This window comes from Heteronotia binoei, chromosome 9, assembly GCF_032191835.1.
Source record: "Heteronotia binoei isolate CCM8104 ecotype False Entrance Well chromosome 9, APGP_CSIRO_Hbin_v1, whole genome shotgun sequence".
NCBI classification, from domain to species: domain Eukaryota; kingdom Metazoa; phylum Chordata; class Lepidosauria; order Squamata; family Gekkonidae; genus Heteronotia; species Heteronotia binoei.
In genome coordinates, this window is record NC_083231.1 from 123,687,626 (window position 1) to 123,757,555 (window position 69,930).

At 52.8% G+C, this 69,930-nt stretch overlaps 2 protein-coding genes, 1 long non-coding RNA gene and 1 other non-coding gene across 5 annotated transcripts in view; 2 read left to right on the forward strand and 2 right to left on the reverse strand.

Moving 5' to 3' along the window:
- ANKRD53 (ankyrin repeat domain 53) overlaps nt 1-675 on the forward strand; it is a 16,649-nt gene extending 15,974 nt beyond the window's left edge. Inside the window, exon 7 of the mRNA XM_060247437.1 lies at nt 1-675. This exon is cut by the window's left edge and continues 54 nt beyond it. Coding sequence (XP_060103420.1) covers nt 1-675 — 675 coding nt within the window.
- Nucleotides 676-13,750: 13,075 nt separating this feature from the next.
- Nucleotides 13,751-36,485, reverse strand: TEX261 (testis expressed 261). Its single transcript, XM_060247216.1, has 6 exons — nt 36,332-36,485; nt 33,023-33,102; nt 30,314-30,467; nt 26,908-26,975; nt 20,172-20,274; nt 13,751-15,080 (listed from the first exon to the last, which is right to left on the reverse strand). The coding sequence occupies exons 1-6, from the start codon at nt 36,399-36,401 to the stop codon at nt 14,965-14,967; spliced, it is 591 nt and encodes a 196-aa protein (XP_060103199.1). The 5' UTR covers nt 36,402-36,485; the 3' UTR covers nt 13,751-14,964.
- On the forward strand, nt 28,150-28,217 carry TRNAR-UCU (transfer RNA arginine (anticodon UCU)). The gene has a single exon. It is a non-coding gene; the product is annotated as a tRNA-Arg (tRNA).
- Nucleotides 36,486-54,809: 18,324 nt separating the features above from the next.
- Nucleotides 54,810-56,753, reverse strand: LOC132577437 (uncharacterized). 2 transcript variants are annotated; one of them, XR_009555828.1, is made up of 3 exons: nt 56,667-56,753; nt 55,276-55,429; nt 54,810-55,192 (listed from the first exon to the last, which is right to left on the reverse strand). It is a non-coding gene; the product is annotated as an uncharacterized LOC132577437 (long non-coding RNA). The 2 variants fall into 2 exon arrangements; XR_009555829.1 differs by lacking the exon at nt 56,667-56,753 and adding an exon at nt 55,736-55,972.
- Nucleotides 56,754-69,930: the final 13,177 nt, after the last annotated feature.

Below are 69,930 nucleotides of genomic sequence, written 5' to 3' on the forward strand. Positions count from 1 at the left end.
CATTTGTCTCCCCCCTCTGCTCGGATTCTGGGCTTTCTGGAAAAGAGGGCTCAGTCAATCATCCTCCAAAAGAAGCGTGAGCGATGGGGCGGGCTGGGCACCCTTACGAGCAGCCTGTGGGAAGCAAGCTGGCCAGACACCTTCCAGCGGTACGGGCAGCAGCCTTGGAACCCGAGCTCCAACCCAGCCAACCCACCGGTGACTTGCATCTTCCGCCCCAACATGGTCCGCCTCGGGGTCAGCCCGGATCCATCTGTGGACCACGACTTCAGCTCCTTCCTCTTCCTCGCCAAAAACAGGGATGGCGAGCACGAGATCCGGGTGGGCAAAGTCGGCAAGGCCTTCACCGTGCCCGTCCTGTCCCGGGAAACCATCCAGAGGAGCCTCTACCCCCACGCCTGGCCCTCCCGCCTGAGGGTCCCCCAGGGTTTCAAGCCCCAGCACATCTGGGACGTCAAGCGGAAGCGCCCCCCGAGCCCACAGCACAGGTGGACAGACCAGATGGCCCTCAGCTTGCGCCAGACCCTCGATCCCACATTTGTCACCGCCTTGAAGGCCCACCTGGCCACCTACAGTGACGCGGAGGCGCTTTTCGCGAAGCTGGACTCGGACTGTGAAGGCAACAGAGAGCCATCCGGTCAGAGCCTCAGCAGCAGCCGCAGTCGCCATCACTAATGGCTCTTCCGCCACCCAGCCATCTTGGAAACAGCTTCCTTCCTGAAAGAGCCTTCTGCAGTAGAGCGACAGAGCATGGGAGAGGGGCAGCCATTCTCCCACAGTTTACTAACCAGCCAGTCCACCAGAGAAAACGCTCAAGCAGCCAAAATGGCTGAAAAAACATTTCTATCAGAAGTGGCATTAAACCAGCTTAGCCAACAGCCAATGGGTATCCTGTCTTATTGGGGCTGGGGCTCAGTGGCTGAGCCTCTGCTTGGCATGTAGAAGGTCCCAGGGTTCAATGCCCGGCAGCATCTCCAGGGAAAAGGACCAGGCAGGGGGTGATGGGAAAGACCTCTGCCTGAGACATAAGAACATAAGAGAAGCCCTGTTGGATCAGGCCAACAGCCCATCCAGTCCCACAATCTGTGTCACAGAAGAACATAAGAGAAGCCCTGTTGGATCAGGCCAGTGGCCCATCCAGTCCCATACTCTGTGTCACATAAGAACATAAGAGAAGCCGTGTTGGATCAGGCCAGTGGCCCATCCAGTCCCATACTCTGTGTCACATAAGAACATAAGAGAAGCCGTGTTGGATCAGGCAACTGGCCCATCCAATCCCACACTCTGCGTCACATAAGAACATAAGAGAAGCCCTGTTGGATCAGGCCAACGGCCCATCCAGTCCCACACTCTGTGTCACCGAAGAACATAAGAGAAGCCCTGTTGGATCAGGCCAATGGCCCATCCAGTCCAACACTCTGTGTCACATAAGAACATAAGAGAAGCCCTGTTGGATCAGGCCAATGGCCCCTCCAGTCCCACACTCTGTGTCACAGAAGAACATAAGAGAAGCCCTGTTGGATCAGGCCAACGACCCATCCAGTCCCACACTCTGTGTCACAGAAGAACATAAGCGAAGCCCTGTTGGATCAGGCCAATGGCCCATCCAGTCCAACACTCTGTTTCACAGAAGGACATAAGAGAAGCCCTGTTGGACCAGGCCAATGGCCCATCCAGTCCCAAACTCAGTGTCACATAAGAACATAAGAGAAGCCGTGTTGGATCAGGCCAGTGGCCCATCCAGTCCAACACTCTGTGTCACATAAGAACATAAGAGAAGCCCTGTTGGATCAGGCCAGTGGCCCCTCCAGTCCCACACTCTGTGTCACAGAAGAACATAAGAGAAGCCCTGTTGGATCAGGCCAACGACCCATCTAGTCCCACACTCTGTGTCACAGAAGAACATAAGCGAAGCCCTGTTGGATCAGGCCAATGGCCCATCCAGTCCAACACTCTGTTTCACAGAAGAACATAAGAGAAGCCATGTTGGATCAGGCCAATGGCCCATCCAGTCCAACACTCTGTGTCACACAGGGGCCAAAAAACCCAAGTGCCATCAAGAGGTCCACCAGTGGGGCTAGAAGCCCTTCCACTGTGCCCCCCCCCCCCAATAATACAGAGCATCACTGCTCCAGACAGAGTTCCAACAATAAGATCCTGGAGAGTCGTGGAAAGGAGCTGTGGCTTAGTGGTAGAGCCTCTTGTTTGGTGTGCAGAAGGTCCCTGGTTCAATCCCCAACAGCATTTCCAGTTAAAAAGGGACCCGGCAGCAAGTGATGGGAAAGACCTCTGCCTGGGTCCCTGGAGAACTGCTGCCAGTCTGAGCAGATGGACCAAAAGTCTGATTCAGTGTTAGGCAGCTTCTTGCGTTCACAGAATTTCCGACATCCTGATGCCCACCAAGAGTTTTTAGAAATTGAGGGGGACCAGGTGGGCTTCCTGCCCAGCAGGGCTTTTGATTGGCTGTTGGACACCTGTGCAAATTAAAATAACAGTTTCCATGGCAGTTAGTACTAGTTTTGGTTGGTGAGCAGGGATGGTGAGCATGAGGTCCGGGGGGGGGGGGGCAAAGTCGGCAGGGCCTTTGCAAATTAAAATAACACCTGTGCAAATTAAAACAGTTTCAGCGGCAGCTACTACTACAGTGTCGGTTTTATACTCTCTTTTACTAGACTTTCCCAATTCAGGTGGGTAGCCATGTTGATCTTAAGAAACAATAAATAGCCAACAGTTTCAATAGCCAATTCATATACAAAAGAACCCCCTCAGGTAAGCTCCTCCATTAAGGAAGCTCCCACAAGATAATGACTCGGATCTATCCCACCTGCCTGAGTAGATATAAATTACCTGCCTACCAATTGCTTCTCAATTTGATCCAGAGAGAACTCCAGTTTTCTGGGTTATACCTCTAAGGATGCCAGTCACAGTTGCTGGCGAAACATCAGGTCTCACAATGCCAAGACCACGGCCACACGGTCTGGAAAATCTACAACCGCCAATGGACTCCAGCCATGAAAGCCTTTGACAACAAACAGAATAAAGTCTGAGTCCGGTAGCCCTTTTGAGACCATCAAAGTTTAATACTGGTCATAAGCTTCTGGCTGCACACAGACTTCCATCATGCACACAAAAGCTTATAGCCAGAATTAAACTGTGTTGGTCTTAAGGGGCCACTGGGCTTGTACTTTGGACTATCCCTAGGTATTTTGTTAAATATGACTTCTTTTGGCCCCTGCAGTTGGGCTTCCTTCGTGTGCGGCTCTGGCTCTTGTGGCAGCCATTTTGGGGACTCCGTCCTGACCCAAGGTGTCCGAATGGTACTGCCTCGTTGCTGAAGATGCAAGCCAGTAGTTTCTGCATATATATTAAAGAACACGCAAGAACCTCCTGAAGATCACACTGGCACAACTAAAACAAGCCCAATTTGATTGGTTGGGAGGCAACTCTGACTGGGAGAAAGGGGGAATTTGAGGTAAATTGGGAGGGGGGCGGATTTCCCAAACTGCCTCTGGATCATTCTGTACCAAAAAACCCAACCAAGGCTAGGCAGAATCAAGGGACTCACTTCCTGTTCCACTTGGCAACCGAGGATAGAAGATATTGGATTTATATCCCACCCTCCACTCCGAAGTCTCAGAGCAGCTCACAATCTCCTTTACCTTCCCCCACACCCACAACAGACACCCTGTGAGGTGGGTGGGGCTGGAGAGGGCTCTCACAGCAGCTGCCCTTTCAAGGACAACTTCTGCTAGAGCTATGGCTGACCCAAGGCCATTCCAGCAGGTTCAAGTGGAGGACTGGGGAATCAAACCAGTTCTCCCAGATAAGAGTCCACACACTTAACCACTGCACCATTACAGCAAGAGGACTCTCACAGCCCTTTCAAGGACAACTCCTGCGAGAGCTATGGCTGACCCAAAGCCATTCCAGCAGCTGCAGGTGTAAGAGTGGGGTATCAAACCCTGTTCTCCCAAATTAGAGAGCTATGGGTGACCCAAGACCATCCCAGCAGCTGCAAGTGGAGGAGTGGGGAATCAAACCCGGTTCTCCCAGATTAGAGAGCTATGGCTGACCCAAGGCCATCCCAGCAGCTGCAAGTAGATGAGTGGGGGAATCAAACCCAGTTCTCCCAGATAAGAGAGCTCTGGCTGACCCAAGGCCATTCCAGCAGCTGCAGGTGGAGGAGTGGGGTATCAAACCCGGTTCTTCCAGATTAGAGAGCTATGGGTGACACAAGGCTATCCCAGCAGGTGCAAGTGGAGGAGTGGGGAATCTAACCCAGTTCTCGCAGATAAGAGAGCTCTGGCTGACCCAAGTCCATTCCAGCAGGTGAAAGTGGAGGAGTGGGGAATCTAACCCGGTTCTCCCAGATAAGAGAACTCTGGGTGACCCAAGGCCATTCCAGCAGGTGAAAGTGGAGGAGTGGGGAATCTAACCCGGTTCTCCCAGATAAGAGAGCTCTGGCTGACCCAAGGCCATTCCAGCAGGTAGAAGTGGAGGAGTGGGGAATCAAACCTGGTTCTCCCAGATAAGAGAGCTCTGGCTGACCCAAGGCCATTCCAGCAGGTACAAATGGAGAAGTGGGGAATCCAACCCGGTTCTCCCAGATAAGAGAGCTATGGCTGGACCAAGGCCATTCCAGCAGGTGCAAGTGGAGGAGTGGGGAATCAAACCTGGTTCTCCCAGATAAGAGAGCTCTGGCTGACCCAAGGCCATTCCAGCAGGTGCAAGTGGAGGAGAGGGGAATCAAACCCGGTTCTCCCAGATAAGAGAGCTCTGGCTGGCCCAAGGCCATTCCAGCAGCTGCAAGTGGAGGAGTGGGGAATCTAACCCGGTTCTCCCAGATAGGAGAGCTCTGGCTGACCCAAGGCCATTCCAGCAGGTGCAAGTGGAGAAATGGGGAATCAAACCCGGTTCTCCCAGATAAGAGAGCTCTGGCTGACCCAAGGCCATTCCAGCAGCTGCAAGTGGAGGAGTGGGGAATCAAACCCGGTTCTCCCAGATAGGAGAGCTCTGGCTGACCCAAGGCCATTCCAGCAAGTGCAAGTGGAGGAGTGGGGAATCCAACCCAGTTCTCCCAGATAAGAGAGCTCTGGCTGACCCAAGGCCATTCCAGCAGGTGCAAGTGGAGAAATGGGGAATCAAACCCGGTTCTCCCAGATAAGAGAGCTCTGGCTGACCCAAGGCCATTCCAGCAGGTGCAAGTGGAGGAGTGGGGAATCCAACCCAGTTCTCCCAGATAAGAGAGCTCTGGCTGACCCAAGGCCATTCCAGCAGGTGCAAGTGGAGGAGTGGGGAATCAAACCCGGTTCTCCCAGATAGGAGAGCTCTGGCTGACCCAAGGCCATTCCAGCAGGTGCAAGTGGAGGAGTGGGGAATCCAACCCAGTTCTCCCAGATAAGAGAGCTCTGGCTGACCCAAGGCCATTCCAGCAGGTGCAAGTGGAGGAGTGGGGAATCTAACCCAGTTCTCCCAGATAAGAGAGCTCTGGCTGACCCAAGGCCATTCCAGCAGCTGCAAGTGGAGGAGGGGGGAATCCAACCCGGTTCTCCCAGATAAGAGAGCTCTGGCTGACCCAAGGCCATTCCAGCAGCTGCAAGTGGAGGAGTGGGGAATCCAACCCGGTTCTCCCAGATAAGAGAGCTCTGGCTGACCCAAGGCCATTCCAGCAGGTGCAAGTGGAGGAGTGGGGAATCCAACCCAGTTCTCCCAGATAAGAGAGCTCTGGCTGACCCAAGTCCATTCCAGCAGCTGCAAGTGGAGGAGTGGGGAATCCAACCCAGTTCTCCCAGATAAGAGAGCTCTGGCTGACCCAAGGCCATTCCAGCAGCTGCAAGTGGAGGAGTGGGGAATCCAACCCGGTTCTCCCAGATAAGAGAGCTCTGGCTGACCCAAGGCCATTCCAGCAGGTGCAAGTGGAGGAGTGGGGAATCCAACCCGGTTCTCCCAGATAAGAGAGCTCTGGCTGACCCAAGGCCATTCCAGCAGCTGCAAGTGGAGGATTGGGGAATCCAACCCGGTTCTCCCAGATAAGAGAGCTCTGGCTGACCCAAGGCCATTGCAGCAGCTGCAAGTGGAGGAGTGGGGAATCCAACCCAGTTCTCCCAGATAAGAGAGCTCTGGCTGACCCAAGGCCATTCCAGCAAGTGCAAGTGGAGGAGTGGGGAATCCAACCCAGTTCTCCCAGATAAGAGAGCTCTGGCTGACCCAAGGCCATTCCAGCAGCTGCAAGTGGAGGAGGGGGGAATCCAACCCGGTTCTCCCAGATAAGAGAGCTCTGGCTGACCCAAGGCCATTCCAGCAGCTGCAAGTGGAGGAGTGGGGAATCCAACCCGGTTCTCCCAGATAAGAGAGCTCTGGCTGACCCAAGGCCATTCCAGCAGGTGCAAGTGGAGGAGTGGGGAATCCAACCCAGTTCTCCCAGATAAGAGAGCTCTGGCTGACCCAAGTCCATTCCAGCAGCTGCAAGTGGAGGAGTGGGGAATCCAACCCAGTTCTCCCAGATAAGAGAGCTCTGGCTGACCCAAGGCCATTCCAGCAGCTGCAAGTGGAGGAGTGGGGAATCCAACCCGGTTCTCCCAGATAAGAGAGCTCTGGCTGACCCAAGGCCATTCCAGCAGGTGCAAGTGGAGGAGTGGGGAATCCAACCCGGTTCTTCCAGATAAGAGAGCTCTGGCTGACCCAAGGCCATTCCAGCAGCTGCAAGTGGAGGATTGGGGAATCCAACCCGGTTCTCCCAGATAAGAGAGCTCTGGCTGACCCAAGGCCATTGCAGCAGCTGCAAGTGGAGGAGTGGGGAATCCAACCCAGTTCTCCCAGATAAGAGAGCTCTGGCTGACCCAAGGCCATTCCAGCAAGTGCAAGTGGAGGAGTGGGGAATCCAACCCAGTTCTCCCAGATAAGAGAGCTCTGGCTGACCCAAGGCCATTCCAGCAGCTGCAAGTGGAGGAGGGGGGAATCCAACCCGGTTCTCCCAGATAAGAGAGCTCTGGCTGACCCAAGGCCATTCCAGCAGCTGCAAGTGGAGGAGTGGGGAATCCAACCCGGTTCTCCCAGATAAGAGAGCTCTGGCTGACCCAAGGCCATTCCAGCAGGTGCAAGTGGAGGAGTGGGGAATCCAACCCAGTTCTCCCAGATAAGAGAGCTCTGGCTGACCCAAGGCCATTCCAGCAGGTGCAAGTGGAGGAGTGGGGAATCCAACCCAGTTCTCCCAGATAAGAGAGCTCTGGCTGACCCAAGTCCATTCCAGCAGCTGCAAGTGGAGGAGTGGGGAATCCAACCCGGTTCTCCCAGATAAGAGAGCTCTGGCTGACCCAAGGCCATTCCAGCAGGTGCAAGTGGAGGAGTGGGGAATCCAACCCGGTTCTCCCAGATAAGAGAGCTCTGGCTGACCCAAGGCCATTCCAGCAGGTGCAAGTGGAGGAGTGGGGAATCCAACCCGGTTCTCCCAGATAAGTGAGCTCTGGCTGACCCAAGGCCATTGCAGCAGCTGCAAGTGGAGGAGTGGGGAATCCAACCCGGTTCTCCCAGATAAGAGAGCTCTGGCTGACCCAAAGCCATTCCAGCAGGTGCAAGTGGAGGAGTGGGGAATCCAACCCGGTTCTCCCAGATAAGAGAGCTCTGGCTGACCCAAGGCCATTCCAGCAGCTGCAAGTGGAGGATTGGGGAATCCAACCCGGTTCTCCCAGATAAGAGAGCTATGTCTAACCCAAGGCCATTGCAGCAGCTGCAAGTGGAGGAGTGGGGAATCCAACCCAGTTCTCCCAGATAAGAGAGCTCTGGCTGACCCAAGTCCATTCCAGCAGCTGCAAGTGGAGGAGTGGGGAATCCAACCCGGTTCTCCCAGATAAGAGAGCTCTGGCTGACCCAAGGCCATTCCAGCAGGTGCAAGTGGAGGAGTGGGGAATCCAACCCGGTTCTCCCAGATAAGAGAGCTCTGGCTGACCCAAGGCCATTCCAGCAGCTGCAAGTGGAGGAGTGGGGAATCCAACCCGGTTCTCCCAGATAAGAGAGCTCTGGCTGACCCAAGGCCATTGCAGCAGCTGCAAGTGGAGGAGTGGGGAATCCAACCCGGTTCTCCCAGATAAGAGAGCTCTGGCTGACCCAAAGCCATTCCAGCAGGTGCAAGTGGAGGAGTGGGGAATCCAACCCGGTTCTCCCAGATAAGAGAGCTCTGGCTGACCCAAGGCCATTCCAGCAGCTGCAAGTGGAGGATTGGGGAATCCAACCCGGTTCTCCCAGATAAGAGAGCTATGTCTAACCCAAGGCCATTGCAGCAGCTGCAAGTGGAGGAGTGGGGAATCCAACCCAGTTCTCCCAGATAAGAGAGCTCTGGCTGACCCAAGTCCATTCCAGCAGCTGCAAGTGGAGGAGTGGGGAATCCAACCCGGTTCTCCCAGATAAGAGAGCTCTGGCTGACCCAAGGCCATTCCAGCAGGTGCAAGTGGAGGAGTGGGGAATCCAACCCGGTTCTCCCAGATAAGAGAGCTCTGGCTGACCCAAGGCCATTCCAGCAGCTGCAAGTGGAGGAGTGGGGAATCCAACCCGGTTCTCCCAGATAAGAGAGCTCTGGCTGACCCAAGGCCATTGCAGCAGCTGCAAGTGGAGGAGTGGGGAATCCAACCCGGTTCTCCCAGATAAGAGAGCTCTGGCTGACCCAAAGCCATTCCAGCAGGTGCAAGTGGAGGAGTGGGGAATCCAACCCGGTTCTCCCAGATAAGAGAGCTCTGGCTGACCCAAGGCCATTCCAGCAGCTGCAAGTGGAGGATTGGGGAATCCAACCCGGTTCTCCCAGATAAGAGAGCTATGTCTAACCCAAGGCCATTGCAGCAGCTGCAAGTGGAGGAGTGGGGAATCCAACCCAGTTCTCCCAGATAAGAGAGCTCTGGCTGACCCAAGTCCATTCCAGCAGCTGCAAGTGGAGGAGTGGGGAATCCAACCCGGTTCTCCCAGATAAGAGAGCTCTGGCTGACCCAAGGCCATTCCAGCAGGTGCAAGTGGAGGAGTGGGGAATCCAACCCGGTTCTCCCAGATAAGAGAGCTCTGGCTGACCCAAGGCCATTCCAGCAGCTGCAAGTGGAGGAGTGGGGAATCCAACCCGGTTCTCCCAGATAAGAGAGCTCTGGCTGACCCAAGGCCATTGCAGCAGCTGCAAGTGGAGGAGTGGGGAATCCAACCCGGTTCTCCCAGATAAGAGAGCTCTGGCTGACCCAAGGCCATTCCAGCAGGTGCAAGTGGAGGAGTGGGGAATCCAACCCGGTTCTCCCAGGCAAGAGAGCTCTGGCTGACCCAAGGCCATCCCAGCAAGTGCAAGTGGAGGAGTGGGGAATCCAACCCGGTTCTCCCAGGCAAGAGAGCTCTGGCTGACCCAAGGCCATTCCAGCAGGTGCAAGTGGAGGAGTGGGGAATCCAACCCGGTTCTCCCAGGCAAGAGAGCTCTGGCTGACCCAAGGCCATTCCAGCAGGTGCAAGTGGAGGAGTGGGGAATCCAACCCGGTTCTCCCAGGCAAGAGAGCTCTGGCTGACCCAAGGCCATTCCAGCAGGTGCAAGTGGAGGAGTGGGGAATCCAACCCGGTTCTCCCAGGCAAGAGAGCTCTGGCTGACCCAAGGCCATTCCAGCAGGTAAAAGTGGAGGAGTGGGGAATCCAACCCGGTTCTCCCAGATAAGAGAGCTCTGGCTGCCCCAAGGCCATCCCAGCAAGTGCAAGTGGAGGAGTGGGGAATCCAACCCGGTTCTCCCAGATAAGAGAGCTCTGGCTGACCCAAGGCCATTCCAGCAGGTGCAAGTGGAGGAGTGGGGAATCCAACCCGGTTCTCCCAGATAAGTGAGCTCTGGCTGACCCAAGGCCATTGCAGCAGCTGCAAGTGGAGGAGTGGGGAATCCAACCCGGTTCTCCCAGATAAGAGAGCTCTGGCTGACCCAAAGCCATTCCAGCAGGTGCAAGTGGAGGAGTGGGGAATCCAACCCGGTTCTCCCAGATAAGAGAGCTCTGGCTGACCCAAGGCCATTCCAGCAGCTGCAAGTGGAGGATTGGGGAATCCAACCCGGTTCTCCCAGATAAGAGAGCTATGTCTAACCCAAGGCCATTGCAGCAGCTGCAAGTGGAGGAGTGGGGAATCCAACCCAGTTCTCCCAGATAAGAGAGCTCTGGCTGACCCAAGTCCATTCCAGCAGCTGCAAGTGGAGGAGTGGGGAATCCAACCCGGTTCTCCCAGATAAGAGAGCTCTGGCTGACCCAAGGCCATTCCAGCAGGTGCAAGTGGAGGAGTGGGGAATCCAACCCGGTTCTCCCAGATAAGAGAGCTCTGGCTGACCCAAGGCCATTCCAGCAGCTGCAAGTGGAGGAGTGGGGAATCCAACCCGGTTCTCCCAGATAAGAGAGCTCTGGCTGACCCAAGGCCATTGCAGCAGCTGCAAGTGGAGGAGTGGGGAATCCAACCCGGTTCTCCCAGATAAGAGAGCTCTGGCTGACCCAAAGCCATTCCAGCAGGTGCAAGTGGAGGAGTGGGGAATCCAACCCGGTTCTCCCAGATAAGAGAGCTCTGGCTGACCCAAGGCCATTCCAGCAGCTGCAAGTGGAGGATTGGGGAATCCAACCCGGTTCTCCCAGATAAGAGAGCTATGTCTAACCCAAGGCCATTGCAGCAGCTGCAAGTGGAGGAGTGGGGAATCCAACCCAGTTCTCCCAGATAAGAGAGCTCTGGCTGACCCAAGTCCATTCCAGCAGCTGCAAGTGGAGGAGTGGGGAATCCAACCCGGTTCTCCCAGATAAGAGAGCTCTGGCTGACCCAAGGCCATTCCAGCAGGTGCAAGTGGAGGAGTGGGGAATCCAACCCGGTTCTCCCAGATAAGAGAGCTCTGGCTGACCCAAGGCCATTCCAGCAGCTGCAAGTGGAGGAGTGGGGAATCCAACCCGGTTCTCCCAGATAAGAGAGCTCTGGCTGACCCAAGGCCATTGCAGCAGCTGCAAGTGGAGGAGTGGGGAATCCAACCCGGTTCTCCCAGATAAGAGAGCTCTGGCTGACCCAAAGCCATTCCAGCAGGTGCAAGTGGAGGAGTGGGGAATCCAACCCGGTTCTCCCAGATAAGAGAGCTCTGGCTGACCCAAGGCCATTCCAGCAGCTGCAAGTGGAGGATTGGGGAATCCAACCCGGTTCTCCCAGATAAGAGAGCTATGTCTAACCCAAGGCCATTGCAGCAGCTGCAAGTGGAGGAGTGGGGAATCCAACCCAGTTCTCCCAGATAAGAGAGCTCTGGCTGACCCAAGTCCATTCCAGCAGCTGCAAGTGGAGGAGTGGGGAATCCAACCCGGTTCTCCCAGATAAGAGAGCTCTGGCTGACCCAAGGCCATTGCAGCAGCTGCAAGTGGAGGAGTGGGGAATCCAACCCGGTTCTCCCAGATAAGAGAGCTCTGGCTGACCCAAGGCCATTCCAGCAGGTGCAAGTGGAGGAGTGGGGAATCCAACCCGGTTCTCCCAGGCAAGAGAGCTCTGGCTGACCCAAGGCCATCCCAGCAAGTGCAAGTGGAGGAGTGGGGAATCCAACCCGGTTCTCCCAGGCAAGAGAGCTCTGGCTGACCCAAGGCCATTCCAGCAGGTGCAAGTGGAGGAGTGGGGAATCCAACCCGGTTCTCCCAGGCAAGAGAGCTCTGGCTGACCCAAGGCCATTCCAGCAGGTGCAAGTGGAGGAGTGGGGAATCCAACCCGGTTCTCCCAGGCAAGAGAGCTCTGGCTGACCCAAGGCCATTCCAGCAGGTAAAAGTGGAGGAGTGGGGAATCCAACCCGGTTCTCCCAGATAAGAGAGCTCTGGCTGCCCCAAGGCCATCCCAGCAAGTGCAAGTGGAGGAGTGGGGAATCAAACCGGTTTCTCCCAGATAAGAGTCCGCACACTTAACCACTGCACCAAACTGGCTCTCAAACTGGAAGGATGGAAGGCTTAGTAACCTAGATCTGGGTACCCGAACCAGCTTCTGCTTGAATCAAACTCAGGTCGTGAGCAGAGGACTCCGAGCGCAGTACTGCAGCTTTACCACTCCGCGCCACAGGGCTCATAAAAATGTGTGAGCTGGAGGCTAAAAATCTGTGAGCTAGCCCACGCTAACTCAGCTTAGAGGGAACACTGCTGTGGACAGGGATGCACTGTGGCTCAGTGGTGCAGCATCTGCTTGGGAACTGATGCCTAGCTAAAGATTAGGCGGGAACATGAGCCCATGAAGTTACCCTGTGTGGTAAGATGCTAGGCTGTTGAGCCTGGGACTATCTGCTCTGACCAGCAGACCACGAGGAGCTGGGCTCTGGGAGAGCCTCTGATTTGCTCACAGAGCACCCCCGCCTTCAATCCCCAGCCTCTCCAATTAAAGGATCCTGCAGTAGGTAATGTGTGTCTACCCGAGACCTTGGAGAGCCACTGCCAGGCTGAGTAGAAAGCACTGACCCCCGATGGACCGGAGGCCTGATTCAGTAGAAGGCAGCTCCGTGTGAATGTTTCCAGAGGGCAACAGGCTCTGAAGCCACATTCCGACCTGCACTCTGCTGGCTTCTCTCCCTCCACATCACTGCTACCCAGGGTCCCATCCTGCGCTGCTCTGGAGCACGGTCCCCTGACCATCACCCTTTTCGACAGGATTACAGAACCACAGAGTTGGAAGGGACCTCCTGGGTCATCTAGTCCAACCCCCTGCACAATGCAGGAAACTCACAAACACCTCCCCCTCAATTCACAGGATCCGCATTGCTGTCAGATGGCCATCTAGCCTCTGTTGGAAAACCTCCAAGGAAGGAGAGCCCACCACCTCCCAAGGAGGAAGCCTGTTCCATTATAAACATAAACATATGAAGCTGCCTTATACTGAATCAGACCCTCGGTCCATCGAAGTCAGTATTGTCTTCTCAGACTGGCAGCGGCTCTCCAGGGTCTCAAGCTGAGGTTTTTCACACCTCTTTGCCTGGACCCTTTTTTGGAGATGCCGGGGATTGAACCTGGGGCCTTCTGCTTCCCAAGCAGATGCTCTACCACTGAGCCACTGTCCTTCCCCACTGAGGAACCGCTCTAACGGTCAGGAAGTTCTTCCTAATGTTGAGCCAGAAACTCTTTTGATTTAATTTCAACCCATTGGTTCTGGTCCTACCTTCTGGGGCCACAGAAACCAATTCCACCCCATCCTCTACAGGACAGCCCTTCAAGTCCTTGAAGATGGTGATCCTATCCCCTCTCAGCCGCCTCCTCTCAAGGCTAAACATCCCCAGCTCCTTCAACCTTTCTTCATAGGACTTGGTCTCCAGACCCCTCACCATCTTCGTCGCCCTCCTCTGGACCCGTTCCAGCTTGTCTGTACCCTTCTTAAAATTTAATGCCCCAAACAATACTCCCAAGTGAGGTCTTACCAGAGTGCAGAGTTAAGACCTCACCTGGAGTACTGTGTTCAGTTTGTTGAACGAACTGCTGCTACTTGCAAAGGGACCGTGGCTCAGTGGTAGAGCCTCTGCTTGGCACGCAGAAAGTCCCAGGTTCAATCCCTAGCAGCATCTCCAGTTCAAAGGACCAGGCAGTAGGTGAAGGGAAAGACCTCTTTCACCGGAGACCCTGGAGAGCCACTGCCAGTCTGAGTAGACAAGACTGACCTTGACGGGCTAAAGTTCTGATTTAGTGTTAGGCAGCTTCATGTGTTCACAGGATTTAAGAGGCCGTCTTTTGCAACGTGGAGCCCTGGCGTCTGGCAGGACACCAAGGAAAGGGAAGACAGCCTTGCTTTGAAAACAACTTTCCTCTCACGCCTTTATTAACACAAAGGTTCTGCGCTCAAACAGAAATCAAAACTTCCATCCGGTTAAGAGGGAAGGGAAATGTGAGCATCACCAGAATCGAGCTCGCAGTGTCCCCAGCCTTTGAGCTGCTCCAGGCCCTCAGCTCCCAACCCCCCCCCCCCCCCGCAGGAAGGAATCATCAGACATCATCGGGGGGGGGGGGGGGAATGATGCCCCAAAGGGTGGGATTGACACTGGAACCCAAACAGACACGGTGATACCGCAGAAAGCCGATTTGACGCTGGAACCAAAATGGCAGCTCTCTTCACATCTTTACAAATAGCCATTTAACCTCCCTCCTGCCCCAGTATCTTCAGGTACGCGTGCTGCGTGTTTTCCAGTCTGTGATACAGGTTCCAACGGAGCAACATCTCGCCAGGGGTGGGACATGCCAGCTGTCTTTCGCTTTTGAACAGGGTTTTTCAAAAACTTTCAACTCAAATGCTGGACAGTGGAAATCAAGGAAGTCCCGTGTAAATGCTCTTTGGACTACCCCACAAGGGCCCCGGGGATTCTCAGCAGCTACAGTGAAGAGGAGGGTCATAGTTCCTTCTCTAAATGCTCAGGGTTCCTTGATGTACATGTTGAACACAGGTTTGTCTCCAAAAACGTCACGTAAAAGAAGCGCAGAAGCCAAGATCTCCGCCCGTCTCTCTGCTGTGACTTCAGAGTTGTATTTATAACAAGAATTGTGTTTTGGAAGTCCGGTGGGCAATGGCTTATAGAGCAGCGCTTGGGGACCATGTTTTGTGTGCCCTGACCTGACGCCTAGAGACACCCACCGGTAAAACCTTGGAACAACTTCATTAAAAGGTGGGAAAAGATCTGTCCGTGGCTGATGCTCCTTGCTCAGGAAGCAGTTTGGCTTTCGGTACAAAAAACGACAGCTCAGAGGGCCCCATCCAGACAGCAAAGGCAAGACCCAAAGTTTTCTAGGGCACTCCCCTTGCCGCGACCGCAGCCGCCTCCATACGCTACTGTGCAAAAAAGGGCGTTCCCAGCAACAACCCTCCCCGAGTTTTGGGCTGCCGATATTGGCGGTTGCCTGTCCCACACGTCCCGATAGATTCGCTCCAAATTATGGCAAGGAGAGGTGGCTCTCGTGGCCTCAAGTCCCATCTGGATAAATGTATCCAGGTACGAACAGAAGGCGGCGGCGTCAATAGATCTTCTGGCGGCTGGGCAGGATGGCTTCCTTGATGAACGAAAAGATGACGAGGATGCCGGAGCGTTTCCCCCTCTTCCCCTTTGTGAAGTAGTTGGATACCACGTCGTCTGAGAAGACAAGGAGAGAAAGACACAGTGAAACCTGGACCGTGAATCTCGGCCTGGTCCCCAGATACCAATATGACGGTGTGGAGAAACACCATTTTAGGCTAAGGTTGTCTGTGAGTCGGCAGGAGGATTTTGTCAAACTGGAGTCAGGCTCTGGCCTAGCCTCTTCCCCCTCTCCCCTCCCCTCCTGTCTGGAACCAGCAATTCTGGGCGGAGCCTCCAAGAGAGACAGGAAGTTCTTGAGGCCTGTCTCCCGGAATGCTGCAAGAGGTAGACCAGTTCCTGGGCAGGAACTGAATTTTCTATTGGAGATTTTGGGGGGGAAGCTGGCAGTCAGTTGAGTTCAGTCTTGAATCTCAGACAGACACAGGAAGGCATGGTCAGGCTTGCAACAATCTAAGTGAAGTGTCTGCCCTGTCCAGTCAAGGCAAGTATTAGAACAGGGAGAGAAGGAGCGTTTTTCTCCTACTATGATTTGTTTCTTCTGTTCACTTTTTGAGCAGTGGGACGGTGGCTCAGTGGTAAAGCATCTGCTTGGTCAGCAGAAGGTCCCAGGTTCAATCCCCGGCATCTCCAACTAAAAAGGGTCCAGGCAAGTAGGCCTGAAAAACCTCCGCTTGAGACCCTGGAGAGCAGGGGAGGGACGGTGGCTCAGTGGTAGAGCACCTGCTTGGTAAGCAGAAGGTCCCAGGATCAATCCCTGGCATCTCCAACTAAAAAGGGTCCAGGCAAGTAGGCCTGAAAAACCTCCGCTTGAGACCCTGGAGAGCAGGGGAGGGACGGTGGCTCAGTGATAGAGCACCTGCTTGGTAAGCAGAAGGTCCCAGGATCAATCCCTGGTATCTCCAACTAAAAAGGGTCCAGGCAAGTAGGCCTGAAAAACCTCCGCTTGAGACCCTGGAGAGCAGGGGAGGGACGGTGGCTCCGTGGCAGAGCACCTGCTTGGTAAGCAGAAGGTCCCAGGTTCAATCCCCGGCATCTCCAACTAAAAAGGGTCCAGGCAAACAGGCATGAAAACCTCAGTTTGAGACTCTGGAGAGCTGCTGCCAGTCTGAGTAGACAAGACTGACTTTGATAGACCCAGAATCTGATTCAGTAGAAGGCATCTTCATAAATGCCTGCAAATAGTTATACAGTGTAAATAAGTATTTTGTTTGTTATAATCTTGAGCTCCTCTGTGCCACATGGTTCCCCCAACCGCTTGGAACACTAGAAGTGGGCTGGGGAGTCCCTAGGGTGGAGAGAAACAGTGATAGAGCTGGTTGCCAACTCTCCAGGGGAGCCCCAAAGTTCCACAGGAAGCCCTGAGCAAAGTTCCTTGTGAGTCCGGAGGGAGGTGAGGAGGTTGTCCCGCCTAGCTAGAGCCCGAGACAGGGACAACGGTGGCAGGAAAGTGGAACAGCCCTTCCAGGTCAGTATACCTGGGCTGGGCAGGGCCGAGGTGAGCTAGCAGACACAGGACCGGTCTGCCGCAGACGGTTACGCTAAACATAACCTCTTGACAAAAGACTCAGGTGGGTAGCTGTGTTGGCTTGAAGCAACAGAGGAAAGTTGAGTCCAGTGGCACCTTTTAAGACCAACGAAGTTTGAGTATGAGCTTTTGTGGGCAGGCACGCTTCACACAAAAGCTTACACCCAGAATTAAACTCCGTTGGTCGTAAAGGTGCCACTGGACTCAAAACTTTGTTATGTAATCTCTTGACATTTCCTGCATCCAGGCCTCTAGCGGAGGCAACACCAGATGCTCACGGAGAGGCACCTGCCGAAGCAGAAAGGCTAGTGAAACCTAGAGCCCCACAGAACAGAAACGTAATATAAAGCCGCAAAACACTGTGGGAAAATAACGAAAAAGACTGAAAATTATTTCAAAAATGATGGAAGTTTTGACAGAAAACCAGCAACAGAAGAAACATCTTTGAAAAACTAAAATCATCTGCGCTTGAAATCTGGTCGGCACTGGCACTTTCTTCTTCCTGCGGAGCTGGGTGAATAGTCATTGAGCGCGTGAAGTCTGAATCGACATGATGAACTCAAACGGACATGATGAACTGAAAGGACGATGTAAACTTGTTCTTAACATGTGGAATTCACTGCCACAGGAGGTGGTGGCGGCTACAGGCATAGCCACCTTCAAGAGGGGTTTAGATAAAAATATGGAGCAGAGGTCCATCAGTGGCTATTAGCCACAGTGTGTGTGTATATATAAAAGTTTTTGCCACTGTGTGACACAGAGTGTTGGACTGGATGGGCCATTGGCCTGATCCAACATGGCTTCTCTTATGTTCTTCTGTGACACAGAGTGTTGGACTGGATGGGCCATTGGCCTGATCCAACATGGCTTCTCTTATGTTCTTCTGTGACACAGAGTGTTGGACTGGATGGGCCATTGGCCTGATCCAACAGGGCTTCTCTTATGTTCTTATGTGACACAGAGTGTTGGACTGGATGGGCCATTGGCCTGATCCAACAGGGCTTCTCTTATGTTCTTATGTGACACAGAGTGCTGGACTGGATGGGCCATTGGCCTGATCCAACAGGGCTTCTCTTATGTTCTTATGTGACACAGAGTGTTGGACTGGATGGGCCACTGGCCTGATCCAACAGGGCTCCTCTAATGTTCTTCTGTGACACAGAGTGTCAGACTGGATGGGCCATTGGCCTGATCCAACAGGGCTTCTCTTATGTTCTTCTGTGACACAGAGTGTTGGACTGGATGGGCCATTGGCCTGATCCAACAGGGCTTCTCTTATGTTCTTATGTGACACAGAGTGTTGGACTGGATGGGCCATTGGCCTGATCCAACAGGGCTTCTCTTATGTTCTTATGTGACACAGAGTGTTGGACTGGATGGGCCATTGGCCTGATCCAACAGGGCTTCTCTTATGTTCTTCTGTGACACAGAGTGTTGGACTGGATGGGCCATTGGCCTGATCCAACAGGGCTTCTCTTATGTTCTTATGTGACACAGAGTGTTGGACTGGATGGGCCATTGGCCTGATCCAACAGGGCTTCTCTTATGTTCTTCTGTGACACAGAGTGTCAGACTGGATGGGCCATTGGCCTGATCCAACAGGGCTTCTCTTATGTTCTTATGTGACACAGAGTGTTGGACTGGATGGGCCATTGGCCTGATCCAACAGGGCTTCTCTTATGTTCTTATGTGACACAGAGTGTTGGACTGGAGGGGCCACTGGCCTGATCCAACAGGGCTTCTCTTATGTCCTTATGTGACACAGTGTTGGACTGGATGGGCCATTGGCCTGATCCAACAGGGCTTCTCTTATGTTCTTCTGTGACACAGAGTGTTGGACTGGATGGGCCATTGGCCTGATCCAACATATCTTCTCTTATGTTCTTATGCCTTTTTTGGAATTTATAGTGATATTCATGATTATCTTGTTTAAGAGGCATTGGATTAATCACATATATTTTTGAAACAATTCTCAGTCTTTTTCGCTATTTTTCCACAGTTCTTTGCGGCTTTATATTACCTCAAAGCAGAAAGGCCAGCAGAACTGCTCTGGGGGCCCACGGGCCGAAGCTCCCCAACGGCTCTCCTCTCCCGGCCTCGCAGGCCTTTCAAGAAAGTTCCCTGGTGGTCTTTCATCCAAGGGCTCACCGGGGCTTTCATTAGTTCCCTGAAAGTTCTCATCTGACAGCAGAGTTCTTAGGTACAATTAGCGGACTCATTTATTTAAGTGATCTGCAGTCTCCCTTTCTCAGTGGGGCTCCATTCGGATGGCAGCAAATGAGTCGCTGCCATCAGCTAGATGGGGCATTCAGCAAACCCTGCAAAAGGATTTGGGGTTGTGGAGCCAACGAGAAGTCTCAAAAGAGAACGGAAGCAAAGCAGAACTATTCGCCTGACAGGTTAATGTAAAATGATGCAAAATTGCATAATGGGGTCCAACCCACAGTTGGACTGGATGGGCCACTGGCCTGCTCTAACATGGCTTCTCTTCTGTTCTTATTCGAGTGACTTTGTGAAGCCTTTTGTGTGGGCTAAGAACATAAGAGAAGCCATGCTGGATCAGAAGAAGAAGATGATATTGGATTTATATCCCGCCCTCCACTCCAAAGAGTCTCAGAGCGGCTCACAATCTCCTTTACCTTCCTCTCCCACAACAGACACCCTGTGAGGTGGGTGGGGCTGTAGAGGGCTCTCACAGCAGCTGCCCTTTCAAGGACAACCTCTGCCAGAGCTATGGCTGACCCAAGGCCATGCCAGCAGGTGCAAGTGGAGGAGTGGGGAATCAAACCCGGTTCTCCCAGATAAGTCTGCACACGTAACCACTACACCAAACTGGCTCTATTCTGCAATTTTGCATCATTTTACATTAACGCTAGAAGCCCTCCCACTGTTGCCCCCACCCAGCACAAGAATACAGAGCATCACTGCCCCAGACCGAGAGTTCCAACAATACGCTGTGCTAATAGCCGCTGATGGACCTCTGCTCCATATGCTTATCCATTCCCCTCTTGAAGCCGGCTATGCTTGTAGCCGCCGCCACCTCCTGTGGCAGTGAATTCCACGTGTTAATCACCCTTTGGGTGAAGAAGGACTTCCTTTTATCTGTTCTAACCCAACTGCTCTGCAATTTCAGAGTGCCCACGAGTTCTCGTATTGTGAGAAAGGGAGAAAGGTACTTCTTTCTCCACCTTCTCTATCTGATGCATAATCTTGTCAACCTCTATCATGTCACCCCACAGTCGACGTTTCTCCAAGCCAAAGAGCCCCAAGCGCTGCACCCTTTCCTCATAGGGAAAGTGTTCCAACCCTTTCATCAGTAGGCTACCCTACAGCCTGCGTAGAAAAGCCCTCTGGAATGATTCCGTTTGCAGAAAACCAGGAGAGGGGGAGCCTTCCTCACTCCCTCACAAGGTGGGGGCCACAACAGAGAAGGCACGTCTAGGGGCAGTTACTGCCTTTGCCTGCATCCAGATATCTAGCACCTGCAGAAGGCCCTGCTTGGATGAGTGAAGCCGTCGTGGCAGAGCATAAGGGGAGAGAGGATACTGCAGATCTGAGGGTTTGAGGTGCCTGCTGGCAGAGTCCGGAGGCACAGGATGCATTTGCTGGAGCCAACTCACCTCCTGTCTGCACCGTGGAGGGCAGCACGTTCTCCCCAGCGGATAAGGAAACGAAAAAGGCAAAGGGGATGAGCCACAGGCAGAAGGTGAAGTAGGCAAGAACCTGGGGAGAAAACACAGAGAGGGCATCAAGCAAATCTGTGGCCAGTTCGACAAACGACACCCCCCCCCCCAAAAAAAAACCCCGTGAAGTGTGTGCTGCCATAGCCCAGAAAGCACCCTCAGAAAGGAAGGAGGCATCGATTTATCTCCAGGGCTGGCAACACATAAGAACATAAGAGAAGCCATGTTGGATCAGGCCAATGGCCCATCCAGTCCAACACTCTGTGTCACATAAGAACATAAGAGAAGCCCTGTTGGATCAGGCCAGTGGCCCATCCAGTCCAACACTCTGTGTCACATAAGAGAAGGCCTGTTGGATCAGGCCAATGGCCCATCCAGTCCAACACTCTGTGTCACCTAAGAACATAAGAGAAGCCCTGTTGGATCAGGCCAGTGGCCCCTCCAGTCCAACACTCTGTGTCACCTAAGAACATAAGAGAAGCCCTGTTGGATCAGGCCAGTGGCCCATCCAGTCCAGCACTCTGTGTCACATAAGAACATAAGAGAAGGCCTGTTGGATCAGGCCAGTGGCCCATCCAGTCCAACACTCTGTGTCACATAAGAACATAAGAGAAGGCCTGTTGGATCAGGCCAATGGCCCATCCAGTCCAACACTCTGTGTCACCTAAGAACATAAGAGAAGCCCTGTTGGATCAGGCCAGTGGCCCCTCCAGTCCAACACTCTGTGTCACCTAAGAACACAAGAGAAGCCATGTTGGATCAGGCCAATGGCCCATCCAGTCCAACACTCGGTGTCACCTAAGAACATAAGAGAAGCCCTGTTGGATCAGGCCAGTGGCCCCTCCAGTCCAACACTCTGTGTCACCTAAGAACATAAGAGAAGGCCTGTTGGATCAGGCCAGTGGCCCATTCAGTCCAACACTCTGTGTCACATAAGAATATAAAAGAAGCCCTGTTGGATCAGGACAATGGCCCATCCAGTCCAACACTCTGTGTCACATAAGTACATAAGAGAAGCCATGTTGGATCAGGCCAGTGGCCCATCCAGTCCAACACTCTGTGTCACAGTGGCCAAAAAATACACACACACACACACACTGTGGCTAATAGCCACTGATGGACCTCTGCTCCATATTTTTATCCAATCCCCTCTTGAAGCTGGCTATGCTTGTAGCCGCCACCACCTCCTGTGGCAGTGAGTTCCACATGTTAATCACCCTTTGGGCGAAGAAGTCCTTCCTTTTATCTATTCTAGCCCAACTGCTCAGCAATTTCATGGAGTGCCCACGAGTTCTCGTATTGTGAGAAAGGGAGAAAAGGACTTCTTTCTCAGCTTTCTCCACCCCAGGCATCCCATCAACTCGGGGGAAGCCCCAAGGTGTCCAACTTTGACTTGCTGCCGCCCTCCATCTCCCTCCCTGGGAGGACTCTGTGGCAGAATTTAGTTTGGGGTTGGTTCTCTTATGAAACTGACCACAAGGGGGGGGGTCCAAGCTATCCAGCACCATCAAGCTAATAACAGCTCAGGCTGAGCTCTAATGACTAGAACAGGGGTCCCCAACCACCAGGCCGTGGACCAGTACCATGGCCTGCTAGCAACTGGGTCGCGGAGTGAAGCAGAGCCGCCCCGGACTAAAGAGGCAGCACGGTCTCGCTCCAAGGCTGCCTCCCCTTGCTGGGTCCCGGGCCGGCAGAAGGGGCAGCGCTGCTGTGACTTTAGCCTACCCCTCATTTACAGACCTCCACCGATCAGCTGATTGATGGCGGTCTTTAAATGGGAGGGGGAGGCAGAAACAGCCCCCATCTCCTCCCCATTTAAAGACCCCCCGAGGGGGGCAGGGGTGTGGCATGGGCAGGGGGGGCAGCCGGGGGTGGCAAAACCCCCAGTGTCGCCCTCCCCCTACTGGTCCGTGGAAAAATTGTCTTCCACAAAACTGGTCCCTGGTGCCAAAAAGGTTGGGGGCCACTGGACTAGAACGTAAGTCAGTAAAATGTAGGTGAAAGGTAAAAGTTATCCGAGGGCAACCTTAGCCTTATATGGCATGAGAAGGAACCGGATAGAGCAGGGGTGGCCAACGGTAGCTCTCCAGATGGTTTTTTTGCCTAGAACTCCCATCAGGCCCAGCCAGCATGGCCAATGGCTGGGGCTGATGGGAGTTGTAGGCAAAAAAACATCTGGAGAGCTAGAAGAAGATGATATTGGATTTATATCCTGCCCTCCACTCCGAAAAGTCTCAGAGCGGCTCACAATCTCCTTTACCTTCCTCCCCCACAACAGACACCCTGTGAGGTAGATGAAGATATTGGATTTATATCCCGCCCTTCACCCCGAAGAGTATCAGAGCGGCTCACAATCTCCTTTACCTTCCTCCCCCGCAACAGACGCCCTGTGAGGTAGATGAAGATGTTGGATTTATATCCCGCCCTCCACTCCGAAGAGTCTCAGAGCGGCTCACAATCTCCTTTCCCTTCCTCCCCCACAACAGACACCCTGTGAGGTAGATGAAGATATTGGATTTATATCCCGCCCTCCACTCCGAAGAGTCTCAGAGCGGCTCACAATCTCCTTTACCTTCCCCCCCCCACACACACACACAACAGACACCCTGTGAGGTAGATGAAGATATTGGATTTATATCCCGCCCTCCACTCCGAAGAGTCTCAGAGCGGCTCACCATCTCTACCTTCCTCACCCACAACAGACACCCTGTGAGGTAAATGAAGATATTGGATTTATATCCCGCCCTCCACTCCGAAGAGTCTCAGAGCAGCTCACAATCTCATTTCCCTTCCTCCCCCACAACAGACACCCTGTGAGGTAGATGAAGATATTGGATTTATATCCCGCCCTCCACTCCGAAGAGTCTCAGAGCAGCTCACAATCTCATTTCCCTTCCTCCCCCACAACAGACACCCTGTGAGGTAGATGAAGATATTGGATTTATATCCCGCCCTCCACTCCGAAGAGTCTCAGAGCGGCTCACAATCTCCTTTATCTTCCTCCCCCACAACAGACACCCTGTGAGGTAGATCAAGATATTGGATTTATATCCCGCCCTCCACTCCGAAGAGTCTCAGAGCGGCTCACAATCTTCTTTCCCTTCCTCCTCCACAACAGACACCCTGTGAGGTGGGTGGCGTTGAGAGGGCTCTCACAGCAGCTAGTCTTTCAAGGACAACCTCTGCCAGAGCAATGGCTGACCCAAGGCCATTCCAGCAGGTACAAGTGGAGGAGTGGGGAATCCGATCCGGTTCTCCCAGATAAGAGAGCTCTGGCTGACCCAAGGCCATTCCAGCAGGTGCAAGTGGAGGAGTGGGGAATCCAACCCGGTTCTCCCAGATAAGAGAGCTCTGGCTGACCCAAGGCCATTCCAGCAGCTGCAAGTGGAGGAGTGGGGAATCCAACCCGGTTCTCCCAGATCAGAGTCTGCATACTTAACCACCACACCAAACTGGCTACCGTTGGCTCTCCACACCAAGCTACCGTTGGCCACCCCTGGGATAAAGATAACTGGCCACCTGCAGATGCAGCTGCTGGTTCTGGAATGTAGATGACGCACATAATAATAATAATAAAAATAACTTTTTATTTGTATCCCGCCCTCCCCGCACAGGCAGGCTCAGGGTGGCTCACAACATAGGAATGCAATACAATATAATAAAATCACATAAAACAGTAAAATTAATATGCAGTTACATTAAAATTAACATTAAGGTGCTAACAGATCTTAATTCAGTAGAAGAGAAGAAACATACACAGCGACATTATCTTAGCTCGGTATGGGCAAAGGCTATTTTGAAGAGGTATGTCTTACAGGCCCTGCGAAATTGATTTACACATCGCAGGGCCCGTACCTCCTCCGGGAGTTGGTTCCAGAGTAGTGGGGCCGCAACGGAGAAGGCCCGATCCCGGGTGGTCTTTAATCTGGCCTCCCTTGGCCCAGGGATATTCAGCTGGTGCTTACCAGCTGACCTCAGTGCTCTCTGGGGCTCATATCAGGTAAGATATAGATTGCGATACCAGTTTCTGGGGAGAAATGCTTTATAAACCCAGGGATTTAGGGAAAAGCTGCTGCCTGCACTAGAGACGGGGGGTCCCTATGCTGGTCATGCCATGAAGTTAACAACCATTGTTGATTTCAAGCCATGAAATGAACAACTCTTGCTAGAGGCCTCTAACATAAAATGGGACGTTTTCATAGATTTCTTTAGCCGGTATTAGAGCAGAGGTGTCAAACATGTGGCCCAAGGGCCGAATCAGGCCCCCAAGCAACCGGCTGTCATCTGCTTCCTTCTCCCTCTCTCTTGCTTCGTTCTGCATAATGGACTGCATAGGAGCTGCAGACCAAAACCTCTGTTTTCTTCATTGGCTGAGGCTCTTTCCTTGGGGAGGAAGTGAGGGGAGGGAGAACTTGCTTTTGCCAGGCTCTCTCAATTGCACAGCAGAGCTGCTGAGCCAAGCCTCTCTTCCTTATACTGGCTGAGGCTCCTCCTCCCTCCAGTCCTCGGGGGAAGGAAGGAAAGAGTCAGAGCTTCCTTTGCACAGTTCCCTGGATCCCATGGGAGAAATACAAAGAAAGCATCTTTAAGATCAACGAGTGCTAACGTTTTAAGCACGTTTTAAGTTTTTTTTAAAAATTACTTGTGTTTGTCTGTGTTCTTTATAAAATTTATATCTCTGCCACCTGATCTTAAATAGGTACACACATGGCCCGGCCGTCAAGGCTCGACCCAACCTGACACGGTCCATCTCAAGTAGGTCTCATTTATGTCAGATCCTGCCCTCCTAACAAATGGGTTTGACACCCCTGTATTAGAGTATAAGATAGATTAAGCTTGACTACAAGAATCGGGTAAGAGTTCGTCTGAATTCTAACTGTATAACCTTCTGTTTTCTGAAATTGTACTAAGGTTATCTAATTGTTTTGCCTTATTTATTTATTTATAATTTATATCCCGCCCTTCCCAACAAGTGGCTCAGGGCGGCTCACAGAAATCTGGCATAAATAACATTTAAGCATAAAACATTAGAATAATAATACATTTAAGTTTTAAAACATTAAACCATTTAAAATATTAGACCATTTAAAACATTAGGGACAGCAGACATTCAGTGTAAGTATACTCAGTTTCTTGTTTCTTGTACCAGCTAGTCATAGGCCAGCCGGAAGAGGGCTGTCTTACAGGCCCTGCGGAACTGGGCGAGGTCCCGCAGGGCCCTCACCTCTTCCGGCAGCTGGTTCCACCAGGAGGGGGCCGTAATAGAAAAGGCCCGGTCCCTTGTGGATTTTAAGTGGGCTTCCTTTGGCCCGGGGATAACCAGGAGATTCTGAGTTCCTGATCTCAGTACTCTCTGGGGCACATGTGGGGAGAGATGGTCCTTCAGGTTGGCAGGTCCTAGGCCATATAGGGCTTTAAAGGTAATAACCAGCACCTTGTACCGGATTCGGTAAGCTATCGGCAGCCAGTGCAGATCCCGGAGTCCCGGCCGGATGTGCTCCCTTCTTGGGAGCCCTAACAACAGCCGGGCCGCAGCATTCTGCACTAGCTGCAGCTTTCGGGTTCGGCACAAAGGCAGCCCCATGTAGAGAGCATTACAGTAGTCCAACCTCGAGGTGACCGTGGCATGGATCACTGTTGCTAGGTCGTCGCGCTCCAGGAAGGGGGCCAATTGCCTTGCCCGCCTAAGATGAAAAAATGCGGACTTGGCAGTGGCTGCTATCTGAGCCTCCATCGTTAAGGAAGGCTCCAATAGTACCCCCAGGCTTTTGACCTTGTCTGCCGCTATCAGCGGCGCACCCTCAAAAGCTGGTAGGGAGATTTCCCTTCCTGGGCCCCGACGACCCAAGCAAAGGACCTCTGTCTTCGCCGGATTTAGCTTCAGTCTGAGCCACCCAGCCACTTCCTGTAATGCCCGGTCTAGATTTTCCGGGGCGGAGACTGGTCGGCCATCCATAAGTAGATAGAGCTGGGTGTCATCAGCATACTGGTGACAACCCAGCCCATACCTTCGGGCAATCTGGGCAAGGGGACGCATATAGATGTTAAATAACATCGGGGAGAGAACCGCCCCCTGAGGCACTCCGCAATCAAGCGTGCGCCTCCGGGATAGCTGACCCCCAATCGCAACCCTTTGTCCCCGACCTTCGAGGAAAGAGGAAAGCCACTGTAAAGCCAACCCCTAATCCCCACGTCGGCGAGGCGGCATGTCAGTAACCGATGGTCGACCGTGTCGAACACAGCCGACAGGTCCAACAACATCAGCACCGCCGAGCCGCCCCGATCCAGATGCCGTTGGAGGTCATCCACCAGGGCGACCAACACCGTCTCCGTCCCATGACCCGGGCGGAAGCCGGACTGGAGTGGGTCATGGGACGGAGCATCTGTCTGCATCTGTATTTCTAAGCCTTCTGTCCGGAGAAGAAACTTATGTGTAATGAAGTTTATCTGTGTAGCTTGGAAAACCTAATTTGGTCATATGTAGAAGTTCTGGAAAACGACTGGTTGTTTGGGTTACTGAGAGTACAATAAGGTGTACTCTCGCCTCAGACTCCTGGTCAAATCTTTTGCCTATTTTGGCACAGGCACATGACCAAAGGGCACCCATTCTCTGCCCCCTTCTCCCCCACAGACCCATATAACCTCTCCAGCACCCCCAGCAGCCCCCTCTTACCTCTGAGAATGGGTAATACTCGTCTGCAAAATACTGGAACGCCAAGTAGTGATTTAACACAACCAGGACTGCCGAAAGAAAAACAAGCAAGTTGCAAAACAGAAAGCGGTCGTCGTCCTCACCTTCCCCCCAGCCCTGTTGTTGATACCCAATGACAAAATCTAGCGCACAAGTTCGGTTTCAGAGAATCATGGGGCTGCTGTTAGCCCTCACTATTGAAGCCAAACACCAAATAGATCTCGGCGCTCAAACTAGGCAACAGGAAAACCGCTAAGTTCCGAAATACATTCCACAACAAAATGCAAAAGCATACACAGCAGTCGTTCACAAAATTCAACAGGCTGAAAGTTTTTCCTCTCCTTTATCGCCCTGTCGGAAAAGTGTGGACTTATTGCTGATTATATGACGAGCTTAAGCTATTCGAGAGACAAGTGGAAAGATGATTACATAATCGCACACCCGGGCATATGACTAAACTGGTTGAATTTTGTGAATGACTGTCAGGTATGTTTTTGCATTTTGTTATGGAATATATGCACGATTGAAATTTAAGAACGGTTTGGAAGATGTTTTCGCACTTAGTGCTTTCTCTATCGCTGAGCCCTCACAAGTGTGACAAAACATGTTAAAACTACCCAGCAGCTTAACTGACTTGCATCCTGCTCTTCCACCCTCTTCCCAGGCCATGGTGGCTCAGTGGTAGAGCATCTGCATGGTAAGCAGAAGGTCCCAGGTTCAATCCCCGGCATCTCCAACTAAAAAGGGTCCAGGCAAATAGGCATGGAAAACCTCAGCTTGAGACCCTGGAGAGCAGGGGAGGGACGGTGGCTCAGTGGCAGAGCATCTGCTTGGTAAGCAGAAGGTCCCAGGTTCAATCCCCGGCATCTCCAACTAAAAAGGGTCCAGGCAAATAGGCGTGAAAAACCTCACCTTGAGACCCTGGAGAGCCACTGCCTGTCTGAGTAGACAAGACTGACTTTGATGGACCGAGGGGGGTCTGATTCAGTAGAAGGCAGCTTTCATATGGTCATGGGAGGGACAGTGGCTCAGTGGTAGAGCATCTGCTTGGTAAGCAGAAGGCCCCAGGTTCAATCCCTGGCATCTCCAACTAAAAAGGGTCCAGGCAAATAGGCGTGAAAAACCTCAGCTTGAGACCCTGGAGAGCCGCTGCCAGTCTGAGTAGACAATACTGACTTTGATGGACCCAGGGTCTGATTCAGTTCACATGTTCATGGGGAGGGAGGGTGGCTCAGTGGTAGAGCATCTGCTTTCTAAGCAGAAGGTCCCAGGTTCAATCCCCAGCATCTGCAACTAAAAAGGGTCCAGGCAAGTAGGCGTGAATAACCTCAGCTTGAGACCCTGGAGAGCCATGAATGGGGCTGTGGCTCAGTGGTAGAGCATCTGCTTGGTAAGCAGAAGGTCCCAGGTTCAATCCCCGGCATCTCCAACTAAAAAGGGTCCAGGCAAATAGGCATGAAAAACCTCAGCTGGAGACCCTGGAGAGCCGCTGACAGTTTGAGGAGACTTTGATGGACCAAGGGTATGCAGCATAAGGCAGCTTCATATGTTCACATATGTTCATATGTCCGTGACAGTTTCACTTGGCATATTTCAGGGGAATCAGCCACGCTGAAGCAGCAGCTGCAGTGAAGCATTAATTACTTGTATGGTGCTCTCAATACCTTTGGATGCTTCTTGGTGTCGCAATAAAGAAAGGAAAGGCTCATGTGACTGGAGGGGAAAAAAGGGAACTGGGCCCATGGCACGGTGGCCAGAACCAGACAAGAGACCATCACCTCCTCTGGATTTTAACAGCCTGCAAGACTCAGTCACTGGGACTTCTTTTGGCATACAACAGCGCACCGGTACATGGTTCCCTCCACCATTTTATCCTCACAACAGATAGGCTGGTGCAGGAGTGTCAAACACGTGGCCTGGGGGCCAATCAGGCCCATGGAGTGCTCCAATCAGGTCCCTGAGCAACTGGCTGTCATTTGCTTCCTTCTTCCTCTCTTGCTTCCTTCTGCATAACAGCTTGCTTTGCCAGCCTTGCTCAATCACACAGGAGCTACAGAGCAAAACCTCTATTTTCTCCATTGGCTGAGGCTCCTCCATTGGGAAGGAAGGGGGGTAGGGAGAGCTTGCTTTGGCTCAATTGCACAGCAGAGCTACAGAGCCAAGCCTCCCTTCCTTCTATTGGTTGAGGCTCCTCCCCCTCCTGGTCCCCTGGGGAGGGAGGGAAAGATCACACGGAAGAGATACAAAGAAAGCACCTTTAAGATCAACGAGTGCTAATGTTTTAAGCATTTTTCGTATCTTAAGCTTTTTAAAAATCTTTTGCGTTTTTGCCTGTGTCCTTTATAAACTTTATATCTCTGCGACCTGGCATAACATTTTATGGCCCAGCCCGACAAGGTCTCATTTATGTCCGATCCGGCCCTCATAACAAATTAGTTTGACACCCCCGGGCTAGTGAGACCGTTAGTGGCAATCTAAGGTCACCCGATTCATCTTATGGCAAATGACTATCTGAACCAGACCGCCTCACTGCCAGCACCTGACTCTCCGCTACCCCCACAGTCACCCTCTTCTGGGGAGACCGGTCATAATAAGGGAAATCTTGCAATTTGTGAGCGGCTCCAAAGTTTGTCCCAACCACCACTTCCTAGAGCTTCAGCCCATCGTCCTTATTTGATGATGATGATAATATTGGATTTATATCCCGCCCTCCACTCCGAAGAGTCTCAGAGCGGCTCACAATCTCCTTTCTCTTCCTCCCCCACAACAGACACCCTGTGAGGTGGGTGGGACTGAGAGGGCTCTCGCAGCAGCTGCACTTTCAAGGACAACCTCTGCCAGAGAAGAGAGCTGTGGCTGACCCAAGGCCATTCCAGCAGGTGCAAGTGGAGGAGTGGGGAATCAAACCCGGTTCTCCCAGATAAGAGAGCTATGGCTGACCCAAGGCCATTTCAGCAGCTGCAAGTGAAGGAGTGGGGAATCAAACCCGGTTCTCCCGGATAAGAGAGCTATGGCTGACCCAAGGCCATTCCAGCAGCTGCAAGTGAAGGAGTGGGGAATCAAACCCGGTTCTCCCGGATAAGAGAGCTATGGCTGACCCAAGGCCATTTCAGCAGCTGCAAGTGAAGGAGTGGGGAATCAAACCCGGTTCTCCCGGATAAGAGAGCTATGGCTGACCCAAGGCCATTCCAGCAGCTGCAAGTGAAGGAGTGGGGAATCAAACCCGGTTCCCCCAGATGAGAGAGCTCTTGCTGACCCAAGGCCATTCCAGCAGCTGCAAGTGGAGGAGTGGGGAATCAAACCCGGTTCTCCCAGATAAGAGTCGGCACACTTAACCACTACACCAAACTGGCTCTTATTTGGCTCCTGGTGCCCCAATGCCACTCACCACACGACAGGATGAAATTCGGAGAGGTGAGCATGATGAAAGGGAAGGTCTGGAGCAATCCGAAGTAGACCAGGTTAGTGAAGAGGCCCACGCCAACCATAAGGCCCGGGAAGTTCTCAAAGAGGTACAGCCCGATCAGCACCGCTGTGGAGAACTACAAAAAAGCAAAAGAAGATAGACGAAGATACTGGATTTATATCCCGCCCTCCACTCTGAATTTCAGAGCGGCTCACAATCTCCTTTATCTCGCTCTCCCACAACAGACACCCTGTTAGGTGGGTGGGGCTGAGGGAGCTCTCCCAGAAGCTGCCCTTTCAAGAACAACCTCTGCCAGAGCTATGGCTGACCCAAGGCCATTTCAGCAGCTGCAAGTAAAGGAGTGGGGAATCAAACCTGGTTCTCCCAGAGAAGAGAGCTTTGACTGACCCAAGGCTATTCCAGCAGGTGCAAGCGGAGGAGTGGGGAATCAAACCTGGTTCTCCCACATAAGAGTCCACGCACTTAACCACTACACCAAACCACTTGACAGTTAGACTGGCCTGCACTGACAACACAGTAGCAGGTGGTGGACATACCACCCAAGTGCCTCGAGCAACAACAGCGCTTCCACGGTGTATGTTGCAAAGCAAACAGCCCCCTCGCCTTAGTTTTTAAAGCAAAAATGAGAAGCAATAAAAAAGCACTTGCCCGGGGAAGTTGCAAGAGGCAGCCAAAGGGCAGCTCAAATGAACTCTCCTCCAGAAGAAGAGAAGACTACTGCAGATTTATACCCCGCCCTTCTCTCCGAATCAGAGACTCAGAGCAGCTTACAATCTCCTGTATCTTCTCCCCCCACAACAGACACCCTGTGAGGTGGGTGGGGCTGGAGATCTCTTACAGCAGCTGCCCTTTCAAGGACAACTCCGGCGACAGCCAGGCCTCGGATTCAGCAGGAGCTCACAGGAGCACAGCTCCTGAACCTTTCCAAGAGTTCTACCTCCTCCTTCTGAGAGTTCCACCTCCTGGTCCATTGAAGAGTAGGTGCAGCTGCATAACAATCCCTGGAAGAGCTCCACCACCTGTTTTTCTACAAAACGGCCCCTGGCGAGAGCTCCGGCTAACCCAAAAGGGTTCTCGAGGGGAAAAACTTTGTAAACACTGGTAGCCAGATTCCTGCTAAGTACCCGGCCTCTCGCTAAAACCCTGCCTTCCGGATAATTCTCCGTAATAATTCCAGGGCAGGCATTGGTCTCAAGATGTGCAGGGGAACACCGCAGCGTCGCCCACCAACCTTGTCTTTGCAAAACGCCATTACTGGGATCGGCTGCTGCGCCAGGTTCACAGCTGGCTATGAGACATGGCTGTACACCCGCGTCTCCTTACTAATGCTCCCAGATGCAGTCCCCCTCTCCCTTTTTATATACAGAAACTGCTTTCTTTTTGGTCCAGAACTGATTTATCGAATTTAAAATATCAGCCTGTATGCGGGTGTATTTGTTCGACAGAAAGAAGACGATTGCAGATTTATACCCCACCCTTCTCTCTGAATCAGGGACTCCGAGCGGCTTACAATCTGCTATATCTTCTCCCCCCACAACAGACACCCCGTGAGGTGGGTGGGGCTGAGAGGGCTCTCCCCAAAGCTGTCCTTTCAAGGACAATCTCTGCCAGAGCTATGGCTGACCCAAGGCCATTCCAGCAGGTGCAAGTGGAGGAATGGGAAATCAAACCCGGTTCTCCCAGATAAGAGTTCACACACTTAACCACGACACCAAAGTGGCTCCAAACTACTTTCTCTTCGGTCCAGCATTAATTTATTGTATTTTGTAATATGAGCTTATATGTGGGGATATTTGTTTGACTTCTGAAGGCCATTTTAGGCCGAAACGCATCAGGTTAAGCGATTTCCCAATGTGGTTGTATGGTTTTACTAAGGAAGGAGGCCAATGAGAGGCCCCTAAATGCTTTTAACTTTCTGAAATAAATGCATGTAATTTTTGGTTATGATTTTATTTTAAATTCTGCTTTTAATTTTTGGCACATATTGTATATTAGCCTTTAAGGTCTTGATTCCAGTTTTGGGGTTAGGGTTCTTTCCCCTCTCTGTTTTTATTTTGTAAACACCTATGCAGCATAAACCTGGGGTGGCCAAACTTGCTTAACCTAACAGCCACACAGAATAAACGTCAGATGTTTGAGAGAAGGAAGGAAGGAAGGAAGGAAGGAAGGAAGGAAGGAAGGAAGGAAGGAAGGAAGGAAGGAAGGAAGGAAGGAAGGAAGGAAGGAAGGAAGGAAGGAAGGAAGGAAGGAAGGAAGGAAGGAAGGAAGGAAGGAAGGAAGGAAGGAAGGAGGGAGGGAGGGAGACGGGGAGGTAGAGAGAAAGCAACTTTAAGTTTAAATGCATTCTTCAAGTCACCGGCTAGCTGGGCTTGCAGAAGTGATTTAAAGAGAGAAACGCCTTCTCCAAGCTGGCCGATGGGGTGGTGGAGGCTTCAAGCACCACAGAATAGGTGTGAAAAAGTCACCTGTGGCTCCCGAGCTGCAGTTCGGCCACCCTTGGCATAAACTGTTCAATGGGCACCCTCTCCTCCAACCAACCCAAAAAGAACCTCCCCTACCCAGCCACCCGATCCCCCAGCTGCGCAAGCCAGCCTTCATGGTTCACCAGCAAGCTGAGGCCAGCGGGCTCAAGTTGGCGCTTAGCAGGTACAAAGGCAACCCGAGACTTACCCATATCATGTATTTAATAATTCTGCTTGTAGCTACCGTGTACTCTTCGATCAACTCCGCCAAGTAGTACAGTCCAGCCGCTGCAGAGGAGAAGAAAGGGGCCGTTGGAGGCAAAGGCAGCCAGGGAAATGCAGTCAGAGCCAACAATCTCCCTGCCATTCTCGCCAAGGAGGCTGGGGCATCAGACCTCCAAAGGGGCCACGTCGGCCGCGATCGATGCCAGACCCGCTGGCTTCTAGGACTCCCCGGTGGGTGGGGTTCGGGATCTCCTTGCCCAGCACGTGTCGCCGAAGGATGATATTGCCGTTTATTTTATCTAATCTCAGTGCTGATCCCACAGGGGTCATCTAGTCCAACCCCTGCATGCAACGGAAGTTCAACTACAGCATCCCGAACAAGGAGATATCTAATCGCTCCTTAAAAGCCTCCGGCAATGAAGGATCCACCACAAGGGAGGCTGTTCCAGCACTGTATACAACTTGCTCCCTCAAATTGAGGCAAACCTTCCTTTGCTGTAGTTTATGTCCACTGGACCAAGTCATGGAATCATGAAGTTGGAGAAACCTCCAAGGTCATCTAGTCCAACTCCCTGTACAATGCAGGAAATTCACAAATACCTCCCCCCACACTCCCAGTGACACACGTTCCATACGCAGAAGATGGCAAACCACCCCCTCCCCAAAAAGCCCTCCAGGATCCCTGGCCAAACAGGCCTGGAGAATTCCTTCCTGGCCCCAAAGTGGCAAATAGCAATCCCCTGGGCCTGTAAGAAGTGGCCACAAGAATGAAGCCCTGATGCAGCCCCTCCTGCCTTCCCTTTCATGATCGACCTAAGTTCAAAGAATCAGCCTTGTTGTCAGATGTCCATCTAGCCTCTGCTTAAAAACCTCCAAATAGAGGACAGCTGGCCTTCTGACAGCAGTGCCGTCCTGCCATCCAACACAGCTGAAAACCTATCTGCCCCATCCTCGGCATGGCATTGCTTTCTCCTAGCAGTCCAGAACGCTGCCACAGAGGTTTCCTGCACAATCAGTTTGACTGCATGAATATTTATTTCATTAGCATCCTCCCTCGTCCCCCAATGGAGGCCCAAAGCAGGCTTACATCGTTCTCCTAGCCTCCATTTTATCCTCCCAACAACCCTACGAGGTAGGTAGGCGAGGGTGAGAGGACGTGATTGGCCCAAGGTCCCCCCAGCAAGCTTCCATGGCAAGAGTGGGGATTCGAACCCAGATTCAACACCCTTAATCTCTGCACCACCTTGGCTTGGCCCTTTCTCCAGCGAGCTTAGCACCATACCTGCTTCTCCCTTCCCTGTCTGGTCAACACCACAAGAACATGAGGCATTCTAGTGATTGGCCCAAGATCACCCAATGGCATTCATCGCAGTCCAGGGAACTGAATTGTTGTCTCCTGGTTTCAGCACCCCACTCCTGGTTTTTTCCCCTATGGGCTGACAGTGTGTTGTGTTTTGGATCTGGGAGACCCAGGTTCGAATCTCCACTTTGCCATGGAAGTTTGCTGGGTGCCTTTGCGTCAGTCACATGCCCTCAGCCTAAACAGCATCACAAGGCTGTCATGGAGACACAATGCAGGAAAGGAGGAGAATGGAAGCTGTTTGGGTCTCCACTGGAGAGGTAAGCCAGTGGCTCTTAGCCAAAGTGTATTGATGGAACTCCCTGTCAGGGGCAGTGATGCTCTATATTCTTGGTGCTTGGGGGGAGGGGGCACAGTGGGAGGGCTTCTAGTGTCCTGGCCCCACTGGTGGACCTCCTGATGGCACCTGATTTTTTTGGTCACTGACTATCACAGAGTGTTGGACTGGATGGGCCACTGGTCTGATCCAACAGGGCTTCTCTTGTGTTCTTACATCTGGGGCAAGTGATGTTCTGTATTCTTGGTCGTTGGGAGGGGCAACAGTGGGAGGGCTTCTGGTGTCCTGGACCCACTGATGGACCTCCTGAGGGCACCTGGGTTTTTTTTTTTTGCCACAGTGTGACACAGAGTGTTGGACTGGATGGGCCATTGGCCTGATCCAACATGGTTTCTCTTAAGTTCTTAAAATGGGATATAAATGAACTAAATAAAATGACTGCCAGCGTGGATTACAGTTGAAGGGGGAGGGGTTATTCTGATGCAAAACTAATTTCCCATTTTGTAAATCCCAGCCCCTACTGTTCAGACATCTTAACGGGCTGTTTCCAGGGCAACCCCAGCGGAAGCAAGAGAATAAACCAGAAAGCCTGGTGGCATCTCAAAGACCTACATTTATCCGATTTCCTGAGTCAGAGCTCAGTTCCTCAGATATAAAATCATAGAATCCTAGAGTTGGAAGGGATTTCCAGGGTCATCTAGTCCAACCCCCTGCACAATGGAGGAAACTCACAACCTACCCCCTAAATTCACAGGATCTTCATTGCGTCAGATGGCCATCTAGCCTCTGTTCCAAAACCTCCAAGGAAGGAGAGCCCACCATCTCCCGAGGAGGAAGCCTGTTCCACTGAGGAACCGCTCTAACTGTCAGGAAGTTCTTTCTAATAGAATCCTAGAGTTGGAAGGGACCTCCAGGATCATCTAGTCCAACTCACAAACACCTCCCCCTAAATTCACAGCATCTTCATTGCTGTCAGATGGCCATCTAGCCTCTGTTGAAAAAACCCCAAGGAAGGAGAGATATGCATGGGCAAGACAGTTTTGGGAATAATTATAGGAGAAATTTGCAAAGGACGGGGCAGTTGCAGCAGGGAGAGATTTCCTGTGAACGCCTAAATAAAAATATAACTACATCATTCATACCGCCAATGGGGACCCAAAGCGTCTCCCATCGTTCCCCTCTAGTTTATCCTCACAACAACCCTGTGAGGTTGGCCAGCCTGAGAGCGCGTGATTGGCCCAAGCTACCTTCCCTGGCAGTGTGGGATTCGAACCCAGGCCTCCCGGAGGCTAGTCTGTCATTTCAGCCACGCCACCCTGCGGGCTCTCTGACAAGGGCAACTATTCTTGAAATCTAACGCTGGCGGAGGCAGCAGGGAAGGGTAGACTGCCGCTGCCCACGGAGGCTCCACTCGGCCCCCGCCAGGGCGACCCCTGCAGCCCCTCCCCCGCCCGGGCCAGCAGGCGCCAGTGATTGGCGCACCGTGGGAAGGACGGCTCCTCCCGGCCAATGGGAAACTCGGGGGACGCCAACCAGCCAACCGCCGCCTGCCGTGGGCGGGGCGGGCGAGACCATTGCGGCGCCCGGGGAGGGGCGGGAGTAGGCGGGCGAGACCATTCCGGCGGAGGGCCGCGGCCGCACTGAGGGAGCCTCACCGATGCCGAGGGTGACGAAGGCGGCCTGGATGAGCAGCGCCAGCCAGCTCAGGGCGTACATGAACCACATCGCTGGTTCCGTTGTCGTCGTCGCCCACTCGCTGCCACCGGCGCATCCGCAAGCGCGGCCACGCCCACCGCTTCCGGCGGGGAGAGGAAGCGCGCGGCCGCGGAGGGCGCAGGCGCACGCGGCTACCCAGGAGCGCCCCAGCGGCCCCTGGCGGTGGGGAGGAGGAACAGCAGGAGGGAAGTGCTAGTGAATAACGGCGGGTTAGCAATGCAACCTTAGAGACCCAGCGCCTAGAGCGGCCGGGCGTACAGTTGCCAACTCCAGCTCGGGAAATTCCTGGAGACTTCGAAGTGGAGCCTGGGAAGAGACGGGGGGGTATGATACTGTTGTGCTCAGGTTGCCAACTCCCTGGTGGGGCCTGGAGTTGTCTCAGAATTATAACTGCTCTGCAGGTCACAGAGATCAGTTCCCCTGGAGAACATGGCAGCTTCCGCAGGGAGACGCTATATGTCATCACGCCCCTGCTTAGCTCACTCGCCTCCCCAAGCACCACTTGCAAATATCCAGGAATATCCAGGTGCCCACCCTGCAAAGCACCCACTTTGTTCAAGGGAACTCATATCTGTAGTCAGGAGTTGTCGTTCTGTGAGATCTCCAGGTCCTACCTGGAGGTGGCAACTCCAGATTTAAGAGATCTAGGGTCAAATCCACCCCCCCCTCCCCCCCCCCCACACACACACAGAGGCTCACTAGGTGACTTTGGAACAGCTGTGCACTAGAGCTGCCAGCCTCGAGGTGGGACTTGGGAATCCCCCGGAATTACAGCTCTTCTCCAGAATGCTACAGAGATCAACTGCCCTGGAAAAAATGGCTGCTTTGGAGGCTCTATGACATTGTACCCCACTGAGGTCTAGCGTTGCAAGGTCCAATTCAAGAAATATCTGAAGACTTTGGGGGTGGAGCCAGGAGCAACGTTGGGACAAGAAGAAGAAGAAGAAGATATTGGATTTATATCCCGCCCTCCACTCCGAAGAGTCTCAGAGCGGCTCACAATCTCCTTTCCCTTCCTCCCCCACAACAGACACTCTGTGAGGTAGATGAAGATATTGGATTTATATCCCGCCCTCCACTCCGAAGAGTCTCAGAGCGGCTCACAATCTCCAATATCTTCTCTCCCCACAACAGACACCCTGTGAGGTGGGTGGGGCTGAGAGGGCTCTGACAGCAGCTGCCCTTTCAAGGAAAGCCTCTGCCAGAGCTATGGCTGACCCAAGGCCATGCTAGCAGGTGCAAGTGGAGGAGTGGGGAATCAAACCCTGTGAGGTGGGTGGGGTTGAGAGGGCTCTCACAGCAGCTGCCCTTTCAAGGACAACCTCTGCCAGAGCTATGGCTGACCCAAGGCCATGCCAGCAAGTGCAAGTGGAGGAGTGGGAATCAAACCTGGGTCTCCCAGATAAGAGTTCGCACACTTAACCACTACACCAAACTGGCTCTCAAGCATCATTGAACTCCAAAGGGAGTTCTGGCCATCACATTTAAAGGGATCGCACACCTTTTAAATGCCTTCCCTCCATTTGAGAATAAGGAAGGATAGGGACACCTTCTTTTGAGGCTCATAGAATTGGAGTCCCTGGTCCAATCCTTTTGAAACTTGGAGGGTATTTTGGGAGGAGGCACTGAATGCTATGCTGCAAATTTGGTTCCTCTATCTCAAAAAGCAGCCACCACCCCCCACCACCCCCGGAGCCCCAGCTACCTGCAGATCAGTTCTCAATTATACCCTATGGGAATTGGTCTCCATAGGGAATAATAGAGCGCCCAGGAGACATTTCCCACCCACTCCCCTTTCTGATGACCCTGAAGCGGGGGGAGGGCCTCCAAACCAGGGCATCCCCTGCCCCCACCTGGGGATTGGGAACCCTACAAACATAAGAGAGGCAATACAAGAGATGCACTTTAACAAAAAGATAAACTCTTTATAGAAACAAAAGCACGGAGGTTTTCATAGGAATCTTCTTTCATTCCAGCCTGGTTACTCTTACTTCATAGCAAGGGCTCTTTTGAGCATGGCTGGCTACAGAGATCTTCAGCAGCCGCAAAGATGCTCAGAACAGAGCAGACTAAATAATACATAGCTTGTAAGCCCTAGTTAAATCGCGCAGATACTGGAACAGCAGAAAAAGATTTCCAGGCTGTATTTGGAAGGCTGTGGCTCTTCTCACTTGGATCCTGAATCTCACAATTATCAGCAATTATTCAAAGCAGGCCTTGAAATAGGCTTCCCAATCCCCAGGTCCCAGCAGGGGATCCCCCGGTTTTACAGGCTTCCCCCCTCCCCCAGCCAGCTGGCCGGCGGGGGAAGCTCCACCTCCACAGCCATTATGCACCTCCATGAACAATTCCCATTAGGAATGATGGGGAATTGATCCGCGGGTATTGGGGGCTCTGGGGGGGGCTGTTTTTTGAGGTAGAGGTGCCAGATTTTCAGTATAGCATCTAGTGCCTCTTCCCCAAATACTCCTTAAGTTTCAAAAGTATTGGACCAGGGGGTCCAATTCTACAAGCCCCAAAAGAAGGTGCCCCTACCCTTCATTATTTTCTATGGAAGGAAGGCATTTTAAAAGGTGTGCTGTCCCTTTAAATGTGATGGCCAGAACTCCCTTGGAGTTCAATTATGCTTGTCACAGACTTGCTCCTGGCTCCACCCCCAATGTCTCCTGGCTCCACCCCCAAAGTCCCCAGATATTTCTTGAATTAGACTTGGCAACCCTACCTTGAAATAGTAAGTTTTACGCACACCTTCAGGCTCAGTTCTAGGGGTTCTGCCACTCCCGGCAGACCCGTGCACTGCCCCTTCCCCCAGCTCCCTTTCAGGTTGTTTTTTGTGCACGTCATCATGCAGGGCGGCATGCGGGGAGAGAGTGATGGGCGGGGCACAAAAGGGCTGCTGCGCCGCTGCATTCCCCCTGCACCAGCTGGCAGCTTTCAACCCGAAAGTGGCTGGGCGCCGCTCCTTAGAAGCCTCCAAAGAGCGTGGCAGCCAAGCTGTGCCTTCCAGCAGCAGAAGGGGCAAGGAGAGTAAGGGGCCACCTTCAGGCAGGGTAGTGCCTTAGGCAGCCACCTACCCCACCTACTCCCACGCGCCGGCCCTGCACGCCTTTCCCTCCCCTTCTGCTGTTGTTGCCTCTTTGCTGCCAGCGTGGTGTAGTGGATAAGTGTGCGGACTCTTATCTGGGAAAAGCTCTGCTCATAACCTGAGTTCGATCCCGGCAGAAGCTGGGTTCAGGTCGCCGGCTCCAAGTTGTCTCAGCCTTCCATCCTTCCAAGGTCGGTCAGCAGAGTGCCCAGCTTGCTGGGGGAAAAGCGTAGATGACTGGGGAAGGCAAGGGCAAACCACCCCGTAAAAAGTCTGCCATGAAAACGTTCTGAAAGCAACATCACCCCAGACTGGTGCTTGCACAGGGGACGACCTTGACCTTTTTAATACAAAACTGGAGCGAAGAAGGTATGTCTTCCATCCATGGTTTTATATGGAGAAGTGACCAGAGTAACTCCCGAAAGCTCCTTCCCACCCCCACTTTTTGTTTGTCTTTAAGGTGCTCCTGGCTCTTTCCTTTGGCTGTAGAGCGAGTGCCATTCAAAGCAATTGGTATCTGGCCTTGGCCCAGGCAGAACAGTCTGCATGATACACCTACCCAAGATTCCAGTTGTGGGGAGAGCAGGCCTGTAGCCACAGGGGGGCCTGTGGGGGCCCTGCCCCCTGACCTCCTGGTGAGGCCCCCTGACTCAGGCCCATTGGACCTCAGCCTTCCCTTCCTGCTGCCTCTAGGAAGCAGGTGGGCGGATTGTGAGAGGTTGGTCCTCCCTGTTCAGAGACCAGGGAGTGGGGCTGGGGGGTGGGGGGAGAGATGGCCCTTTGGAAAGTAAGGAAGCCCCACCTGTGCCTCAAAGGAAGCCTAGTAAAGACAGAGGATACCTGATAGAGAGATGTCAAAAATACAGAAATCTGAGTAGCACACACCTACAATATATATTCAATCGCTCGTTATATTCAGTCGCTCATATCATAAAAACGGTACACACAAAAAACATATATTCACAAAGTCCCAGTCCATAAATGTCCACTGTATTCCAAAGTCTACTTGAAATGGAATTTCCACTTCCTTGTGTGAAGTAGTGAAGAAAAGACGGGAGACCGGTTTCGGCCACACCTTTCTCAATCGTCACTTGCATTGGAAATCACTGCGTACGCCTTCTCCGGTTGTACAAATGATCATTCGCTCATTGCTTCTCGAATGGGCAATGCCTCGCCCAAATTCCACAGCTGGTTACTACGTCCCATCTTTCCTTCTCTGCTGCTTCACACAAGGAATTGAAGATTCCGTTTCAAGTCGGCTTTGGAATACCGTGGACATTTGGGGACTGGGACTTTGTGAATATATTTTCGTGTATATTGTGTCTATGATATGAACAACTGAATATAATGAGCCATTGAATATATATTGTATGTGTGTGCTACTCGAATTTCTGCCCAAAGACAGTCTGGCAGAGGTCAGACACAGCTCCCCGGCAAGAATTAAGTTAATTAAAGTGCCCCCTCAGAAATTTAAATGCCCCCCCCCCCCCCAACATTTGAAATCCTGGCTACGGGCCTGGGGGAGAGCAAGGTACAAAGAACATCGGAGGGTTTTCCCTAGAACAAGTGCTTAGAATCATAGAATCCTAGAGTTGGAAGGGACCTCCAGGGTCATCTAGTCCAACCCCCTGCACAATGCAGGAAACTCACAAACCCCTCCCCCTAAATTCACAGGATCTTCATTGCTGTCAGATGGCCATCGAGCCTCTGCTTAAAAACCTCCAAGGAAGGAGAGCCCACCACCTCCCAAGGAGGAAGCCTGTTCCACCGAGGAACCGCTCTAACCATAGAATCATAGAGATGGAAGGGATCTCCAGGGTCATCTAGTCCAACCCCCTGCGCAATTAGGGTTGCCAAGTCCAATTCAAGAAATATCTGGGGACTTTGGGGCTGGAGCCAGGAGACATTGGGGTGGAGCCAAGATCAAGGCTGTGACAAGCATAATTGAACTCCAAAGGGAGTTCTGGCCATCACATTTAAAGGGACAGCACGCCTTTTCAGTTCCTTCCTTCCATAGGAAATAATGAAGGATAGGGGCACCTTCTTTTGGGGCTCATAGAATTGGACTCTCTGGTCCAATCTTTTTGAAACTTGGCGGGTATTTTGGGGAGAGACACTAGATGCTATTTGGTGCTGCTACCCCAAAAAACAGCCCCCCCAGAGCCCCAGTTATCCGTGGATCAATTCTCCATTATTTTCTATGGGAATAAATCTCCATAGGGAATAATAGAATTCCCAGCAGACATTTACCTCCCCTCCCCCTCGCTTTCTGACGACCCTGAAGCAGGGGGAGGGCCTCCAAACCGGGGAATCCCCTGCCCCCACCTGGGGATTGGCAACCCTATGCCCAAGGCAGGAAACTCACAAACACCTCCCCCTCAATTCACAGGATCTTCATTGCTGTCAGATGGCCATCTAGCCTCTGTTTCAAAACCTCCAAGGAAGGAGAGCCCACCACCTCCCAAGGAGGAAGCCTGTTCCACTGAGGAACCGCTCTAACCATAGAATCATAGAGATGGAAGGGACCTCCAGGGTCATCTAGTCCAACCCCCTGCACAATGCAGGAAACTCACAAACCCCTTCCCCTAAATTCACAGGATCTTCATTGCTGTCAGATGGTCCTCTAGCCTCTGCTTCAAAACCTCCAAGGAAGGAGAGCCCACCACCTCCCAAGGAGGAAGCCTGTTCCACTGAGGAACCGCTCTAACCATAGAATCACAGAATCTTAGAGTTGGAAGGGACCTCCAGGGTCATCTAGTCCAACCCCCTGCACAATGCAGGAAACTCACGGTCACCTCCCCCTAAATTCACAGGATCTTCATTGCTGTCAGGTGGCCATCTAGCCTCTGCTTCAAAACCTCCAAGGAAGGAGAGGCAAGTAGGCGTGAAAAACCTCAGCTTGAGACCCTGGAGAGCTGCTGCCAGTCTGAGTAGACATGAGGGACCGAGGGTCTGATTCAGTAGAAGGCCGCAGCTGCATATGTTCGTGTTCATCAAGGGCCCCCCTGCCCACCTTCCTCACTCCCTTCCCATTCTCTTTGTTCACAGCAGATCAGTGGCTTGCGCTCCTGAGTCATAGCGTTATGTGCAGAGAGCAGCCATTAGCAATCCGTACATCGGCCACCTTGTCCCCACTCAATCCTTGCAAGGCCTTTTCCAGCCGTGTCTGTCATATGCAGTTCCAGCTGGCGTGGCATCAGAGGGTGTGGCCTAATATGCAAATGATTCCTGCTGGGCTTTTTCTGTGTGAGACAACAACGACGTCAGGGGGGTGTGGCCAAATATGCAAATGAGGGGATGTGGCCAAATATGTAAAAAAAGCCCTCCCCCAAGTTCTGTTTGATAGCCACTGATTTGATAGCCAAGAGAGAGATCTTGGGGTCGTGGTAGATAACTCACTGAAAATGTCAAGGCAGTGTGCGTTTGCAATAAAAAAGGCCAACGCCATGCTGGGAATTATTAGGAAGGGAATTGAAAACAGATCAGCCAGTATCATAACGCCCCTGTATAAATCGATGGTGCGGTCTCATTTGGAGTGCTGTGTGCAATTCTGGTCGCCACACCTCAAAAAGGATATTATAGCATTGGAAAAAGTCCAGAAAAGGGCAACTAGAATGATTAAAGGGCTGGAACACCTTCCCTATGAAGAAAGGTTGAAACGCTTGGGGCTCTTTAGCTTGGAGAAATGTCGACTGTGGGGTGACATAATAGAGGTTTACAAGATTATGCCTGGGATGGAGAAAGTAGAGAAAGTCCTTTTCTCCCTTTCTCACAATACAAGAACTCGTGGGCATTCGATGAAATTGCTGAGCAGTCAGGTTAAAATGGATAGAAGGAAGTACTTCTTCACCCAAAGGGTGATTAACATGTGGAATTCACTGCCACAGGAGGTGGTGGCGGCCACAAGCATAGCCAGCTTCAAGAGGGGGTTAGATAAAAATATGGAGCAGAGGTCCATCACTGGCTATTAGCCACAGTGTGTGTGTGTATATATTTGGCCACTGTGTGACACAGAGTGTTGGACTGGATGGGCCATTGGCCTGATCCAATATGGCTTCTCTTATGTTCTTATTTGCTGTGAACAAAGAGAGGGGGAGTGGGTGATGAAGGTGGGCAGGGGGGGCCTTGGTGCCTCGGCAAGAGCTGACAAAGAGAATTTTTTTCTCCCTCTGCTCAAATGCAGGGCCTCGAGGGCACCCAGCAAAGCCGATGGGCAGCAGGTTCAGGGAGGACCTCTTTACAGAGAGAGCGATTCAAATGCGGAATTGGCGGCCAGCGGATGGAGTGACGCAGGGATGGAATTCTAGCAGGAGCTCCTTTGCATATTAGGCCACACCCCACTGATGTAGCGAGTCTTCCAAGAGCTTACAAAAAAAGAGCCTTGTAAGCTCTCTGAGGATTGGTTACATCAGGGGGGGTGCGGCCTAATATGCAGAGGAGCTCCTAGAATTCCATCCCTGCGTCACTCCATCCGCTGGCCACCAATTCCGCATTTGAATCGCTCTCTCTGTAAAGAGGTCCTCCCTGAACCTGCTGCCCATCGGCTTTGCTGGGTGCCCTCGAGGCCTTGCATTTGAGCAGAGGGAGGAAAAAATTCTCTTTGTCAGCTCTCTCCACCACCTCCCCCTTACATAATCCTTGGGACACAGGGGTTCCTGGGGGCGAAAAATGGAGTGGTGGTGTGCTCCAAGATTAACTCCCCACTGTCTTCGCCCCCTCCAGATTTGCCCCAATGATTGGGCACAGTGAAACGACTCACGCCAGCCCCAGCCGTCAGCCCTGGTCTTCTCCCTGCCGGTCTCCCGCAGACTCCGAAGGCCTGGAGGTGACCTCCCGCTGCCTCCCACATCAGATCAGAGCTCTGCGAAATGTCACGGGTGCAACCTCGGCTCGGGGCGAGCGTAGCGATGTTCTTCGTGGCCCAGTCGGCGGCCGTCGTAACCTTTCCCTTCAGGAGAGAAGAGCTGCCGAAGGAACAGTGAGAAGCCGGCAAATGCCATTTGGGAAAGGTAAGGGAGCACAGAGCGCACCTCAAGAAGGATGCTCGGAAAGCGAACTGTCACAGACGTCCGGGTGGATCTTCCGGCCCCAGACAAGGCAGCTCGCTTCTTCCACCCTGCGGCCTCCTGCTGAAGTCCTTCAATGTCTTGCAGGCCTGAGCCGTCGGTTTATGTTGTGCAGCCGCTGGAGTCTGTGGAAGGGAGGCCTGCTGGCTTCGTCTGGTAGCCCAGATGGGCCTCAGGGCCTGCAGTGCCTTCGCTCCGATGTGAAAGATCCTGGAAAGCCAGTTTAGTGCAGTTGTTAAGTGTGCGGACTTCTCTGGGAGAACCGGGTTGGATTCCCCACTCCTCCACTTGCCCCTGCTGCAATGGCCTTGGGTCAGCCAGAGCTCTCTTATCTGGGAGAACCGGGTTTGAGTCCCCACTCCTCCATTTGCAGCTGCTGGAATGGCCTTGGGTCAGCCAGAGCTCTCTTATCTGGGAGAACCGGGTTGGATTCCCCACTCCTCCGCTTGCACCTGCTGGAATGGCCTTGAGTCAGCAAGAGCTCTCTTATCTGGGAGAACTGGGTTGGATTCCCCACTCCTCCACTTGCAGCTGCTGGAATGGCCTTGGGTCAGCCAGAGCTCTCTTATCTGGGAGAACCGGGTTGGATTCCCCACTCCTCCACTTGCAGCTGCTGGAATGGCCTTGGGTCAGCCAGAGCTCTCTTATCTGGGAGAACCGGGTTTGATTTCCCCCTCCTCCATTTGCAGGTGCTGGAATGGCCTTTGGTCAACCAGAGCTCTCTTATCTGGGAGAACCGGGTTGGATTCCCCACGCCTCCACTTGCAGCTGCTGGAATGGCCTTGGGTCAGCCAGAGCTCTCTTATCTGGGAGAACTGGGTTTGATTCCCCACTCCTCCAGTTGCAGCTGCTGGAATGGCCTTGGGTCAGCCAGAGCTCTCTTATCTGGGAGAACCGGGTTGGATTCCCCACTCCTCCACTTGCAGCTGCTGGAATGGCCTGGGGTCAGACATAGCTCTCTTATCTTTTTCCACTTGCAGCTGCTGGAATGGCCTTGGGTCAGCCAGAGCTCTCTTATCTGGGAGAACCGGGTTGGATTCCCCACTCCTCCACTTGCAGCTGCTGGAATGGCTTTGGGTCAGCCAGAGCTCTCTTATCTGGGAGAACCGAGTTTGATTCCCCACTCCTCCACTTGCAGCTGCTGGAATGGCCTTGGGTCAGCCAGAGCTCTCTTATCTGGGAGAACCGGGTTGGATTCCCCACTCCTCTACATGCAGCTGCTGGAATGGCCTGGGGTCAGACATAGCTCTCTTATCTTTTTCCCCACTTTTCCAGTTGCAGCTGCTGGAATGGCCTTGGGTCAGGCAGAGCTCTCTTATCTGGGAGAACCGGGTTGGATTCCCCACTCCTCCACTTGCACCTGCTGGAATGGCCTTGGGTCAGCCAGAGCTCTCTTATCTGGGAGAACAGGGTTTTTCCCCACTTTTCCACTTGCAGCTGCTGGAATGGCCTTGGGTCAGCCAGAGCTCTCTTATCTGGGAGAACCGGGTTTGATTCCCCACTTCTCCACTTGCACCTGCTGGAATGCCCTTGGGTCAGCCAGAGCTCTCTTAGCTGGGAGAACCGGGTTGGATTCCCCACTCCTCCACTTGCACCTGCTGGAATGGCCTTGGGTCAGCCATAGCTCTAGCAGAAGTTGTCCTTGAAAGGGCAGCTGCTGTGAGAGCCCTCTCCAGCCCCACCCACCTCACAGGGTGTCTGCTGTGGGGGAGGAAGGGAAAGGAGATTGCAGGCCGCTCTGAGACTCTGTCCTTGAAAGGGCAGCTGCTGTGAGAGCCCTCTCCAGCCCCACCCACCTCACAGGGTGTCTGTTGTGGGGGAGGAAGGGAAAGGAGATTCTGAGCCGCTCTGAGACTCTTTGGAGTGGAGGGCAGGATATAAATCCAGTATCTTCTTCTGCTCATTCCTTCTTCCCTGGGGCGATGGGCGGAGGACTGTGAAGACCTTGAGCACCATCCAGCTCATAGGGTTGCAAGGTCCAAATAAAAAAATAGCTGGGGACTTTGCGGGTGGAGCCTGGAGACTTTGGGGGTGGAGCCAGGAGCAAGGGTGTGACAATCAAAGTGGAATTCCGAAGGGAGTTCTGACCATCCCATTTCAAGGGACCGCACCCCTTTTAAATGCCTTCCCTCCATTGGAAATAATGAAGGATAGGGGCACCTTCTTTTGGGGCTCATAGAATTAGATCCCCTGGTCCAATCCCTTTGAAACTTGGGGGGTGTTTTGAGGAGAGGCCCTGGATGCAATGCTGCAAATTTGGTGCCTCTATCTAAAAAAACAACTCCACTAGAGCCCCAGATACCCACGGATCAGTTCTCCGTTATATCCTATGGGAATCGGTCTCCATAGGGCATAATGGAGTCCCCCTCAAACTTTCTGATGACCCCAAAGCGGGGGGAGGGCCTTCAAACTGGGGGAATCCCCTGCCCCCACCTGGGGATTTGGCAACCATAATCCAGCACCTAAGTCTCCTGTATGACAGCACACACCAATGGATGGGGTCTGTGTACTCCTTAGAGTTCCAGGTTGGGGGAGTGCCCAGCATCCCTTACAGCAGCTGTAAGTGGAGGAGTGGGGAATCAAACCTGCTTCTCACAAATAAGAGTCCATGCACTTCACCACTACACCAAACTGGCTCTCTAGCAGTGTAGTGGTTAAGTGTGTCCAGGAGTGGCCATATAGAATAAATGTCAGATGTTTGAAAGAAGACTGCAGATTTATACCCCGCCCTTCTCTCTGAACCAGAGACTCAGAGCGGCTTGCAATCTCCTATATCTTCTCCCCCCACAATAGACACCCTGTGAGGTGGGTGGGGCTGAGAGAGTTCTCCCAGAAGCTGTCCTTTCAAGGACAACTCCTACGAGAGCTATGGCTGACCCAAGGCCATTCCGGCAGCTGCAAGCGAAGGAGCGGGGAATCAAACAAGCAAATGGAAGCAAGCAAACAAGCAGAAGGAAGGAAGGATTTACTTGTTCCTTTCCATGTGTGCACCTTTCTACCATTTTCATTGCTCTGGGTCACCAGATAATATTTTGAAATGGACCAAGGGGGGGACAGTGTTCCGTCTAAGCTGAGTTAGCGTGAGCTAGCTCAAAGTCTTATAGCCCCTGGCTCACACATTTTAGCTCAGGAAGGAGGGACCCAAAGCACACTAATTTATGCAGTAGCCAAATTGCTCACTTGCGACTTGAACGCCGGGAGCTCACAAAGTGGAATTCTTTTGCTTACAAGACTCCACAGCATCTTACTTGTGAGGTCAGAGTTCTGAGAGACCTGTGACTGGCCCAAGGTCACCCAGAGTGGGAAATCAAACCCGGTTCTCCAGATTAGAGTCTTTGGCTCCTAACTACCACACCACCCCAGGAGCCGTTGTTACAAATGTGCTGTGTGCCTACTAGGGTTGCCAAATCCTTCAAGAAATATCTGGGGAGTTTGGGAGTGGAGCCAGAAGACTTTGGGGGTGGAGCCAGGATTCACTGGGGGTGGAGCCAGGAACAAAGTTGTGACAAGCATCATTGAACTCCAAAGGGAGTTCCGGCCATCACATTTAAAGGAACCGCACACCTTTTAAATGCCTTCCCTCCATTGCAAATAATGAAGGATAGGGGCATCTTCTTTGGGGGCTCATAGAATTGGACCCCCTGGTCCAATCCTTTTGAAACCTGGAGGGCATTTTGGGGAGAGGCACTGGATGCTACGCTGAAACCTTGGCGCCTCTTCCTCAAAAAACAGCCTCCCCAGAGCCCCAGGTATCCCCAGAGCCCCAGATACCTGCAGATCAGTTCTCCATTATACCCTATGGGAATCGATCTTCCTAGGGAATAATGGAGCGCCCAGCAGACATTCCCCCTGGGGCCCCTCTGGCTTTCTGATGACCCTGAAGCGGGGAGGGCCTCCAAACCGGGGGATCCCCTGCTCCCACCTGGGGATTGGCAACCCTAGTGGCCAGCAGCGGCATGCTGCGTGAGTGCTGCCTTCCCATTCTTTGCTGGCCGGCCTGCCTTTGCCGTTGCTGCACATTCGCTTCCATGCTTTCCGTAAGGGATGTGGGTGCAGGTGAGGACAGGCACGCTCTTCTTGAGTGACACCCCAGTCAGCTCCGCAGGGGAAGTTAATGCGAAGGGACTGCGTCTGATGCTTCTGGACAGAGATGCCTCCACCCCACAGACAGAAAGAGCACCGAGGGGCTGGATTGCCCAGGGGAGCCAGCAGGTTGGAGAAAGAGGCTGCCAGTCATCGCTAGACACGTCCAGCCAGAAATCTCATTTTAAAAAATAGCACAATCTGCTTTTGTCTGTGGATGAGTGCCCTCTGGTGGACACTGCGGGAAGCTGAGTCCGGGAGACCAACGAAGTTGAATTCTGGGTGTCAGCTTTCATGCGGATGCAGACTTCCTCGCAGGACCTTTTTTTTTTTTTTGTAGCAGAAACTTGTTTGTATCTTCGGCCACGCACCCCTGATGCAGCCCATCCTTCTGGAGCTTCCAGGGCTCTTAGCCTACTGTAAGCTCCAGGAGGACAGGCTCCATCAGGGGTGCGCAGGGCTTTTTTGGTCGAAAAAGCCCAGCAGGAACTCCTTTGCATCTTCGGCCCCGCACCCCTGATGCAGCCCATCCTCCTGGAGCTTCCGGGGCTCTTAGTACAGGGCCTACTGTAAGCTCCAGGAAAATAGGCTACATCAGGGGTGCGCAGGGCTTTTTTGGTCGAAAAAGCCCAGCAGAAACTCCTTGGCATATTAGGCCACACCCCCGAAGTCACCATTGTTTCACGCAGGGCTTTTTTGTTTAGTATGTCGTTCCCTGGGCAGAAAGAAAAGGTGGAAAGAATATCCTCAAAGTGCACCTGCAGATGGGCTCCCCCCGCCTCCATTAATTTTGTGGGCATGCCCCCCTCCCCTCCGGGCCTGGGAATCTTTTTGGCCAAGGGAGATGCGTTTGAGGGGCCTGTGTTGCCCAGGGCGCCCCCTGCTGGCCTTATGTGCTGTAGCTCAAGCCTTTCAGATTCATCGGGCGACAAAGATGGTGAGGTCTCCACTGTAGGGTTGCGAAGTCCAATTCAAGAAATATCGGGGGACTTTGGGGGTGGAGCCAGGAGACTTTGGGGGTGGAGCCAGGCGCAAGGGTGTGACAAGCATCATTGAACTCCAAAGGGAGTTCTGGCCATCACATTTAAAGGCGCCGCACACTTTTTAAATGCTTTTCCTCCCTTGGAAACAATGAAGGATAGGGGCACCTTCTTTGGGGGCTCATAGAATTGAACCCCTTGGTTCAATCTTTTTGAAACTTGGAGGGTGTTTTAAGGAGCGGCACTGGATGCTACGCTGGCAATGTGGTGCCTCTACCTCAAAAAAACAGCCCCCTGAGAGTCCCAGATACCCGCAGATCAATTCTCCATTATACCCTATAGGAATCAGTCTCCATAGGGAATAATTTATTTACTTTAAATTTATATGCCGCCCACTCCATATGGCCTAGAAGACATTTCCCTCCCCCCGCCCCTGCTTTCGGATGCCCCTGAAGTGGGGGGAGGGCCTCCAAACTGCGGGATCCCCTGTCCCCACCTGGGGATTGGCAACCCTGCTCCTCAGGCAGAGGTCTTTCCCATCATCTGCTCCGTGATCTCTATCTGGAGATGCCAGGGATTGAACCTGGGGCCTTCAGCGTGCCAGGCAGAGGCTCTGTTCTTGACCCACAGCCCCTCCTGGGCCAGGCAAAGGCATGAAACAGATCAGGCGTCCCCAGTCCTTTTGAGTTTACAGGCACCTGACCTGACTCAGTGAGGTGAGCATAGCCACAAAATGGCTGCCACAAAAGGCAGCAGGTGCCTCAGCTTTCCTTTAGTCACACGGTGGAGATCCTTGTGTTGTGGAGGCCGTCAATGAAATCTCCTGTATCCACTCAGGAAGCCCACCTGGCCTGCCCCTTTCTTCAAAAGGTTTGGTGGGAGCCCTGAGCTACAACATCTGCTTGGCAAGTAGAAGGTCCCAGGTTCAATCCCCAGCCTCTCCAGTTAAGGCAGGAGGTGATGGGAAAGAACTCTGCCTGAGACCCTGGAGAGTGGCTGCTTGTCAGAATAGATGACACTGACCTCGAAGGATGGGCAAAGGGTGTGTTTCAGTACAAGGCGGCTTTGTGTGTGTTCATGAGTGATCCATCTGGTACAGCATCCTGTTCCCCACAATGGCAAACAGATGACTCCAGAAAACCTCCTGGCAATACACAGAGGACAAAACTTTTTTCCAATTGCCGCCCAGCTCTGCTTTAAAGCCATCCAAGCTATTGGCCATTACTGCATCCTGTGACAGAAAATTAAGAACATTAGAAGAGCCCTGCTGGGTCAGACCAGTTAGGGTCCATCTAGTCCAGCCTCCTATCTCACATAGTGGCCAATCAGTTCTTCTGGAGGGCCAACAACAGGGCAGAGAGGCCGAGGCCTGAGAAGATCATCAGAAGAGCCCAGCTGGGTCAGACCAGGGAGGGTCCATCTAGTCCAGCCTCTTGTCTCACACAGTGGCCAACCAGTTCCTCTGGAGGGCCAACAACAGGGCAGAGAGGCCGAGCCCTTCCCCTGAGAAGAATATCAGAAGAGCCCTGCTGGATCAGACCAGTGAGGGTCCACCTAGTCCAGCCTCCTGTCTCACACAGTGGACAACCAGTTCCTCTGGAGGGCTAACAATGGCAGAGATGCCGAGGCCTTCCCCCGAGAAGAACATCAGAAGAGCCCTGCTGGATCAGACCAGTGAGGGTTCACCTAGTCCAGCCTCCTGTCTCACACAGTGCCCAACCAGTTCCTCTGGAGGGCTAACAATGGCAGAGATGCCGAGGCCTTCCCCCGAGAAGAGCCTTGCTGGATCAGACCAGGGAGGGTCCATCTAGTCCAGCCTCCTATCTCACACAGTGCCCAACTAGTTCCTCTGGAGGGCCAAGAACAGGGCAGAGAGGCAGAGGCTTTCCCCTGAGAAGAAATCAGAAGAGCCCTGCTGGATCAGACCAGTGAGGGTCCACCTAGTCCAGCCTCCTGTCTCATACAGTGCCCAACCAGTTCCTCTGGAGGGCTAACAATGGCAGAGATGCCGAGGCCTTCCCCCGAGAAGAGCCTTGCTGGATCAGACCAGGGAGGGTCCATCTAGTCCAGCCTCCTATCTCACACAGTGCCCAACTAGTTCCTCTGGAGGGCCAAGAACAGGGCAGAGAGGCAGAGGCTTTCCCCTGAGAAGAAATCAGAAGAGCCCTGCTGGATCAGACCAGTGAGGGTCCACCTAGTCCAGCCTCCTGTCTCACACAGTGCCCAACCAGTTCCTCTGGAGGGCTAACAATGGCAGAGATGCCGAGGCCTTCCCCCGAGAAGAGCCTTGCTGGATCAGACCAAGGAGGGTCCATCTAGTCCAGCCTCCTATCTCACACAGTGCCCAACTAGTTCCTCTGGAGGGCCAAGAACAGGGCAGAGAGGCAGAGGCTTTCCCCTGAGAAGAAATCAGAAGAGCCCTGCTGGATCAGACCAGTGAGGGTCCACCTAGTCCAGCCTCCTGTCTCACACAGTGCCCAACCAGTTCCTCTGGAGGGCTAACAATGGCAGAGATGCCGAGGCCTTCCCCCGAGAAGAGCCTTGCTGGATCAGACCAAGGAGGGTCCATCTAGTCCAGCCTCCTATCTCACACAGTGCCCAACTAGTTCCTCTGGAGGGCCAAGAACAGGGCAGAGAGGCAGAGGCTTTCCCCTGAGAAGAACATCAGAAGAGCCCTGCTGGATCAAACCAGGGAGGGCCCATCCAGTCCAGCCTCCTGTCTCACACAGGGGCCAGCCAGTTCCTCTGGTGGGCCAACAGCAGGGCAGAGAGGCTGAGGCCTTCCCCTGAGAAGAACATCAGAAGACCCCTGCTGGATCAGTCCAGTGAGGTCCATCTAGTCCAGCCACCTGTCTCCTTTTTTCTAAACTGGAAAGTCCCAGAGACCCTTCAGCCTTTCCTCCTGGGGTGGAGGGAGGGGGCTCCAACCAACTGATGCAATGAATTATGCATGATGTGGAGTCCTTTCAATTCTTCAGGGCACGTCTTGGCAGAAATTTTCAGGCAACAGACCGGAAATGCTGCATGTTCAAAGTCTTTAAAGTTTGATGCCTGGATAATATCTAAAGAGATGGTTGCGAGCGAAGGCAGCCTTCAGCAGATTGTGCCTGCAGTTTCTGCTGAGTTACTGAAGATTCTCCTCCCCAGAATCAGAATTCGTATAAAAAGAAGATGATATTGGATTTATATCCCACCCTATGCTCTGAACCTCAGAGCGGTCACAATCTCCTCTACCTCCCCCCCCCCCCGCCCCCAACAGACACCCTGTGAGGTGGGTGGGGCTGAGAGAGCTCTCCCAGAAGCTGCCCTTTCAAAGACAGCTCTGCTATGGCTAACCTAAAGCCATTCCAGCAGCTGCAAGTGGAGGAGTAGGGAATCAAACCCGGTTCTCACAGATAAGAGTCTGTGCACTTAACCACTCCACCAAACTGGTGTGCCTAATATGCAAATGAGTTCCTCCTGGGCTGGCCAGTGCATGAGACAGGAAGGACCGCTCATCAGATCCAGCGAGGCTCTTCTGAGGTTCTTATGAAGGCCTCGGCCTCTGCCCTGTTGTTGGCCCTCAGAGGAACTGGTTGGCCACTGTGTGAGAAGACAGGAGGCTGGACTAGATGGACCCTCCCTGGTCTGATCCAGTAGGACTCTTCTGATGTTCTTCTCAGGGGAAGGCCTCAGCCTCTCTGCCCTGTTGTTGGCCCTACAGAGGAACTGGTTGGCCCCTGTGTGAGACAGGAGGCTGGACTAGATGGACCCTCCCTGGTCTGATCCAGTAGGACTCTTCTGATGTTCTTCTCAGGGGAAGGCCTCGGCCTCTCTGCCCTGTAGTTGTCCCTCCAGAGGAACTGGTTGGCCCCTGTGTGAGACAGGAGGCTGGACTAGATGGACCCTCCCTGGTCTGATCCAGCATGGCTCTTCTTGCTATGGAATCCAGGCGGCCAGTTTTGATTAAAAGTATGCAAGCATTCCGCCAAGTTGCCATTTAAAATTTTTCAGTTTTATGTTTTTAAGGTACTTAATGTGTTTTATCGATGTTGTAAACCACCTTGACCTCTGTAAGGTAGAAAGGCAGCTAATAAAATGCTTTAAATGTATAAAACTATTGAATGATATGAGTAGGGTTGCCAGGTCCAATTCAAGAAGTATCTGGGGACTTTGGAGATGGAGCCAGGAGACATTGGGGGTGGAGCCAGGAGACATTGGGGGTGGAGCCAGGAGACATTGGGGGTGGAGCCAGGAGTAAGATTGTGATGAGCATGATTGACCTCCAAAGGGAGTTCTGGCCATCACATTTAAAGGGACCGCACACCTTTTCAATGCCTTCCCTCCTCTGGAAATAATGGAGGAAAGGGGCACCTTCTTTTGCGGCTCATAGAACTGGACCCCCAGTACAATCGTTTTGAAACTTGATGTTTTTAGGAGAGGCACTGGATGGTATTAGGGCTGCCAAGTTTCTGGGCCAGGTGGGGATTCCCCCACCCCAGAGGTTCCCCACCTGCGAACCCACATTGAGCCGGTGGTGGGAACCTCCCCCAACATCACCGGTGCGATGACATCACTTGCAGTTTTCCCTCCCAAATTGCTAGAGCGTCCATGAAGAAGAAGAACTGCAGATTTATACCCCGCCCTCCACTCAGAATCTCAGAGTCTCAGAGCAGCTCACCATCTGCTTTCCCTTCCTCCCCCACAACAGACACCCTGTGAGGTGGGTGGGGCTGAGAGAACTCTCCCAAAAGCTGCCCTTTCAAGGACAGAGTCTCAGAGCAGCTCACCATCTCCTTTCCCTTCCTCCTCTACAACAGACACCCTGTGAGGTGGGTGGGGTTGAGAGAACTCTCCCAGAAACTGCCCTTTCAAGGACAGAGTCTCAGAGCGGCCTACAATCTCCTTTCCCTTCCTCCTCCACAACAGACACCCTGTGAGGTGGGTGGGGTTGAGAGAGCTCTCCCAGAAGCTGCCCTTTCAAGGACAGAGGCTCAGAGTGGCTAACCATCTCCTCTATCTTCCTCCCCCACAACAGACACCCTGTGAGGTGGGTGGGGCTGAGAGAGCTCTCCCAGAAGCTGCCCTTTCAAGGACAGAGTCTCAGAGCGGCTCACCATCTCCTCTATCTTCTGCCCCCACAACAGGCACCCTGGGAAGTGCATGGGGCTGAGAGGGCTCTCCCGGCAGCTGCGCTTTCAAGGACTACACAAAAATACAAAACTGTGTGGCCTAAAAATCGCTTATATCACAGTAAATTGTGTTCAGACATATCTCCCAAAACACAATCAAAAGTGCAGAAGGATGAATGGAGCCCAGTTCCAGCAAGAATATCTCAGTTCAATTAGTCCCGTTCTGACAGAGGATAAAATAATGTGCCCATAAAGTCCAACCAAGCCCTCACAAGGAGGGAAAAGGCTCAAAAGAGCACCGGTGGAGTGGCTGTCCGTTCAAAGGGGGAGGTGGGGCAACAGCAGCGACTCTTCACCTCCCTCCTCTTCACTCGCCGGAGAAATCCAATCTCAATCTCTCTCAACGTGTCTGTCGACTGTACTTGCTGTGCGTTTCGAAGAACCGCCCTGAGGCAGTTCACACTTTATCAAGAGCCTAAATAAATACAATTATTATTTAACATCATAGTGTGGAAGATAAATATCTCTAAATGCAATAGTACATCGAAGTATACTTACAAAATGGTGCATCACTTTCTCTCAACTGCTCTTCACAAATTTCATTCCAGGCAGATGCTTCAACCAGCAGGGGAGGGCCGCCATAAGACCGCGTTCTCCAGGTGCAATCAATGAACTCTCAAAACACTTAAAGCAATATTGTTCCTCAAAATTGCTAGAGTGTCCATGAAGAAGAAGAAAAATTGCAGATTTATACCCCGCCCTTCTCTCTGAATCAGAAACTCAGAGCGCCTTACAATCTCCTATATCTTCTCCCTCCACAACAGACACCCTGTGAGATGGGTGGGGCCGAGAGAGCTCCCACAGCAGCTGCCCTTTCAAGGACCACCTCTGCCAGAGCTCTGACTGACCCAAGGCCATTCCAGCAGCTGCAAGTGGAGGAGAGGGGAATCAAAGAAGAAGAAGACTTTAGATTTATACCCCACCCTTCTCTCTGAATCAGAGACTCGGAGCGACTTACAATCTCCTATATCTTCTCCCCCAACAACAGATACCCTGTGAGGTGGGTGGGGCTGCGAGGGATCTCCCAGCAGCTGCCCTTTCAAGGACAACTCTTACAAGAGCTATGGCTGACCCAAGACCATTCCAGCAGCTGCAAGTGGAGGAGTGGGGAATCAAGTCTGGTTCTCCCAGATAAGAGTCGACAAACTTAACCACTACACCAAACTGAAAACCATAGCTTTTCCCTGGATGCTCCTTAGGGTTGCCGAGTCCAATTCAAGAAATATCTGGGGACTTTGGGGGGGGGGGGGGAGCCAGGAGACTTTCGGGGTGGAGCCAGGAGACATTAGGGGTGGAGCCAAGACCAAAGCTGTGACAAGGATAAATGATCTCCAAAGGGAGTTCTGGCCCTCACCTTTTCAATTCCTTCCTTCCAAAGGAAATAATGAAGGATAGGGGCACCTTCTTTTGGGGCTCATAGAATTGGACCCCCTGGTCCAATCTTTTTAAAACTTGGGGGGTATTTTGGGAAGAGGCACTAGATGCTATACTGAAAATTTGGTGCCTCTACCCAAAAAAAACAGGCTCCCCAGAGCCCCAGATACCCGTGGATCAATTCCCCATGATTTTCTATGGGAATAAATCTCCATAGGGAATAACAGAGTTCCCAGAAGACATTTCCCTCCCCTCCCCCCGCTTTCTGATGACCCTGAAGAGGGGGGGTAGGGCCTCCAAACCGGGGGATCCCCTGCCCCCACCTGGGGATTGGCAACCCTAACGCTCCTAGAGCAGCCGATGCACAATGCGCACACGAAAACAGCCACAGGCTGCGGGTTACTTGGCAACCCTAGATGCTATGCTGAAAATTTGGTGCCTGGGCCTCAAAAATCACACACACCCCTCCAAACCCCAGATAACAGCCTCCAAACCAGGGGATCCCCTGTCCCCACCTGGGGATTGAAGACCTGGAGATAACCGTGTCCTACACTGCTAATATATATTTGCTCTTTGCTATCACTGCTTTAGCGCTGAACACTAGTTTGCTTACAAGAATCGCTTTATATAACAAAAAGGATTGTAACGCAGCTTAATGAGCACTCCTAAGAGATGCATAAGAGAATGCCAAGAGAAACTCTGCAAAGACTTAGTAGCTCACCCAGCGCTCAATTCTTTGCATCATTACATTTAATTAATGTGTATGTAATTGTATATTTAGTTCCAGAATAACCATTAGTCGGGCAAAGGACGTTCCCTACCATAACACGCCTATTTTTTACCGGAAGCGTGTCACTTTTTTCTTCATTCTGGGAGAATCGCCAGCACCTTGTCTACTGAGCGGACCATACGCTGAAAATGAGTCAACAGTGTGATGCGGTGGCTCAAAAGGCAAATGCAATTTTGGGCTGTATCAACAGAAGTCTAGTGTCCAGATCACGTGATGTGATGGTATCACTTTACTCTGCTCTGGTAAGACCTCACCTGGAGTCTTGGGTTCAGTTTTGGGCACCACATTTTAAGAAGGATATAGACAAGCTGGAACGGGTCCAGATTAGGGCGACGAAGATGGTGAGGGGTCTGGAGACCAAGTCCTGTGAGAAAAGGTTGAAGGAGCTGGGCATGTTTAGCCTGGAGAAGAGGCGGCTGAGAGGTGATAGGATCACCATCTTCGAGTACTTGAAGGGCTGTCCTATAGAGGATGGGCTGGAATTGTTTTCTGTGGCCCCAGAGGGTAGGACCAGAACCAACGGGTTGAAATTAAATCAAGAGAGTTTCCGGCTCAACATTAGGAAGAACCTCCTGACCGTTAGAGCGATTCCTCAGTGGATTGGGCTTCCTCGGGAGGTGGTGGCTCTTTTAAACAGAGGCTAGATGGCCATCTGACAGCAATGAAGATCCTGTGAATTTAGTGGTTGTTAAGCTGCGTTACAATCCTTTTTCATCATGTGATTCTTCTAAGCAAACTAGTGTTGAGTGCTAAAGTAGTGATAGTAAAGAGCAAATATATATTAGCAGCATAGTACACAGTGGGGAGGGATGGTGGCTCAGTGGTAGAGCATCTGCTTGGGAAGCAGAAGGTCCCAGGTTCCATCCCTGGCATCTCCAAAAAAGGGTCCAGGCAAATAGTTGTGAAAAATTTCCACTTGAGACCCTGGAGAGCCGCTGCCAGTCTGAGAAGACAAGACTGACTCTGATGGACCCAGGGTCTGATTCAGTAGAAGGCAGCTTCATATGTTCATATCTCCAGGTCTTCAACCTCACCGTGGTTTTTCCCCCCCTTATTTGCCCCACTTGGGGATCAGCAACCCTAGCTGTGAGGACCCTGATGCTCTGTGGGGAGGGGCAATACACTCGAGGAGAGCCAATAAGCACAACTCTCCAGTTTGCAAAACAACCCGCCCCCCTCCTAATGCGGCACTATCAGCTGTGGGGGTGGGGAAGGAGAGCACATGTAAGGGAAGGATCCTAGCAGCCTTTATGGCACTTGACAGCGTGCCTCGGGTTTGGCAGATAAAAGGAGAGTCGTTCAGGACCCCAAACCAAAGATAACAAATCCAGGTGTGAGTGCAGAACGTGACTCAGTTCAGCCAACCTACTATGAGTCACACACACACACACACAGACCCCGGGGGGGGGGGGGAGTAAACTGCATATATTCTTGTAATCCTTACTCTGGAGGTGGGGTTTGCAAACATTGCCCTCTTGCCCCCAAGAGTGGTTTTGGGCAGGAGGGGCACCCAAGGTGAGAGGAGGGGCTGGCTGTGATCTCACCCGTGATGGGGAAGGTGGGGGCTGTCAGAGCCTTTGGCTGGCAGCGAGGGGGGGGGGGGCAGGGAAGGAGACCTGGTCGGCCAAACATTTGCAGAGAGCTGCAGAGGCAAGAAAGAGGGAGAAGGAGAGAGAAGGAGACGCCAAGGTTGGCCTGAAGGCCTTCTGAGCTAATCCGGCCTGGCACTTCTCTCTCTCTCTCGGCCTCAAAGTCACCAGGCTGACCTGGCGCGGGTGTTCGGTGACCGTGCTCTGAACCTGCCACCTCCGCGCCTGCTGCGCAGCTGCCCGGGGGCCAACAACACTCCCGCCTCCTCTCGTGCCCGGCAGGCACCTCCGGGCATTGGAAGAAGCCACCAAAACTACAGCCATCCGGCCTCCATCTTGGAGTTATAACGATGATGATGATATTGGATTTATATCCCGCCCTCCACTCCGAAGAGTCTCAGAGCGGCTCACAATCTCCTTTCCCTTCCTCCCCCACAGCAGACACCGTGTGAGGTAGATGAAGATATTGGATTTATATCCCGCCCTCCACTCCGAAGAGTCTCAGAGCGGCTCACAAGCTCCTAATAGGGTTGCCAAGTCCAATTCAAGAAATATCTGGGGGCTTTGGGGGTGGCGCCAGGAGACATTAGGGGTGGAGCCAAGATCAAGGCTGTGAGAAGCATAATTGAACTCCAAAGGGAGTTCTGGCCATCACATTTAAAGGGACAGCACACCTTTTCAATGCCTTCCTTCCATAGGAAATAATGAAGGATAGGGGCACCTTCTTTTGAGGCTCATAGAATTAGACCCCCTGGTCCAAACTTTTTGAAACTTGGGGGGGTACTTTGGGGAGAGACACTAGATGCTATACTGAAAATTTGGTGCCTCTACCCCCAAAAACAGCCCCCCCCCAGAGCCCCAGATACCCGTGGATCAATTCTCCATGATTTTCTATGGGAATCAATCTCCATAGGGAATAACAGAGTTCCCAGCAGACATTTCCCTCCCCTCCCCCCGCTTTCTGATGACCCTGAAGCGGGGGGAGGGCCTCCAAACCGGGGGATCCCCTGCCGCCACCTGGGGATTGGCAACCGTAAGTGATAATGAGGCAGCAGATTTCGAGGGCTACTTTGTGTGGATACAGCCCTAACACACACACACACACACAACCTCCATCACTTGCACAGAAACACACACACAGAGATCCATCTTCTGTAAGGCCGCCAACTTCCAGGTAGGACCTGGAGATCTCTTGGGAAGAAAAGCAATCTCCAAACTCCAGAGATCAGTTCCCCTGGAGAAAACGGCTGCTTCGGAGGGTGGGCGGCCATTATACCCCGTGGAGAACGTTGTCCTCTCTTGGCTGCATTCCCCCCCCCCCCCGATCACCAACAATTCCCCAGAGCAGAGTTGGCAACCCTACACTTCTCACATGAAGTGATGCAGACACATTCCACATGCCCCGTCCCAGCGACCATGTGGCCCTCCTGAGGGCACCTGGCTTTTGGCCACTGTGTGACAGAGTGCTGGAATGGACAGATCCGTTAGCCTGATCCAAGATGGCTTCTCTTAGGTTCTTATGTCTGAGGCAGTGATGTTCTGTCTTCTTGGTGCTTGGGGGGGGGGGGGTAACAGTGGGAGGACTTCTGGAGCTCTGGCCCTTTTGGTGGCCCTGCTGATGGCAACTGGGTTTTGGCCACTGTGTGACACAGAGTGTGGGACTGGAAGGCAGTGGCCTGATCCAAGATGGCTTCTCTTATGTCTGGGGCAGTGATGCTCTGCCTTCTTGGTGCTTTGGGGGAGGGGTAACAGTGGGAGGACTTTTGGAGTTCTGGCCCTTTTGGTGGCCCTCCTGATGGCACCTGGATTTTGGCCACTGTGTGATGCAGAGTGTGGGACTGGCTGGCCAGTGGCCTGATCCAAGATGGCTTCTCTTGTGTTCTTATGTGATGCAGAGTGTGGGACTGGATGGGCCAGTGGCCTGATCCAACATGGCTTCTCTTATGTTCTTATGTGACATAGAGTGTTGGACTGGATGGGCCACTGGCCTGATCCAACATGGCTTCTCTTATGTTCTTATGTGACACAGAGTGTTGGACTGGATGGGCCACTGGCCTGATCCAACACGGCTTCTCTTATGTTCTTATGTGACGCAGAGTGTGGGACTGGATGGGCCACTGGCCTGATCCAACATGGCTTCTCTTATGTTCTTATGTGACACAGAGTGTTGGACTGGATGGGCCACTGGCCTGATCCAACAAGGCTTCTCTTATGTTCTTATGTGACATAGAGTGTTGGACTGGATGGGCCACTGGCCTGATCCAACATGGCTTCTCTTATGTTCTTATGTGACACAGAGTGTTGGACTGGATGGGCCACTGGCCTGATCCAACACGGCTTCTCTTATGTTCTTATGTGACGCAGAGTGTGGGACTGGATGGGCCACTGGCCTGATCCAACATGGCTTCTCTTATGTTCTTATGTGACACAGAGTGTTGGACTGGATGGGCCACTGGCCTGATCCAACATGGCTTCTCTTATGTTCTTATGTGACGCAGAGTGTGGGACTGGATGGGCCACTGGCCTGATCCAACAGGGCTTCTCTTATGTTCTTATGTGACACAGAGTGTTGGACTGGATGGGCCACTGGCCTGATCCAACATGGCTTCTCTTATGTTGTTATGTGACGCAGAGTGTGGGACTGGCTGGCCAGTGGCCTGATCCAAGATGGCTTCTCTTGTGTTCTTATGTCTGGGGAAGTGATGCTCTGCCATCTTGGTGCTTGGAGGGGCTTCTGGAGTTCTGGTCCTCCTGGAGAACCTCCTGAGGGCACCTGGAGTTTTTTGGCTACTGTGTGACAGAGTGTGGGACTGGATGGGCTATTGGCCTGATTCAAGATGGCTTCTCTTGTGTTCTTATAATCTCTCTACGGCCCCTCTAGGGCCCCTTCCAACTCTCTGATTCTACTCTGCAGATCAGTTGTAATTCCAGGAGATCTCCAGCCTCTTCCTGGGAGTTGGCTGCCCAATACCTTGCCTCTCACACTTGGGTGGGTCAAAGACAAAGCCTGCGATCCTGCATTGTCATTCCCAGTGAGTTGGGGGGGAGGGTTGCAATATAGCTGTGCATGTAGCCATAACGCTGCTCTGCCAAGAAAACAACCGGCCGGTGACATCTCAAGGACACCCCAGAGAGGTTCTTTGAGAAGGTCACGACATACGTGATGTTCAAGTCCCTCCTGTGTGCCTTCTAATCCCACCCTCTCCTCCCCTCCAGGATGCGAAAGGGAACAGAAGAACAGAGACAAAGAAAGCTGGATTTCTGAGAAAAACAAGTGCCGGTCCCTGGGCACTCCTGATGAGGAGCGGAGCGCAGTTTTCGCCAGAGGCCCTGAGAGGCGTTTTTTTTTTTTTACCCCAATGTGTCAGTCAGTAATGGAGTGAGGGTGAAATTGCAGACAAGTGTGAACTTCAGCCAGGGAAGGAGCAGCGCATTTCCATCTCGGGGCCTGCCTTCCTCCCTCTCCTCTGCTCCAAGCCTGTGACACCTCTGGAAAGTTCTTCTCCACGGATCTCCCTGGGAACTGCCTTGCCAGGTCTTCGCTCTCCAAAGTAGTCGAGTGGAATCAACCTGCCGGTGTCGAGGGGGGGGGGAGGCAAAATGCAGTTACAACTGCATTGCGACTGGCCACTGCTTGCGCGGGGAGGGGGGCTTTTTCTGGAGGGCTCCAAACTTTGTTTTCTTTTGCTGCCAAACTGCTGAGAAAAGGAAAGGAAAGGAAAGGAAAGGAAAGGAAAGGAAAGGAAAGGAAAGGAAAGGAAAGGAAAGGAAAGGAAAGGAAAGGAAAGGAAAGGAAAGGAAAGGAAAGGAAAGGGAAGGGAAGGGAAGGGAAGGGAAGGGAAGGGAAGGGAAGGTCCCCTGTGCAAGCACCAGTGGTTTCCAACTCTGGGGTGACAGCTTTCACAGCGTTTTCACGACAAACTTTTTAAGGGGTGGTTTGCCATTGCCTTCCCCAGTCATCTCCACTCCCCCCCCCCCCAGCAAGCTGGGTGCTCATTTGACCGACCTCGGAAGGATGGAAGGCTGAGTCAACCTGGAGCCGGCTACCTGAACTCAGCTTCCGCCGGAATCGAACTCAGGTCGCGAGCAGAGCTTAGGACTGCAGTACTGCAGCTTTAACACTCTGCGCCACGGGGCTCTTTCAGCTGTTGGGGAGGGTGGAGCAAAAGCCCTGAGTTCCAATTAAGCCCTGCATCCACCCACCCCAGCAGAGACGGATGAACAATGAAGCCACGTAGGCACTGACTTATGGGCAAGGCTGACTCGCTCACTAGGCAAACTAGGTGGTTGCCTAGAGCGCCGGAAGGCCGGGGAGCCAAATTCAACCCTAGGCAAACGCTTAGTTTGCCTGCTCCCCAGCTGCCGCCTCCCTCCCCCACCAGGTCTATTTCAACGCCTAGAACTGGCAGTCGAGCGCCGTGCTCCAAGGCTATCTAAAGGCGCACACACACACACACCCCCGGCCGATCAGCTGATCAGCGGGTTAAACTGCACAGCGCGCTCCCTGTCAGTGCCTGGGCAGGCCAGCAGCAGCGGGAAGGACCACAAATTCTGAAAGGGCGCCAGCGCCGCTGCCTCCTCCCCACTTCCTTCCCATATAGGCACAAAGGGGAGGGAGGAGGTGGTGCAGGGGTGGGTGGGTCACAAGTCTGCCTAGGGTGCTATGTGCCTTAGGGCTGGTCCTGCTTATGGGCCCCCATGCCTTCGGGGGCCCTGGGCCGGCTCCCCGCCCCTGCTTGCAGCCCTCCCATCCTGCATGTGCAGCCAGCAACTGAGCTGCTCTTTGCTCGACTCGCCTGGTACGGCTGCTGCTGGCGTTGTCGCCAAGTTTGCCTCTCTCTGCCTCTCCCCTGCGGCTTAGTCAAAGGGGCTTTGGAGAAGGGGGCTGCAGGGGGGGCCGTAGGCGGTGGGGCGAGTGCTCAGACTCGGAGATAATTTGCAAGAGGCCCCCCCAAGATTTCGACTGCCTAGTGGCCTCCAGAGGGTTTCATCTGGCCCTGTGCCCCAGTAGCAGAAAGGCGTGGGACTCCCCCGAAGCTCTTGTGGTTGTTCGGTCGCACAGTCGAGTCCGACTCTTTGCGACCCCCTGGACAAGTCCCGCCAGGCCCTCCTGTCTTCCACCATCCTCCAAAGTCTGCTCAGATTCGTGTTGGTTGCATCAGTAACGCTGTCCGGCCGTCTCCTCTTTTGCCGTCCCCTTCTTCTTCTTTGGCCTGAAGTTCTGCATGATCCAAAAGGAATGCAAAGGGACAGCGGGAGGGACACACATTAGACTGGGGCATTTCTGCACACCACTAATCCTCACTTATAATAGTCCAGATTACAGAGGAACCTGGAAGGCTGTGGGATGTGTCTGGGGCGTGGCTCTCTTTCTAGCTCCTCCCCCGGGGGCTCTGACCCTGTGAAGGCCAGGTGAGATGCAGGAAAACCTGGGACCGGGTCTCTTGGCAGTTTCTCTTTTGAGAGGTCAAAGTAGCCGCTGGAGGTGGCTACAGGCAATCTCTCTGAGTGGGATGGCCCAGGGGAGCCTGGCCTCATCAAATCTCAGAGGCCGAGCAGGGCCAGCCCTGGTCAGTATTCAGGTGGGAAACCCCCGAGGAAGCCAAAGGTTGCTGCGCAAAGGCAGGCAATGGCCGACGACCACTGAACATCTTTTGCCTTGGAAACCCGACAGGGTCACTGTTGTGTATGTTGTGTACTTCTGGGGCTGCTATTTCTGCTCATGCCAGGCTCATTGGAGCCAGTGTGGTGTAGTGGTTGTGTGCGGACTCTTATCTGGGAGAACTGGGTGTGATTCCCTAAGGCAGGGGTGGCCAACAGTAGTTCTCCAGAAGTTTTCTGCCTACAACTCCCATCAGCCCCAGCCAGCATGGCCAATGGCTGGGACTGATGGGAGTTGTTGGCAAAAAACATCTGGAGAGCTACCATTGGCCACCTCTGCCCTATGGGAATGGATAAGTATATGGCGCAGAGGTCCATCAGTGGCTATTAGCCACAGCTTATTGTTGGAACTCTCTGTCTGGGGCAAGTGATGCTTTGTATTCTTGTGTTTGTGGGGGGCACAGCGGAAGGGCTTCTAGCCTCACTGGTGCACCTCTTGATGGCACTTGGGTTTTTCTGGCCACTGTGTGACACAGAGTGTGGGACTGGATCAGCCATTGGCCTCATCCAACATGGCTTCTCTTATGTTCCTTTGTCTGGGGCAGTGATTCTGGCTTCTTGGTGCTTGAGAGGGGCACAGTGGGAGGGCTTCTAGTCTCCTAGCCCCACTAGTGGACCTCCTGATGGCACCTGGTTTTTTTGGCCACTGTGTGACATAAGACCATAAGAGAAGCCATGTTAGATCAGGCCAATGGCCCATCCAGTCCAATACTCGGTGTCACACAGTGGCTATATATATATATATATATATATATATATATATATATATATATATATGTATGTATGTATGTATGTATGTATGTATACACACTGTGGCTAATCGCCACTGATGGACCTCTACTCCATATTTTTATCTAAACCCCTCTTGAAGGTGGCTATGCTTGTGGACGCCACCACCTCCTGTGGCAGTGAATTCCACATGTTAATCACCCTTTGGGTGAAGAAGTACTTCCTTTTATCCGTTTTAACCTTTCTGCTCAGCAATTTAATCGAATACCCACGAGTTCTTGTATTGTGAGAAAGGGAGAAAAGTACTTCTTTCTCTACTTTCTCCATCCCATGCATTATCTGGTAAACCTCTATCATGTCACCCCACAGTCGACGTTTCTCCAAGCTAAAGAGCCCCAAGCGTTTCAACCTTTCTTCGTAGGGAAAGTGTTCCAACCCTTTAATCATTCTAGTTGCCCTTTTCTGGACTTTCTCCAATGCTATAATATCCTTTTTGAGGTGCGGCGACCAGAACTGAACACAGTACTCCAAATGAGACCACACCATCGATTTATGCAGGGGCATTATGATACTGGCTGATTTGTTTTCAATTCCCTTCCTAATAATTCCCACCATGGCGTTGGCCTTTTTTATTGCAAACGCACACTGTCTTGGCATTTTCAGTGAGTTATCTACCATGACCCCAAGATCTCTCTCTTTGTCAGTCTCTGCCAGTTCACACCCCATCAACTTGTATTTGTAGCTGGGATTCTTGGCCCCAATGTGCATTACTTTGCACTTGGCCACATTGAACCTCATCTGCCATGTTGACACCCACTCACCCAGCCTCAACAGATCCCTTTGGAGTTCCTCACAATCATCTCTGGTTCTCACCACCCTGACACAGAGTATTGGACTGGATGGGTCATTGGCCTGATCCAACATGGCTTCTCTTATGTTCCTTTGTCTGGGGCAGTGATGCTCTGTCTTCTTGGTGCTGGGGAGGAACAGTGGGAGGGCTTCTAGTCTCCTGGCCCCACTAGTGGACCTCTTGATGGCACCTGGGTTTTTTGGCCACTGTGTGACACAGAGTGTGGGATTGAATGGGCCACTGGCCTGATCCAACATGGCTTCTCTTATGTTCCTTTGTCTGGGGGCAGTGATTCTCTGTCTTCTTGGTGCTGGGGGGCAACAGTAGGAGGGCTTCTAGTCTCCTGGCCCCGCTAGTGAACCTCTTGATGGCACCTGGGTTTTTCGGCCACTGTGACACAGAGTGTTGGACTGGATGGGCCATTGGCCTGATCCAACATGGCTTCTCTTATGTTCTCCTGTACCTGCAACTGCTGAAATGACCTTGGGACAGCCATAGCTCTCACAGAGTTCGTTGAAAGGGCAGGTGCTGTGAGAGCCCTCTCAGCCCCACCCACCTCACAGGGTGTCTGTTGTGGCGAAGGAGATTGTGAGCCATTCTGAGACTCTTAAGATTCAGAGTGCAGGGTGGGATATAAATCCAATATCTTTAAGCCGGAGCTTGGGGACTCGAGAACAATGGCCAGGAGGATCCAAATCCTTGCTGCCCTGCTCCAATCACAGCCCTCCTGCTGGTTCGAATGGCTCAATGGCATCCTAACGCGGGAACGTGGCACTGCATAGAGTTGGCCCCATTGGCCCATTAAAGCAATCTTCTTTAGCTACTGGTTACCATGCTGTAACACAATAATGAGCTTTCATAGATCCTGGAATCCTAGAGTTGGAACGACCCTCCAGGGCCATCTAGTCCAACCCCCTGCACAATGCAGGAAACTCACAGATGCTTCCCCCTAAATTCACAAGATCTTCATTGCTGTCAGATGGCCCTCTAGCCTCTGCTTAAAAATCTCCAAGGAAGGAGAGCCCACTACCTCCCAAGGAGGAAGCCAGTTCCACTAAGGAACCGCTCTAACAGTCAGGAAGTTCTTCCTAATAGAATCATAGAGTTGGAAGGAACCTCCAAGGCCATCTAGTCCAACCTCTTGCACAACGCAGGAAACTCACAAACACCTCCCCCTAAATTCACAGGATCTTCATTGCTGTCAGATGGCCATCTAGCCTCTGTTTCAAAACCTCCAAGGAAGGAAGCCTGTTCCACTGAGGAACCGCTGTAACAATCAGGAAGTTCTTCCTAATGCTGAGTCGGAAACTCTTTTGATTTAATTTCAACCCGTTGGTTCTCGTCCTACCTTCCGGGGCCACAGAAAACAATTCCACCCCATCCTCTAGATGACAGCCCTTCAAGTCCTTGAAGATGGTGATCCTATCACCTCTCAGCTGCCTCCACTCCAGGCTAAACATCCTCAGCTCCCTTAACCTTTCCTCAAAGGACTTGGTGTCCAGACCCCTCACCATCTTCGTCTCCCTCCTCTGGACCTGTTCCAGTTTGTCTATAATCTCTATCACCATTGTGGTGAACTTTGATCACCACAATGGCATCTCTCCATGCATCAAACCCACTATATAAAACTCCCTATAACTTAGCTGCAAATTGATGACAAGGGGCGTTTGGATCAGGGCTGTGATGCTGGAAGGGAGGGGGTTAGCATTCTCTTGGGTCTCATTTTCCTGATGCAATTCAGGCCCCACAATGCCACATGAGGCACTTTCACACATATTGTGTTGCTCTCAAAGCCCCGACCCCCAACAGACGGCTTGGAGAAGGCATTTTAAAGTTAAAGTTGCTTTCTTTCCACCTTCCCTCCCTCCCTCCATGTCTTGCGGCTCTCAAACATCTGATGCTTATTCTGTGCGGCTCTTCCGTCAAGCAAGTTTGGCCACCCCTGCCGTGTATCGTATGGACAGGAGGGAACATACGGTTGCCACCAATCCTGACTTAGAATATAGCTCAGACGAGTTAACAGAGGGCCAGAGTTTACCAACGCCTGGGTCCTTCGTGGGACAAACCCCATGTGCAGAACAACCATCCTTCCCCCAGTACGATGACAACTGCAGAATTATACCCCGCCCTTCTCTCTTAATCAGAGATGCAGAGCGGCTCACAATCTCCTTTATCTTCTCCCCCCACAACAAAACCCTGTGAGGTGGGTGGGGCTGAGAGGGCTCTCACAGCAGCTGCCCTTTCAAGGACAGCTCTGTGAGAGCTCTTGCTTGACCCAAGGCCATTCCAGCAGGTGCAAGTGGAGGAGTGGGGAATCCAACCCGGTTCTCCCAGATAAGAGAGCTATGGCTGACCCAAGGCCATTCCAGCAGGTGCAAGTGGAGGAGTGGGGAATCCAACCCGGTTCTCCCAGATAAGAGCTCTGGCTGACCCGAGGCCATTCCAGCAGGTGCAGGTGGAGGAGTGGGGAATCCAACCCGGTTCTCCCAGATAAGAGAGCTATGGCTGACCCAAGGCCATTCCAGCAGGTGCAAGTGGAGGAGTGGGGAATCCAACCCGGTTCTCCCAGATAAGAGCTCTGGCTGACCCGAGGCCATTCCAGCAGGTGCAAGTGGAGGAGTGGGGAATCCAACCCGGTTCTCCCAGATAAGAGAGCTATGGCTGACCCAAGGCCATTCCAGCAGGTGCAAGTGGAGGAGTGGGGAATCCAACCCGGTTCTCCCAGATAAGAGCTCTGGCTGACCCGAGGCCATTCCAGCAGGTGCAAGTGGAGGAGTGGGGAATCCAACCCGGTTCTCCCAGATAAGAGAGCTCTGGCTGACCCAAGGCCATTCCAGCAGGTGCAGGTGGAGGAGTGGGGAATCCAATCCTGTTCTCCCAGATAAGAGAGCTATGGCTGACCCAAGGCCATTCCAGCAGCTGCAAGTGGAGGAGTGGGGAATCCAACCCGGTTCTCCCAGATAAGAGAGCTCTGGCTGACCCAAGGCCATTCCAGCAGCTGCAAGTGGAGGAGTGGGGAATCCAACCCGGTTCTCCCAGATAAGAGAGCTCTGGCTGACCCAAGGCCATTGCAGCAGGTGCAGGTGGAGGAGTGGGGAATCCAACCCGGTTCTCCCAGATAAGAGAGCTCTGGGTGACCCAAGGCCATTCCAGCAGGTGCAGGTGGAGGAGTGGGGAATCCAACCCGGTTCTCCCAGATAAGAGAGCTCTGGCTGACCCAAGGCCATTCCAGCAGGTGCAGGTGGAGGAGTGGGGAATCCAACCCGGTTCTCCCAGATAAGAGAGCTCTGGCTGACCCAAGGCCATTCCAGCAGGTGCAGGTGGAGGAGTGGGGAATCCAACCCGGTTCTCCCAGATAAGAGAGCTCTGGCTGACCCAAGGCCATTCCAGCAGGTGCAAGTGGAGGAGTGGGGAATCCAACCCGGTTCTCCCAGAGAAGAGAGCTATGGCTGACCCAAGGCCATTCCAGCAGGTGCAAGTGGAGGAGTGGGGAATCCAACCCGGTTCTCCCAGATAGGAGAGCTCTGGCTGACTCAAGGCCATTCCAGCAGCTGCAAGTGGAGGAGTGGGGAATCAAACCCGGTTCTCCCAGATAAGAGAGCTCTGGCTGACTCAAGGCCATTCCAGCAGCTGCAAGTGGAGGAGTGGGGAATCCAACCCGGTTCTCCCAGATAGGAGAGCTCTGGCTGACCCAGGGCCATTCCAGCAGCTGCAAGTGGAGGAGTGGGGAATCCAACCCGGTTCTCCCAGATAGGAGAGCTCTGGCTGACCCAAGGCCATTCCAGCAGGTGCAAGTGGAGGAGTGGGGAATCCAACCCGATTCTCCCAGATAAGAGCCCGCGCACTTCACCACTATACCAAACTGGTTCTCAGAGACCCCAGTGTGCCTCTTTATGGCAGTTTTCCAGGAGCAGTCCTCCTGTTTGGGGAGAGCTGGTTGGCCCCTGGGAGAAGAGAATGCTGGCCTAGACAGCCTGCGGTCAGATCCAGCTGGGCTCCTCCTCTGTTCTTTCAGACAGGGCCCCAGAGTGAGTCCCATGCGGTGTTCCCCCTACAAACATAAGAGAATATAACCAGGATCAGATCTGGGGGGGAGGTAGAGGGGGATGCTTGCCCAGGGGGGAGCCAAATTGGGTATGGAGTCCATTGTATTCTATGGT

Excerpts from the sequence above, each read along its gene's own strand:
- TEX261 (XM_060247216.1), bottom strand. The coding sequence starts at position 36,401 with ATGTGGTTCATGTACGCCCTGAGCTGGCTGGCGCTGCTCATCCAGGCC. Across the intron at positions 33,103-36,331 it reads CTTCGTCACCCTCGGCATCG|CGGCTGGACTGTACTACTTG; the intron begins GTGAGGCTCCCT and ends TCTCCTCTGCAG. Across the intron at positions 26,976-30,313 it reads GAATTTCATCCTGTCGTGTG|TCCTGGTTGTGTTAAATCAC; the intron begins GTGAGTGGCATT and ends TTCTTTCGGCAG.